This window comes from Miscanthus floridulus, chromosome 13 (genome assembly GCF_019320115.1).
Source record: "Miscanthus floridulus cultivar M001 chromosome 13, ASM1932011v1, whole genome shotgun sequence".
In the NCBI taxonomy this organism is placed as follows: Eukaryota; Viridiplantae; Streptophyta; class Magnoliopsida; order Poales; family Poaceae; genus Miscanthus; species Miscanthus floridulus.
This window is the reverse complement of record NC_089592.1, coordinates 18,582,137-18,654,225: the sequence shown is the minus strand read 5'-3', so window position 1 is coordinate 18,654,225 and position 72,089 is coordinate 18,582,137. Positions and strand designations below refer to the sequence as shown.

The window sequence follows — 72,089 nt, the reverse complement described above, 5'->3', positions numbered from 1 at the left end:
CAGCTATAGTATCCTCCATCTCTGACAGAAGAAGATCCCAAATATCAAAAACTGTCTGCTGCATCAGAGAGTTGATCAGCCACAACTATATACGTGCCAAGCCCTCTCTGTATCCTATCCTAGGAAGCAGTGTCCTCCTCATAACAGCCTCAAGTATGCGAGCAGTGGGATTTAGGTCACTGGGGTTCCTATGTGATCCCTCTCCAAAGGGCTCAGTGAAGCAGTGGCGAACCAAGTCCGTAGGGGGCACATTGCCACCATGAGGACGTCTAGGGGGTTCTGTCTAGCCATAGCACACCTCGTGAAGTCTAACTGGCTGCTCCTAAAGCCTCAGTATCTCCCTGACCCTCTGGCTCGTCAGGCGGTAGTCTCTTCCTCCGAATGCGAAGTGAATATATCTATGCTGCGGGTCAATCCAGAGGGAAGCATAGAACTGCCGAACCCAAGATGGAACATATAGTCTGGTCCATCCAATCAAACCTGATAGCCCCGACAGATATGTGAGGTACGGGAGAATATGCTCTCTAGCTGCTGCAACTATAGAGTCAATGTAGCACACCCTCTGAGATCTAAAAATTGCCCCACTGTTGAGATAGGCATGTAGAAATCCTCCTACAGTGGAGTGTAGAAGCCCTCTAAAGCTCTCTCATCCTCCTGGGTGGAAACCATACCTCAAAATCAACAAATCTCAGCTGCTGAACCTGCTTGGCCGTGGCAACCCTCAAGTCAAGATGGGGTCACTAGAGGCGGACCCTGTGGTCTTGGCGGTGGACGAGAACCCCTCCGCTGTGTGTCAGCCCTCGATGTGACTGGGGCATGGGTACGACCAGAGCGGCGAGGCTGTGGCTGAGGTGCCTGCTCTATCTCCCCGGCCTACTGGCCCTCATGAGTCTGCTCTGTCGGCTCTGCTGGTGGGGGCTGCTGATGTGGCTCCTGCTGTGACTCCCCCGGAGGCTGAGGCTCCACAATAGGAAGACGTCGTCCTTGCATCATGATAGTCCTAGGTGGACTACCATGAAGATGCTCAATATGCTCAAGTCTACCCTGCGCCTCTGGTGATAGATGATCTGCAATAACAACTCCACTACGAGCTCCTCCTCTCTCGGCACGCTCTGCGACCTCTGCAACTACGGCGGCCCTCACTGTATCTGCATCTAGATACTTGCACTTCCTGACTACTAGCTTCTTGGTCGCCTTGCCTTTAGGATCTGTAGGCTGGCGAGGCGGGGGGCCTCCGATCCTCATCACCGGGACCACCTTCGACGTTCTTCATCCGAGCCATCTGAAGATCTAAGGAAAAACTACTGCTGACAAAGAAATAACTTCCTCTGTCGAAGATCAACTACCGCTGACACTTTCAAGGATTGGCCTCGATCCTTACTCACGATCTTGGCTCCGAGTTAAACTATCAACTGCCACACGATCTCAACGACACCGACTCGTTGCATGATGGAATAGATAGGATATACAATAAATACGATATATCTAATAGATGCGAAACCCTAGGAAGCAAGCAATTTGATACAAAATTGAAATGTGGGGCATTGCTACCTGACGAATCAGTGATCCGATGAAAGATAAGCGACGCATGGGGAACCACCGAATCGGCTAGGGTTAGGGTTTGCGGTGAGCAGTGAATCGACGGCCTGGCACAGAGCGTGGGGTGAAGACACTGCAGTGGATCTTGGCGGCGTGGGAACATGGCTGGCTTAGTGGTGGGCTCTGCTGCCGGTGGAAGCCCAGCGATGTGCAGGCGCTTGCTATGGTGGCTTCGGTGGTGGGCGCAGGCAGGACACGGGTGGCGGCGCAGTAGCGGTGGTGGCGAGTGAGGCAGCTGGCGGCGGCACTGGAGCAGGGGCAGTGGCAGCGCGGTGGGCAAGCGGCGCTAGGAGCGGCGGTGCACAGGCTTGCGGCGCGCGGCGCGTGGGCGGGGCAACGGATCCGGCGACTTGCGGTGACGCGCGGGCAAGCGGCGGTGCGGCGGCTCTGCTGGCGATGTGGGCACAGGAGGCGACGATGGTGGATTAGGTTAAAACCGTGATGGAGATTAGCTTATAAGGTGGCCCCCCATGAGATAAAGAAGGAAACCAAAAAAGAGTTCGTATGCCGCACGTTTTCTACTGACCGGACGCTCTGGTGGTAGCGACCGGACGCTATCACCCAGCGTCCGGTCGATTCTAGAGAGGTCCAAATCCTCTGGAATCACGACTGGACGCGTTCGGTGGACACCGACCGAATGCAGCCAGAGTCTGGTCACCTAGCCTTGACGTCTTCATCATCGACCGGACGCTGAAGCACCTTCTGACCGAACGTTGGAAAAACACTGTTTCAGTGTCTGGTCACTCCTTCGACAGTAGGTTCACCTCCTGTGAACTGACCGGACGCTGGACACCAGAGTCCGGTGCAGCGTCCAGTCACTCCTTCAGCAAATCTTTAAAGTCCTTCGCGCTGCCTATTCCCAATCAAGTCCTAACTCCAATAAGATCCAAATAAACACCAATTGGGACTGATGTGAGTGACCTCTCTCAAACCCTCAAGTTTTTCAAAATATTTTGCCTTAGGCTATAATTCTTTTTAAGAAAATAGGCAATAAGATGGCGATTTGAAGACAAACGACAAACAACATTCATGCATATGCAATGCAATACTCGAAAGTAAATCTAGTTGCTTGTCAAGTTTGATCCAAGGTTAAGCTTCTTCACACGCTTTTCGGCGGTTATCTTAACCATGTTAGACAAGCCCTACATGCATTATAAAGCATTAAACATGTTGTATATTACAATACAATGCAAGGGACAACACAAGCTCAATTTTTAGTGAAGTTGCTAAAATCAAGCACATTGAGTTCATTCCGCAATCTACAAAAAGTTGCCTCATCTAGTGGTTTAGTAAAGATATCTGCCAATTGATCCTCGGTCCTTACACCTTCTAGTGATATATCATTTTTAGCAACATGATCTCTAAGAAAGTGATGACGGATATCTATGTGCTTGGTCCAAGAGTGTTGAACCGGATGATTTGCAAGTTTTATCGCACTTTCATTGTGGCACAAAAGAGGTACTTTATCTAGAACTACACCATAGTCTAGCAAAGTTTGTTTCATGTAAAGTATTTGTGCACAACAAGCACCCACGGCAATGTATTCCGTTTCGGCGGTGGACAAAGCCACACTATTTTGTTTCTTGGAGGACCAAGACACAAGTGATCTACTAAGCAAATGGCACCCTCCGGATGTGCTTTTTCTATCAACTTTGCATCCGGCATAATCCAAATCGGAATAGCCAATTAATTCAAAACTAGCTCCTTTGGGATATCAAATGCCAATGCTTGGTGTGTGCTTAAGATACCTAAGGATTCTTTTTACGGCAATTAAATAAGTTTCCTTAGGATTAGCTTGAAACCTAGCACACATACACACACTAAACATGATGTCGGGCCTAGATGCGGTCAAATACAACAAGCTACCAATCATAGAGCGGTAGAGAGTTTGATCAACCGGGTTACCACTCTCATCTAGGTCGAGATATCCATTGGTTGGCATTGGAGTCTTGATTGGCTTACATTCATCCATCTTGAATCTCTTGAGAAGATCATTAGTATATTTCTCTTGAGAGATGAAAATTTCTTCTATCATTTGCTTGACTTGAAAATCAAGAAAGAATGTAAGCTCTCCAATCATTGACATCTCGAACTCCTTCGATATCAATTCACCAAATTCTTTGTATGAATCTTGATTTGATGATCCAAAGATAATATCATCAACATACACTTGACAAATGAAGATATGCCCATCAAGCTTCTTGGTGAATAGTGTGGTGTTGACCTTTCCAATGATGAAGCCCTTCTTAATGAGGAAGTCTCGAAGGCGCTCATACTAAGCTCTTGGGGCTTGCTTAAGCCCATATAGTGCCTTGGACAACCTATAAACATGATTAGGATATCTAGGGTCTTCAAACTCAGGAGGTTGATCAACATAGACTAGTTCATTAATAAAGTCATTTAAAAATGCACTTTTCACATCCATTTGATAAAGTTTTATTTCATGATGTGATGCATATGCAAGGAGGATATGGATGGCTTCTAATCTTGCAACCGGGGCAAAGATCTCTCCAAAATCCAAACCTTCAACTTGAGAGAACCCCTTTGCAACTAGTCTGACCTTGTTCCTCACAACAACACCTTGATCATCTTGCTTGTTTCGGAACACCCACTTTGTTCCAATAACTCTTGCACATTTTGGCCGCTCTTCAAGAGTCCAAACTTCATTGCGGGTGAAGTTGTTCAACTCTTCATGCATGGCATTTATCCAATCCGGATATTGAAGAGCTTCTTCTACCTTAGTAGGCTCAAAGCAAGAGACAAAAGAGTGATGAGCAATAAATAAAACAAGTTTTTGAGATCAAGTCATTACACCCTTTGAAGGACTCCCTATGATGAGATCTTGTGGATGATCTTAAAGTAGGGGTGTATTTCTTCTATTGACCACTTGAGGGGGAGGTTGTGGAGCATCAACATCTTGTGCTTGTACCACCATTTGTTCATGGGAGACATAAGTATCTTCATTTTCTACTCTCCCATCTTTTTCATCATTTTGTGGCACACTTGATGAAGAGGGTGGATCAATCACTTGTACATTATCTTCATCATCTTTAGGCTTGATGTCTCCAACCGAAATGTTCTTCATAGCCTCTCTCAATGGTTCATCACCTACATCATCAAGATTCTCATGTGCTCCTTGGAAGCCGTTAGATTTATCAAATTCCACATCATATATTTCTTCAACCAAGCCGGTGGCATGATTAAATACTCTATATGCTTTGGACTTTGATGAGTAACCAACAAGAAAACCAATATCATAACATCTTTAAAACTTCTCTAGGTGTTGCCGCTTCTTGTAGATGTAGCATTTGCAACCAAACACCCTAAAGAAGGAGACGTCCGGCTTCTTCTCATTGAGCAACTCAAAAGGTGTCTTGCCAAGGAACTTTTGAAGGAATAGGCGGTTTGATGCATAGCATGCGGTGTTGATTGCTTCCGCCCATAGAGCTTCGGGGGTGTTGTACTCATCAAGCATTGTTCTTGCAAGAGTGATCAATGTCCAGTTCTTCCTCTCAACTACACCATTTTGTTGAGGAGTATATGTTGCGGAGACTTCATGTTTGATTCCAACTTCATCACAATAAGCTTCTATGTTTGTGTTGTCAAACTCTTTCTCATTGTCGCTTCTTATCTTCTTGAGCTTCACTTCAAATTCATTTTGTGCTCTCTTGGCAAACTTCTTGAAGCAAGATGCAACTTCAGATTTGTCATGAAGGAAGAATACCCATGTATACCTTGAATAATCATCAACAATCACAAGACAATAAAGATTTCCTCCCAAACTCTTGTATGTTGTTGGTCCAAATAAATCTATGTGAAGGAGTTCTAGCACTCTTGCGGTTGACATGAAAGCTTTTGTTGGATGGGTATTTACAACTTGCTTGCCGGCTTGACATGCACTACAAAGCTTATCCTTCTCAAACTTCACATCCTTCAACCCTCTCACCAAGTCATTCTTCATAAGCTTCTTGAGTGAGCTCATCCCAACATGAGCAAGTCTTCTATGCCATAGCCACTCAAGTGTTGTTTTGGTGAATAGGCATGTCTTCAAGTTTACATCTTCGAAGGTGAAGTCCACTAGATATAGGTTATTGTATCTAAATCCTTTGAATATCACATGATCATCATCCTTCTTGGATACAACAACCTTCTTCTCAGTAAACAAGCATTGGAAGCCAAGATCACATAATTGTCCAACGGATAGCAAGTTGAAACTCAATAAAGCAACATATAGCACATGTGAGATGGAATGATCATTTGATATTGCCACTTTGCCTAATCCTTTGACCTTGCCCTTTGAGTTATCTCCAAATGTGATTATTTCTTGTCCATCTACTTCTTCATCTAGTGAGGTGAACATATGAGGATCACCGGTCATATGTTGTGTGCAACTACTATCAATAACCCAATGACTTCCATCGGTCTTGTAGTTCACCTACACACAAGAGATCAAGCTTTAGGAACCCAAACTTGTTGAGGGCCCTTCACCTTCTCAATAAGTGACTTAGCAACCCAAATTTTCTTAGGCCTATTCTTGTTTGGAGGACCTAAGAACATCACTTTCATTTTTCCACTAGAATCCTTTCTAAGCATGTAGTGAGCATTGAAGGCAAATGGTCTAGCATGCTTGGGCAAGGGTTGTGGTGGTGGAGTTTGGCACTCATGAGCAAAGTGGCCTTCTTGTCCACACTCAAAGCATCTCTTTGGCTTTGGCTTTGGCTTTGATTGTTGTTGTTGTACTTGAGCCTTCTTCTCTTTATTTGCCATGTACCCAATGCCACTTCTATCCATCTTCATGACGGTATTCATTAAAAGCTCACTTTGAAGATACTTGCCTCTAGTGAACTTGCTCAATCCAATCTTAAGATATTCTTTCTCCAACTTGAGCTTCTTGTTTTCTTCCTTGAGAGCATCATTGTTATTTTCTTCCTTGAGCTTCTTGTTCTCATCTTTGAGCTTCTCATTCTCAAGGATCAAACCATCATCATGAACAATAGTTTCTAGCACAATAGGCTTGGTGGTTTTGAGTTCTTCAAGATCTTTCTTGAGCTTTGCATTATCATTCTTGAGCTTGACAAACTCATCATAGTCATCGGCTTCAACCACTTGCTTGTCCTTGCTACTAGAACTTTGCTCAATGCTCTCATCAATAAGATCATCACATGATGTAGCTATATCAATCTTAACAACATCATTAGTGGCATCATGTGGCTCATTGGGTAAAAATTCTTGAGCAATAACAAGGGTATCATGATTAATCTTAAGAGTAGTGTATTCATCTTTTAGCTTGTTATGGCTAGTGATGAGCTCTTTGTGCACCCACTCAAGTTTATCATGTTTATCTTTGAGCTCTTTCTTAGAAGATTTGAGCTCCTTGAGTTTGGATGACATAGCATCGTTTGCTTCTCTAAGCTCAACACTAGCTTTTTCGGCTATCTCACATTTAGCTAAAAGAGAATCATTATTAATTTCAAGCTTTTCATTTTTAGCTCTAGTCTTTATGATGATCTTAGTGTATTTCTTTAGTAGTTTAGCAAGATCATCATAAGTAGGTGACTCATATTCATCATCGCTATCACTATCACTATCATCATTATGAGCATGATCATCACCACTACTATCATCATCATGTGATACCTTTCGTTCACCTTTGGCCATAAGGCATAGGTGTGTAGAGGATGATGGCGGTGGTGGTGGTGAAGATGATGAGTCAATAGCAATGGCGGCCACCTTCTCGTTGTCACTTTCATCATCGGATGATCCACTAGATGAATCAATGTCCGTGAGCCAATCACCGACGATGTAAGCCTTTCCACTCTTCTTCTTCTTGTGGAAGTCATTCTTCTTGCCATCTCTCTTCTTGTATGGCTTGTTCTTTTTCTTCTCATCTTCATCTTCATTGCTTGAGTCATCTTTCTTGCCCTTGTTCTTGTTCTTGAACTTGTCTTTCTTGGGCTTTGTGCATTGGTGAGCTAGATGACCAAGTTCTCCACAATTGTAGCAATCCATCTTGGAGATTGGCTTCCTTCTAGAGCTTGTGAAGAACTTCTTCTTCTTGCCATCAAACTTGATGCCACTCTTGTTGAGCTTCTTTAGCATCTTGGTGGTCTTCTTCACCATGAGAGCAAGGCTTTCATCATCAACTTCATCTTCACTTGAGCTCTCATACTCAAGTCTTGCCTTGCCCTTCTCTTGGCTAGCTTTGAATGCCAAGTCTTTATCTTTCTTCTTGGTAGAGGATGAGCCATCTTGTGGCGTGATGTGCATGTACATTTCATGAGCATTGATCTTCCCCAAGATTTGTGTCGGTGTAGCGGCGGAAAGATCACCTTGATGTAGCACGGTCACAATATGCCCATATTTGTCAATGGAGAGGACACTCAAGATCTTTCTTACAACATTGGATGGTTGCATTTGAGTGAGTCCAAGCCCATTGACTTCCTCTACAAGAACATTCAAACGTGAATACATTTCATTAGCACTTTCCTTAGGAAGCATTTCAAACGAGTTGAGCTTTTTCATGACAAGATGATAGCGTTCCTCACGCTCACTCTTGGTTCCCTCATGGAGCGCACAAACGTCCGACCATAGTGCATGTGCGTCTTTGTGGTTCCTCACCCGATTAAACACATCTTTGCAAAGGCCTCTAAAGATGATGTTTCGAGCCTTTGCATTCCACTTCTCGTAATTAACATCATCGCCTTGTAGGTTAGTAGCATCCTGAGGTTTTGGGAAGCCTTGTGAGGTGGCTCTAAGTATACCAACATCTAGAGCCTCTAGATACGCCTCCATGCGAATTTTCCAATACGGAAAGTCATCTCCCTCAAAGATAGGAGGAGGTCCATCCTCGTGAGACATCTTGCTCTAAGCGGTTAAGCCTAAATACGTGAGCATGAGGCTCTGATACCAATTGAAAGGATCAAGATGCCCAAGAGGGGGGGTGAATTGGGCTAATTCTAAATTTCTTTGCAATAATTAAATCCTAAAGTTAGCCCAATTAACCCCTTGTGCCTAGAAAGTGTTTCTAATTGTTCTACCGCACAAAAGACTTGCAACCTAAATTTCAATCCTACTCTAGCATGACAATTCTAAGAATGTAAAGACATGAATTGAACTACACAAAGTAAATAGAGAGGAAGGAACACGACGATGTTTTGCCGAGGTATCGGAGAGTCGTCACTCCCCACTAGTCCTCGTTGGAGCACCCGCGCAAGGATGTAGCTCCCCCTTGATCCGCGCAAGGATCAAGTGCTCTCTACGGGTTGATTCTTCGACACTCCGTCGTGGTGAATCACCCACAATCGCTCACAACTTGAGTTGAGTCACCCACAAGCTCTGTCGGGTGATCACCGAACTCCCAATCACCACCAAGCCGTCTAGGTGATGGCGATCACCAAGAGTAACAAGCACGAACTCTCACTTGACCACGACAAGCCTAATGAGAAGGTGGATGCACACTTTGCTACTCTTGATCTTCACTAATGAGGGCTCTCTTTTGGATTCTCAAATCTCAATCACCTCACTAGGACCTTGCTCTTCTTGGCACTTTCTAAGGTGTTTTTCAGCTGTTGGAATGAGCAAAAGTCCCCCACACACGAGCGGAGGTGGTATTTATAACATGGACTGAAAAACGAACTGTTATGTGCCTCTACGGGGTGATCGGACGCTCTGGTCATGTTGACCGGACGCTCCGGTCAGTATACCCCGAACTCCAGAGTTTATAGTGTGACCGGACGCGTCCGGTCACGATTTACCCTCTCTGGAACCTTACTAGAAATGATCGGACGCTGGCTCTCAGCGTCCGGTCACTTGACCTTCCAGCGTCCGGTCACACCGAACGATTTCACCTCAGTCAAATGGACTGACCGGACTCTGCGCCAGCGTCCGATCACACCGAAGCCAGCATCCGGTCAGTATTTGACCCTCCATTCACTTCCAACTTTTGATCATACATGAATGAAGATTGCTCCATTGGATCTTAGGCATATGTAGGAGCTACCTAGCGCTAGTTTTAACAAGTGTGCACCATACCTAACTCACTAGACTAACCTAGGTCAAGCTACCCGTCCATACCCCCCTTAATAGTACGGCCAAAGGAAAAACAAAGTCCTAAACTACTCTAAGTGTCTCTCCAACTCCAATCGACACTTAGAACTAGTCCATCCTTAACCTTGTCGTCCATCCTTTGAAACCGAAACGATTTCCATCGTAGGGGCATGACCACCTTGATTGCCCAATCGATCTCCATTACCATGACCTAACTTAATTGCCTCTGCAAAACACACGTTAGTCATAGTAATCTTGTATTGTCATTAATCACCGAAACCCAACTAGGGGCCTAGATGCTTTCAAAACACTTGAAACATAAGTATGAAAACACTTGAAACACAGCATCGCTGACGGCCACAACCTACCTAGTGATGAACTCCGGTAGTCAACAAGCTCGGATACGGGGGACGTCGAGAGCAACGGTCCAGCGTACACCCTAGGCGCAGCGCGAAGGCCTCCCCTTCCTACCGACAGGTGCACTTGGACGGGGGCGTAGGCGCATGCCTCCCTTGTCTCTCCTACGACTGGCGAAGTGGATGGGGGCATTGCGCGGCGGAGCAGCGTGGGATGTGACCGGGCACGGTGACAGAGAGGAAGGAGGGCAGGAGGCGCAGCGGAGCGCGGTCGTGGAGTAGTCACGGCGCTACGGCGATTTTTTTTAAAAAAAATTACGGTACCTGAATGGGAGCAGATAAGAGAGCCTTGTGGACGTCGCGACCAGATCTTTTTTTCCCAAACCCACACAGACGCTGAGCCTAAACTCACCCATATAGACACGGTACACACGTCCTACCTTTATAAGTATTTTTAAATCACAGAACTGGACTAACAAATCTCTTGATACTAAATATTTATTTGGTATCCACTCAGTCATTGCATGTCTCTTTTTCATATGCTTACCCACCACTCACCAGTTTTCCAACCTTGGAAATAATAACTGCACGCGATATAAACCACAAAATATCCTAAACCTTTTTAAATATTAGAAAGGCACACCAAATGTTTTCCGATCAATGTTTCTCTATGAACACTACTGGGCTATTCTTTTTTCTATGTACGTGACAGTGGACTCCGTTTTAGAGGGTTTTTTTATCACACGATTTTATTTTCACCAAAGACAGACGGGATACAAACTACTTGGCTGATCTTTTTTCTTTCCAACCTCAAGTTCCTTATAATGAATTACCTATCAACTATAAGAGCATCTTCAAGAGTTTTCAAAACCCTCTCAATTTTGATTTTTTGGGGTAAGACCAAAAATAAATCGCTCTCCAATAACGACCTATCTCAACTCCCCATCTTTCTACACTTGAAAAAAACGATCCAATCCTGAGAAAATATACAACCGATCTGGAGGTGGCCAATCGAGAGGTGAAAGGACGTGAGGAAGAATATGAGTAAGAATAGGGTTCTCAATATAAATTTACAAGAAAGAAAAAAGTATAAAAGTGGTGGGGTGATTTAAAAAATAGTTCAGAATTCCTGATGTAAAATTGTTTTCTATTTTTAGAGCAAGATTTTAAAACGGTTGGATGAACCAAACAAATGCTCTTCTAACTTTTTTAACCACTTAAAAACTTCTAATAACTCATTATTCAAACCACAAATACTATTTTAATTGGATCCTAAAAATATTGTATCGCCGATCCTTAGACCGTTGTTGTATTTTGTATTGCAAAATTTCACACCAAATCCTCCGATATTTACACTCACAAACTTAATATATAATCAGCATTGAAGGGAATAGTTGGAGCCTCAATCACATGTGCAAATCATTATAACATCTAAAATTAGATAGTAATACAATAGAATAATTGGGAGGACTACAATTTTCAAAATACAAAAATATACACAACTTCATCAATCTTTAATCTTGTTCTAATATTGTCTGTCAACAAACAAATACATAATTACAAGATAGTTCTATCCTTCATTGAATGGATCACTTTCACGTTCAATCAAGTGAACAAATATAATTGGAAGAGTAAAGTCCACTGGTGGTCCGCGAACTTGTTCGGCTGTGTCATCCCGGTCCCTAACTCACAAATCGACTGTTTAGGTCCTCAAACTTGTTTATTTATGTCATTCTGGTCCTTAAACTCCTAAATCACTCGTTTAGGTCATCAAACTTGTTCGGTTATAACATCTAGGTCCCTAAACTTGCAAATCATCAGTTTAGGTCCTCAAACTTGTTTAATTATGTCATCTCGGTCCCTAAATGCTGTAAATACTTTAAACTTGTAAATTTAATATATATTTATAGAACTGTCCAAAAATTGTAAATCTCATTTTGTTATACTCCTGGCAACATGTACTTTAAATTAGAATAAAAGAAATCATCATGTATTCTCTATTTTTAACTATGTAGTTAAATGACTAAATAGGCATGTATATTTTTATAAATCCTAAAAATATACGTGCCTATTTAGCTATTGAACTATAGAGTTAAAAATAAAAAGTACATGGTGATTTCTTCTATTATAATTTAAAGTACATGTTACCATGAGTCAATCAAAACTAGATTTATATTTTTTGGACAGTTCCATAAATCTATATTGAATTTATAACTTTACAGTATTTAGGGAACGAGATGATATAACTGAACAAGTTTGAGGACCTTACAAGTTTAGGGACCTAGATGATACAGACGAACAAGTTTGAAGACCTAAACGAGCGATTTGAGAGTTTAGGGATCTGGATGACACAAATAAACAAGTTTGAGGATTTGAGCTGTCGATTTGCAAGTCTAAGAACTGGGATGACACAACCAAATAAGTTCGAGGATCGCCAATGCACTTTACTCTAATTGGAATGATCCGGCATTACGTCATGTGCAATACGGCATTCGATGTTCTAGGATCAACAGAGGAATTTTGTGGAGGAAACAAGTATTTATGAACACTAATAGTGAAGCGGGCTAGATATAAAAGATTGCACATCATCTGCAAAAATCATTTGAATATGCTATTGTCAATTTGATAGACTGCTGGACGATTTATTAATTAACAAGCATAAATCACATCCTTAAGCTAAAAGGGTCGCTAATCTGCACACACCAAGGTACATCATCAAACCACATACTTTGTTTTATTTTGACCATAAAAAACGTTTGTTCATCACAAATTCATTGTTGTGGCCAAATGTTTTTTAACCATAAAGTTGTTCACTTGAACTTATCAGTCTGGCTTATCAACCATGGTACATTGTTTTTTCTCACAACAAATCGTGTGAACAGTCCTTTTCAGCCTGACTTTTCAGCGAAGCGAACAGGACCAAACAATAAATGTTGTGTCCAGTGTTAGGTGCACAACATTATTGTTGACTTAGAAGTTAGAACAGATCGAGTAAAAAACGAAAAGAGAAATACTGCATATGGACTGAAGGATATGGGCCAGTATCTGGAGTTCCATCAGAAGGAATAAAGTAGGCCTATATCTGTAGTTGCAACAGAGCATATATGGGTTAGTATCCGGACACCAGGCATCAAATTTACTCAAAATGAATACGTCCAAACAGCGCCGGTCCTATGATTTTGAGGGCCCTCACGCGAACTCGTCGCAACGGCCCCTCTAGACCATAAAATTTTAGAATATATAGGCTAATTTTACTTGTATAGGGAAAGCAAATCCAATAATATATTTTTAATTTAATATGTCTGATAATTATCGAGAACGAGAAACAACGTAGACTAAAAGAGCAATATATTTGCATTTCTAGAACTAATACAATTACCTTAAAGAAGAATAGAACTCCATCATATCCACTGCTTCTTATAAAAAGATACTTCTTCGGGCATTTCTTGATGCAAAATCATCAAGAACGGTATCGAGATCAATAGTTTCTAAGATATCCTTCTCAATGGTGCACATAGCCAAGCCATTTAACCTTTCTTGTGACATAGTTGATCTCAAATAATTCTTCAACAACTTCAATTTTGAGAAACTTCTTTCGGCCGAAGCTACGGTCACAGGTACAATTAAAAGAATTCGATAGGCAACTGAAATATTTGGATAGCAATCTGCATCCATGACAAACTTCAGAATCTCTGGCGCCGACATCAAAGAATCTGGCAAAGTCACTTGCAACACCTTTAATTCTGAAAAAAAAATCATTGATCTCAACATCGGATGAGTTATCATGAGAATTTTTTTTCACAAAAATCTTGCAGCGCAACCAAAGATCAGCTTCATCCAAGGATTTTAAATTTTCTGAGTTGAACAAGAACCCAAAAACATTATCAAATGCTGTCATATGCTCAAATCTACTAGTCAATGAAGCAATTGCAGAATCAATCATAACTAGGAAGTACTCTCTTCTAAAGGAGTCCACATCAGACTGTTGTATTTCCTCGTCATGGTCATTTTGTTCATCAAAATATTTCTTTCTCTTTCGTTGACGTTTTGTAGGAAATATTGGCTCTATATCCAATTCAGCTGCAATGCTTTTTTTGCTGTATTCATACTAGAAGTGAAACATTTATCTCTATACTTCTTAAAATATTATATGACACCTTCAATGTGTTTGAGAGTAGCATCTATACTCACAATTTTAGATTGCAACTTCTTGCTAACCTTATTTATAGAGAATAAAATATCATGCCAGATAACCAAACCAACTATAAATTCAAAATTCTCAAATGCACTTACCAAAAATTAACATTCACTAACTACCATTGGGTCATCAGTTGAAGCCTTCTCTAGCGCTATTAAAGCTGATCTTATTTGAGGAGTTTGGAATCTGCTAGCTTGAACACTTTTTATTCGGCTTTCCCAGCGAGTATTAGACCATGACTTAACTGTCAATCCTGGGACATTGTCAACCAAAATCTTCCACCTTTTGGTAGATTTTGCAAACATGGTGTATATACGTTGGATAATGCCAAAAAAAGAAATAGCGTGCCTGCAAGATTTTAAATATCACAAATAGTAAGATCCCAAATAATGGCATATTATATGAAAACAATGTATAACATATAAAAGAAATAATAGTTTACCTGCAAGATTTTCCCATATCACAAAGAGTAAGATTCAGACTATGACATGCACACGACATATATAGTGCTCTTGGATTAATTTCAAGCAAGCGCGTCTGAACACCTTGGTGTTTCCCCTTCATATTTGAACCATTATCATACCCTTGACCCCTCACATCATCAATATTCAAACTAAGAGAGTCCAATGCACTCTTTAATTCATTAAAAAGACCCAATCATGATGTGTCATCAATCTTCAAAAACTCTAGGAAGAACTCCTCTACCCTTGGAACATTCCCCGATATATTCACACACCTAATAATTAGAGTCATTTGTTCTTCATGGTTCACATCTGGAGTACAATCTAAAATTACAGAAAAATACTTGGAATCCTTAATGATCTTTAATATAGTTTGTTTTACACAATCTGTAAGAAGAGAAATCATCTCATTCTGAATTTTATGCCCAAGGTAATGATGATGAATCTCACTATTTTGAATCCACCTAATATGGTCTTGCATCACAGGATCAAATTCACCCATCATTTCAATTGTGCCCAGAAAGTTACCATTGTTAGCTTGATATAGTTTCTCATTTTGCCATCGGAAAGCCAAATTATGTTTAGCAAGAAACTTGACAGCAGAAATGATTCTTACTAAAACTTGTCTCCAACGCTCTCTCTCCTTTGCAATTTCTCGTTGCAAATCATCATCAATTGTTTTATTTTTGCTCAACCTCAGCCTAAGTTCATTCCAAGTATTCATGTTTTTATATGCTCAACACTATTCTCATGTTCCTTGAGTCTTAAACTAAGATGTTTCCAGTCCCTCAATCCATCGTGTGCTACCAAACTTTTGTTCTGATCTGATTTGAATAATTTGCAACAAAAACAAAAAACTTTGTCCACATATTTAGAGTAAACCAACCATTTTCTATCAACCACCTTACTATTGCTTAACTTTCTGGAGTAGTAAGCATATGAAAAATGTCTATTGTGAGCATCTATAGGGAACTTAAGATTCAATTCTCTTACTGGTCCTTTTTCAATCAAAATATCTCTACCCTTATTATCAAGATTCTCCCAAGTTCTGGGATCAAAGACATCATGAATAGAAGGTTGCACATCATCAATTGAATTTTCAGGTTGAGAGAAAGGCTGTAAATTTTCATTATCTATAGCATCAACTTGTTCACTTAAATTATCATTAACTTGTTGCTCTTCTTCTTGATTATCAGGTGCATCTATAGGGTCGTCATCACGCACAACACTACTTGAAGCTGAAAAAAACTTATCTAAAGCACATTGTTGTGACTGAACAAACTGTTCTTCTTGTCTTTTCCGTTTTCTTTTCGCAGCCCCTGATAAATGTTTCTTAGGTAACATTCTAAGATTCTTACACCTGACCTAAATTATAAGAAAAACATGACTATATGAGTACAAAATACTAGACAAAATTTGAACAAGGAAAAAAAACCCTAGGGCCTAGACAATTTAGACATGAACTGATTCAGAACCTAGATTCACAAATTACAAAAAGGGTAGAAGGCAATAACCAAGATAAATCTTCAGATGTCGTCGACTCGTCGTCCTCGTCGAGCCCTGCCTTGGACCCTCGGCTGCCTTGTCACGTGGTGATCGGCTGATCGCTCGATCGGCCGTCGACGCTGCGTCTCACCGAGTCGCCGTTCGCGGAAGTCTGTGCGGGGCTGCGGAAGTACGAAGCAGCGATGCTGATTCCGTGATTTGCTGTCACGCTGTGCCGGGGCTGCAGCGTTCGGGCGTTGGCGCAGTGCGCTGCGTTGGCGGCGGCTTGGCTCCTGAGACAAAAGGCCGACGGCGACGGGCTCTGAAAAGAAGCACCAGCGGACAGCGGTCCAGCGCACTGAGAGGCCGACGGGCCAGCGCATTGCGACGGGCGACAGGCTGTGCGGCGCTGAATCCGCTGATGGGCTGTGCTGAATCCGTTGATGGGCTGTGCGGCGCTGAATCCGCTGATGGGCTGTGCTGGCTGCCAGGCTGCTGCATTAATCCCGCCTGGGCCCCCATCCCGTCTGGGCCCCCGGCCATCGCACCTCCTGCCCCCCTTAGGGCCGGCAGTGCGTTGAAAACAGAATGCTTGGATTGGAAACTTGGAATGCCAACAATTAGCAGTAGACTGATTCTAAAAGTATGAAGGATAAAACATGAAGGCATTTCAACAAACAGTGGAAGGGCTTGAAATATGATTATGAAGAAGGGCAACATAACTAACATATGTGGCAGATGCCTCTTAGTTTAGGCCGTCCGATTTCGTTTTCTGTCGTTGATTTGTTACCGCGTGTCCACTAATCTTTTACCGTGTCTCTGGTTCCCGTACTGTAGCGTCGTTCGCGCGTGGTTCCCTCCCATTGGGCTGAGTCGCTGAGACGACCTTCCTGGTCTCTGTTTCCTTTTATGGCCCTGTTCGACTTACCCTATATTCGGCTTGTTCGGCTTCTTTTTTCAGCTAGAACAGTATTTTTCTCTCACAACAATTCAGCCAGAACAGTGTTTTCAGCTAAGTTTTAGACCAGCGAACGGGGCCTATATCCGATTGGGCCTCCAGGTTGCAGCCTACCCATTCTCCGCATCGCTTTTCTTCCTCGTGCGCTCCATCCAGCCACAGCTATGGTTACTTCCTCATGCGCTTCCTTCTGTCATAGTAAGTTAACGAAAATGAAATGGTCATGATGATGATATAATAAATGACTATGGTTACTAATGTAATGCTATATAATTATATATAACATGTTTGGTACAGGTTAGTTGCTAATCTAGAGTTAAATAGCTATAATTAACTTAATGTTCGAATTATAAAATGTGTAGCTCAACTAGTGACTTTTTATGCAAAATGAGGTCAAGCTAAACCCACTTATAAAGCCTTGTATACTCCTTGGTGTTACTTTATTTTTTGTTTTTGACATATAAGTCTAGTTGAGTACAATTCCAGTACTCAGGGTTTATTCCCACCTGTTTTGCAGATGGCGTGGTATATCATGACTACTGTTAGAGCTCTTTCTCTCCCGCCGTGGACGAGGAATGAGGCCGACGGGCAAGGCCTTTTCTAGTAGCTTCTCTATGTGCTTTTGTTGGAAACGATAATGAAACTGGCATGTATCTGAACCGTGTGTGTGAAGGTTTCAAAACTATGTTGCTTCCGTTACTAAATTTGAACTTGGTGTTGTAATAACTATATTTGCACTCCGATGTATGTTGAATTACTTGTGAACTTTATGTAACATATGATATATGGATGTTGAATCATGTACGATCTTGGTTTCTATGTGGCTAAAATTTAAGATCTTTCGTGATACTCGACGGACTACTAGGTTTATACGAGCTAAGTAAGAAAGTGCGACTGTCTCAGTATTTGCTATTGTACTTATGCTCTTATAAATTGGACAGTTCTGTTACGAAAACTTGCATATACTACTCGCTTAGGTTGCCGGAAGCGTTATCAGGTTTGCAGCTAGAGGAGGCCCATGTATGCATATACAAAGTTGACAATACTGCTGCCAACACGGTTCCTTAAACAAAGGAGGTGTCTGAACTGAAAACAAGTTTATGAAGATATCCGTCCTAATAAGTAATAACGCCTGCCTGTACAGAGTAAACACTGTATATGCAATTATTTGTTCGCTGCGTGCTCAATAACCATCTCGAAAAAACCAAGGAACCGAGGATGTATGGATGATCAGCATCTACTGCCACTTATTTGAATCCAATTTGCGTCTAAAAAACTTTGAACCAAATTGTATTCCTTAGATACTAGGGAAGGTCAGCTAGGGTAGCAATCTATCTTTTCTTTCCAATTAGTTCACTGGATCTTGCTCATTCACAAGGGTAATTGCACGAGTCTGAGTCCAGCAGTTATCAATCGCGCAAAACACAAGGAGAGATGGGGGATATCAAGAGACAAGGTACATGAAAAACGAGGGACCGATGTACTTGCAGTGGATCTGTTCACCATCGCCACGGATCAGCTCTCGCCGTGGATCCGCGTTGATGTGGCCGCGCGTGTCGTCGGTGCTGCTGTTCGTAGCCGCTGTTGATGCGCCCGCCCCTCCGAGGAATCGGCGTTGGATTATCTTAGTTATAGATTTTATTTAGGTTTATGCTTATTAAATACAAATAAATTTATAACTAAACAATACATGATCCAATGTATATGAATTTTTTACTACAGTTCAATCATAATAATTAGCTCATCATAAACATTTCATCAAAATTGGACCATAGAAACTACAGCTATGAATTATTCTAATTAATTATAGAAAACATAGATCTAAAGCCACAGCAAAAATTTTGTACTAAAGCATACCATATTATATGTTCACTATGTAGATCTACTCATGTGGAGTCCAAAAAATAGATTTTCTATTTTATGATTTTTCTATGATTTAATATGATTTTTTAAAAATTTAGCCGAAATAAATAAAAAAGAAAAAAAAAGATAAAATCATCTTGAAAACTGCTTATAACAGGGCTAGGGAGGTAAGATGAACGGTTTTAAAAGTTGAGGGAGGTGCTTTGCCCGATTTTGGAGTTCAGGGAGAAATAACGGATTTTCGCGAAAGTTGAGTAAGGTAATGTGAACTTTTTTGTTTTGACCTAAAAGCGATAATTCCAAACACGGCCTAAATACATTATTTTATGAATATATTGTAGCTCTTCAGCTACAAACTATAAATCGAACAATACCTATATACGGAACTGTGATCGTGGGCACCATGGCTTGTGCCATTCATAATTTTGGTTGCACGTTCTGAATTCAGTTCCACATTACCTCGTACTAAAATATATTACGTTGTTCGCTTCGCTGAAAAGCCAGGTTAAAAAATACTGTTCGTTGATTTGTTGTGAGAGAAAAATACTATAACACGGCTGATAAGTTTAAGCGAACAGGTGACATGATCCAATCACACTGTCAACCGATCGCTTGAGCTTATTCGCCCTGTTCGCTTGAGCTTATTCATAACTACTTTTTAGTTATGGATTAATATTTTTCTTTCACGATATAACAACATAAGTATTAGCATAAGCTAAATTTTAGAATCAGCGCGCATGATAAAATCGGAAGGCACGGAAACAGGTATAGGCGTTCAGTGTGCCGATTACGTCTCGCGCTCGTGTCCTCTAAATACACAATGTGAAGACAACCAGCCTTCCGATTACCAAACCTAGACCAAACAAAATAAGTAATCAATGTTTCCGTGGCTACCTTAGAACCATTTACTTGGCGTTTACGTTGCCTTTGTTGAACCAAATAACATCTTAGTTTTTTTTAAGGGGAAAACAACATCTTAATTCAGAGGTGGGTCTGCGATCCAGGCCCTAGTTATTGGGCCACTAACACTCTATAGCCCATATAGTTTTTATAGACCAATAAGGCCACAAATGAAGCCCATTCCTCTAACTCGTGAGCGACCGAGACCGAGCAGGGGCAGGGGCTCCGCGCGGTTCGTCGCCCACTCGCCCAGGCGGCTAGCCAGCCAGGCCACACCGCCACCGCCGAGGCCTCAGGCCGTCAGGCGGCCACCGCCCACCGCCGTCGCGGACGCCGAGCGGCCTGCGCCGGCCGTCACTGCTCACTGCCGAGTCCCCAAGCGGCCAGCCGCCAGCGCCCAGCGGCCAGGGCCCATGTCCGCCCTTGCCCCCTGCTGCGGACGGAGAAGGCCACGCGGCCAGGGGCAGCCGGCGCCCGGCGGCCGACAGCGCCCGCCCGGTCGCCCCTCTTTGGTGCTCGCCCGGCCTGCTACTCTGCTCCCTCCCTCCGGCCCCTCTTCAGTTTTGAGCTGGTATGTATGCGTTCAGATTTCATTTTTCTTGTTCTAATTAATTTCTATTCAATTGGATGATGGATTCATGGATGCACTCATCTACAGGTTCTTCACAATGAAGAGGACCAAGACTTTGCAATTATATTTCATCTTCACATCCAGAGCTTGATGAGGACATGGAAGATGCGAACGGACCACCTCACTAGACACTAGGTATGTATTTTCATCTTATCATGTCTATAGAACAACATTTTTAGTTTCTTAGAGACCCTAGTCTGGAGTAAAATCTGGATCTGCCACTGTCTTAGTTATAAAAAAAAACATCTTAGTTGTATTCGAGACCCAATTTATGTGGTCAAGTCGCACCATGGCCTGTGGCATTCAGAATGTGGAACTCAATTGATCGACACAGATGCTACGAGCTCAGATGGGCTACCTGTCCGGGTCACCGTCAAGGTCAAGGTCGCCCACTCGTTCCGTCGTGGCAAAATATAGGCACGTTAGTTAGCCTAACCCACTTCCAAGTGTAGACCAATATATATGGGAGGCAACAGAGATCAAAAGAACACCGCTGGTCCATGTATTATATTATATACTGTCATTTACCAAGAAAAACTGGACAGGTTACCAATCATCAGCAACGGGGCTGTAAGACCACGAAACACTCAAAGCAGTAGTCGAGGCACAGTACCGCTCCAAAAACAATGTCATCTACGGAGAAAGTAGAGCAAGACGAGAATCACATATTCCTGGTCTCCACTGTTAATAAGCTAGCTATAAACCACCAACAAACGACTGCCCTCAGCGATCACCCACTACACACTCACTAAAGCACACTAAAATGGCAATGTACATGTGTTCCCGGAGTTGGCTGCTGCTGATGTTGGTGGTGGTAACCTTCTTCGTGTCACTGTCACCTGAGTTTCCCTTGCAGGCCGGCGGTGCTGCAGCAGGAGCGCCCGACGACGACAAGGCCGCACTTCTGGCCTTCAAGGCTGCGGCAATCAGCGGAGGCTACTGTTACGAACGACGTATAGGAATATGAAGTAAAGAATCAAGCCACAGAGGAGACACACGATTTAACGTGGAAAACCCCTCCGATGTGAAGGGGAAAAACCACGGGCACCAGCCAGCAACAATCTCACTATCTCAAGAGTTTTGGGTTACACGCCTATGGCGGCTTACAAGAGAATTAAGTCTCCACGAAACCCTAGCAAGGGTGTATATACCGTACCGTACCACGGGGGGCTCCGCCCCCCGCACCCCCCGAGCACAGGGGCGAGACCTGATGGGTCGGCTTCAGACTCCGCTACGCTCCGGCCCAAGCCTCCGGCGACGGGCCTCCGCTTCGCTCCGTCAGAAGCCCGGCCTATATTCTGGAGTGAATTTGGAACAACTCCAACAAACTCCACCTTGAGACAAATTCATCTTGTATCATAAATCAACCCTTCATCCTGAACATAACAAAGATAGAAAACCACTGGTGCCAACAATAGTCTCTTGGACTATCCAATTAAACCAACTAAGCTTGAGCATAGCTCAAACTTAGCAACAGGAACAGGCTTTGTCATCATATCAGCAGGATTATCATGAGTACTAATCTTGCATACCTTCAGCTTACCTTCTTCAATCACATCACGCACAAAATGATACTTGATATCTATGTGCTTAGTTCTCTCATGGAACATCTGATCTTTAGTGAGGTAAATTGCACTTTGACTGTCACAGTGCAAACTTATGCAAGATTCAACTCCACAAAGCTCAGCGTACAAACCTTTCAGCCAAATTAATTCTTTGCACGCTTCACAAATAGCCATATATTCTGCTTCAGTAGTAGACAAAGCAACAACTGACTGTAAAGTAGCCCTCCAACTCACAGCACAACTGCCAACAGTAAACACATAACCTGTAAGTGATCTTCGCCTGTCCAGATCAGCAGCATAATCAGAATCCACATAGCCAATAAGACCCTTATCAGTTCTTCCAAACTTTAAACAGGAATCTGCTGTGCCTCTGAGGTACCTGAAAATCCACTGAACTGCCCTCCAATGTTCTTTGCCAGGATTAGACATATATCTACTAACAAGACTCATAGCATATGACAAATCTGAACGAGAGCAAACCATGGCATACATCAAAGACCCCACAGCACTAGAATAAGGAACCCTTGACATGTATTCAATCTCTGCATCTGTACTAGGACACTGAGCAGCTGACAACTTAAAGTGAGGTGCAATAGGGGTACTAACAACCTTAGCATTTTGCATGTTGAAACGCTGAAGAACTTTCTTGATATAATTTTGTTGACTAAGAAATAGCAAACCAGATTTTCTGTCTCTACTAATTTCCATACCAAGAATTTTCTTAGCACTACCAAGATCTTTCATATCAAAACCACTACTCAATAGCTTCTTTAACTTAGTGATTTCAATCTTACTCTTGGCAGCAATCAGCATATCATCAACATATAACAGCAAATATATAGGTGATCCATTAACATGCTTGATGTAAACACAGCTATCATACTTAGATCTTTTAAAACTGTGTGCTAACATAAATGAATCAAACCTCTTGTTCCACTGACGAGGGGACTGTTTTAAACCATACAATGATCTCTTCAACTTGCACACATATTTTTCCTTGCCAGGCACTATGAACCCTTCTGGTTGGTCCATGTATATGTCCTCCTCAAGCTCTCCATGCAAAAACGCAGTCTTCACATCTAACTGCTCAAGCTCAAGATCATGTGAAGCAACAATACTAAGGAAAGTACGAATTGAACTATGTTTTACCACTGGAGAGAACACATCATTGTAGTCAACACCCGGAATTTGACTGTAGCCTTTAGCAACTAATCTTGCCTTATACTTTGGAGGCTCGCTTGGAGATAAACCCTCCTTTCTCTTGAAGATCCATTTGCAGCTGATGGTCTTCTTATTCTTAGGCAAAGGTACAATCTCCCATGTACTGTTCTTCTCAAGAGACTGCATCTCCTCATGCATAGCAGAAATCCAATTCTCAGTATCACCACAACGAATAGCTTCTTTATAGGTTGCTGGCTCATGAACATTCTCCACCTGTTCAGCACAACTCAAAGCATAGTAAGACAAATTACACTCTTCAATAAGACGCTTAGGAGGTGCAATTGTTCTTTTTGACTTGCGTTGAGCAATAGGTAAATCCTCCTCTAACTGCAAAATAGGAGGAGTTTGCTGAACATCATCATGAGCATCATCCTCAGCAACATCATTATCATGGTCACCATGCTCATCAACAGGCTCCACCTGCACACCTGTATCATCATCAACATGCTCCACCTGCATGCGCATACGCTGCAGCTCTTTTTCTGGAACATGATCTGAGGGCAAACTGTCAGTAAACATCACAGATTCATTGAAAACAACACTCCTGCTCATAAAAGTCTTTCCTGTTTCAGGATTCCATAATTTATAGCCTTTGACTCCCGAACTATAACCAAGGAAAAGACACTTAACAGCTCTAGGCTCTAATTTTCCATTATCAACATGAGCATAAGCAGTGCATCCAAAAACTTTCAACTGTGAATAATCAGCAGGCGTACCAGACCATACCTCAATGGGAGTTCTTTTATTTAGTGAAATAGAAGGCGACCTGTTTATCAAGTAACAGGCAGTATTAGCAGCTTCAGCCCAAAAATACTTGCTCATCCTGGCATTAGACAGCATGCAACGGGCCTTGGACATGATGGTTCTGTTCATGCGTTCGGCCACACCATTCTGTTGTGGAGTATGGGGTATGGTGTGATGCCTAACAATGCCTTCTGATCTGCAATAATCATTAAATTCACGCGAACAAAATTCTCCACCATTATCAGTACGAAGCAATTTTACCTTCCTTTCAGTTTGCCTCTCTATCATTACTTTTCAGTCCTTAAAAGCAGCAAAAGTATCATCTTTCTGTTTCAGAAAATAAGGCCAAATCCTTCTAGAGTAATCATCAATAATTGTAAGCATGTAACGAGCACCACCAAGTGAGGACTTACGGGAAGGACCCCATAAATCAGCATGAACATAATCAAGAGTACCTTTAGTGGTGTGAACAGAAGTGTTGAAATGTACCCTTTTATGCTTCCCGAAAATACAATGCTCACAAAACTTTATTTTACTCGAAGTGCAGCCATCCAGCAGGTTTCTCTTCATCAATTCTGCCATACCATGGTGACTCATATGTCCCAAACGCATATGCCAAAGGTTAGTTTTACTAGGTTCATCATTAGTAACAGCAGCAACAGCGGAATCAGAACCAGGTAAATTACACCCTCTAAGGACATATAACTTTGCAGAATTAAGATCACCTTTCAAGCAAACAAGAGAACCTTTTGATACCTTCAGAACGCCATCTGAACCGGAATATTTGTAACCTTCTGCATCAAGCGTGCTCAATGAGATAAGATTTCTGGACATCCCTGGTATATACCTGACGTTTTTCAGCGTGCGTGTCATGCCATCATCAGTCTTGATCTGAACTGATCCAATCCCCACAATGTCACACGGGTTATCATCTCCCATCCGCACAACATCCCCTTTCTGCACAGGCTTATACGAGCTAAACCAATTTCTGTTAGTGCAAATATGAAATGAACATGCGGAATCGAGAATCCATTCATCATGACCAGCAACACAACCAGCAAATACTACCAGACAATCTCCAGAATCATCATCAGACGCAGCAGCAGCAACAGAGACCTTACCAGCCGACTTTTGTTTCCTCTTCTCCTTATTCTGTACTTTTCTGCAATCCTCAACATTATGATTTGTCAGCTTGCAATAAACACAGAACTTTTTATTACCATGCGGCTTGGACTTTGAACGGCCTCTCCTTTCGTAGTTCTTTCTACCATCATTGCCATCATTGGAGGATCTGTTTTCAGTTCTGCCTCTCACATGCAAAGCATCGCCCTTGGAGGACGACGTCCCGTCATTCTGCACCATGCCTCTCATCTTCTCCCTAGACTGGAGAGCCTCATAAACTTCCTTTAGGGTTAATTCATCACGGCTCAAAAGTATGGTGTCACGAAAATTTGCATACAAATTTGGCAAAGAACATAACAGTAAAAGACCTAAGTCCTCATCATCATACTTCACCTCCATTGACACTAGGTCGGCGACGATCTTCTTGAATTCAGCGATGTGGCTCATCACTGAATCCTCCTCCTTCATCTTCAGGGTGAACAGCTTCATCTTCATCTGCATCTTACTGGTTAGATCCTTGGACATACAGATCGATTCCAGTTTCAGCCATAGTTCTGCAGCAGTTTTCTCTTTCAGACACTCCTGCAAAATATCATTATGAAGATGCAACTGAATTAGGGCGAGCGCCTTCTGATCCTTGCGGATCTCTTCTGGAGTCCACTCGGCCTTCCTCTTTCCGAAACTATCCAGCGCCTCATCATAGTCATGAGTCTGCGCCAGAATCCCCCGCATCTTGACTTGCCATAGCGAGAACCGCGTGTCGTAGTTCAGCAGCGGAAGATCGAACTTCATCGACGTCGTCATGAACCCTAACAGCAACCAAAGCTCTGGTACCACTTGTTACGAACGACGTATAGGAATATGAAGTAAAGAATCAAGCCACAGAGGAGACACACGATTTAACGTGAAAAACCCCTCCGATGTGAAGGGGAAAAACCATGGGCACCAGCCAGCAACAATCTCACTATCTCAAGAGTTTTGGGTTACACGCCTATGGCGGCTTACAAGAGAATCAAGTCTCCACGAAACCCTAGTAAGGGTGTATATACCGTACCGTACCGCGGGGGGCTCCGCCCCCTACACCCCCCGAGCACAGGGGCGAGACCTGATGGGTCAGCTTCAGACTCCGCTACGCTCCGGCCCAAGCCTCCGGCGACGGGCCTCCGCTTCTCTTCGTCAGAAGCCCGGCCTATATCCTGGAGTGAATTTGGAACAACTCCAACAGCTACGACGACCCGCTTGCTTCGTGGAACAACAGCGGCGGCAACGCCGCCGGTGGGTTCTGCAGCTGGGAGGGGGTGACATGCCGACGAGACAACAAGCACCAGCGACAGCGAGTCGTGGAGCTGAGCCTGCACTCCCGCGGGCTTGTCGGCTACCTCTCACCGGCGATCGGCAACCTGTCATCCCTCAGGGTCCTGATCCTGAGCTCCAACACATTCAGCGGGGCCATCCCGGTGAGTATCGGCTGCCTGCACCACCTCCGGGCCCTCATCGTGTGGAATAACACCCTCACCGGCGACCTCCCTACAAACTTGACATCCTGCACCAGACTCACGATCATTGACCTCAGTTTCAACCAGCTCCAGGGTCGCGTGCCCCACGATCTCGGTTCCAAGCTCATGCTCTCGCAGATGCTCCACCTGCAGGACAACAACCTCACAGGGGCCATCCCTGGACTATAATAGTCTAAGTGGATATGTGCCTCGCACTTTGGGGCAGTTGGGAGCTCTGCAGATCCTATACTTGTACAGTAACATGCTTCAAGCGAATGACAGAGAGGGGTGGGAATTCATCACTTGTCAAACTGCAGCCAACTCCAAGAACTACATATTGGCAACAATGTCGCTTTCACGGGTCAGCTGCCAACTTCAATAGCGAATCTCTCAACAACACTAAAATTCTTTTTGTTGAGAAACACTAAGGTATCAGGGAGCATCCCATCTGACATTGGAAATCTTGTAAACCTCGAATTACTCAGCGTGGCGAATACATGCATATCTGGAGTAGTTCCAGAAAGCATTGGCAAGCTAGGGAACTTGGTTTTGCTAGAGATGCGTGATACTCAATTGTCAGGCCTCATACCATCGTCTTTGGGAAATATCTCACACTTGTCCAAATTATATGCATACAATGGCAAAATGGAGGGTTCAATTCCAGCAAGCTTAGGGAAGCTGAGGAATTTGGTAATCCTTGATCTGTCAATGAACCGCCTAAACGGTTCAATTCCCAAAGATATTTTCAGACTACCAGCACTTCTTACTTGCAACTTATCATATAATTTACTATCAGGATCCCTTCCTTCTGAAGTTGGTAGCTTGGAGAACCTGAATGGCCTCTATCTGTCTGGAAACCAATTATCTGGTGAGATACCAGATAGTATTGGGAGCTGCACGGTGTTGGAATGGCTAATGTTGGACAACAACTCATTTCAGGGAACTATCCCTCAATCTATATGCAATATAAAGGGTCTAAGTACACTTTATTTGTCGATGAATAAGTTGTCTGGTACTATCCCTAATGGAATTGGTAGTATCCGCAGTTTGCAATATTTGTATATGGCACACAACAACTTGTCCGGAACCATTCCTACAACCCTTCAGAACCTGACTTCACTGTACGAACTAGATCTATCTTTCAACAATCTGCAAGGGGAAGTACCAAGAGAGGGCATTTTCAGAAACTTGACCGGATTTTCAATCACCTGAAATAATGAGCTCTGTGGCGGAATACCCCAGCTTCATTTAGCTCCATGCCACAATAATTCTGTGAAACAGAGCAGAAAAATACAGCTGAGGTATATTTCAATAGTCCTGGGAACAGCAAGTGCTCTCTTCTTCTTAGGTTTAGCCATTACACTTATTCTGTTTGCACGAAAGCATAAGAGCTGCATCGGACCGACATTAGCTGAGGAACAGTATGGAAGAGTTTCTTATCATGCATTATCGAATGGGACCAATGGGTTTTTTGAAGCCAATTTGCTTGGTAAAGGAAGCTTCGGGGCAGTCTATAAATGCACTTTTGAAGATGAAGGAACTATTGCAGCTGTGAAGGTTTTTAACCCCGAACAACATGGATCAACTAGAAGTTTTACGGTTGAATGTGAGGCATTGAGAAGGGTATGCCACCGATGTCTCATAAAGATCATCACATGTTGCTCAAGCATCAATCACCGAGGTCAAGAGTTCAAGGCATTGGTTTTTGAGTTCATGCCCAATGGTAGCTTAAATGATTGGCTTCATCCAAAGTTTGGCATGCGCACTCCAAGCAATACTCTCAACCTAGCACAACGGCTAGATATTGCTGTCGATGTTATGGATGCTTTGGATTATCTTCATAATCACTGTCATCCACCAATCATTCACTGTGATATTAAGCCAAGCAACATCCTTCTTGCAGAAGACATGAGTGCTCAAGTTGGAGACTTTGGCCTGTCAAGAATCCTCGCAGAATGTGCAAGTCAAACCATACAAAATTCCAACAGCATGTTGAGAATAAGAGGTTCTGTTGGTTATGTTGCCCCAGGTAATTCAAATTACTTTATTTTGGATTTTATTATATTCATAGCTCTCATCTTAATATCACGTTCTGATGAATAACTTATTGCACAATCAGAGTATGGTGAAGGTTATTCTGTTTCTACTCTTGGTGATGTTTATAGTCTCAGCATTTTGTTGCTGGAGTTGTTTACTGAAAGAGCCCAATTGATGATATGTTCAGAGGTTCACTAGATCTGCACAAGTTTTGCAAAGATGCTCTTCCAAACAGAATCTGGGAGGTAGCCGACACAGCAATGTGGCTGCACACATCCACTCATGATAGCACTACAAGAACTCGAATTGAAAGTTGTTTGATTTCTGCCATTGGTCTTGGGATATCCTGCTCAGAGAAGCAACCCAGAGAGCGAATACTACATGATGCAACAATTGAGATGCATGCTATCCGAGATTCATACCTCATATTTGCCAGACCTCTTGAGGCGTAGCAACAACTTTGCAGTGATTTGTATTATCAGTTAATAACCTATGATGCCTGTAAATCATCTCTACTTCCTTTTGAAATACAAAACGTATATGTGACGCTTTAGCTTTATTATTTTTTCTTTTTTCATAAATATGTATGTATTATTTGATTGTGTTGACTGTCAAATCTTTCACTATGATTTGGATACCAACATGTGTTTAACCCTTGCTGACCGGAAGAACACCACCAATCAACACAATCAATCTATCACGGCTAACGCACCATTGCTCATGCATTTATCTGTCGGCACGCACGCGCGCACACAAACTACATACTGTATGCATTTTCCATTCTATCCACTACAACAACTGTTTCCCGCAAGATGCAGCTCTACTTTGCTTTTCCTTACATTTTTTTCACGAAAGTACGTATCATTATATTAAGAGGAGAAAAAGGTTTGTAACCTATTACCCATACACCAAATAACTGAGACACACAAAAAAAAAACTACATGCTCGCCTACAGATTTCCAAGAATATGCCATTTCCAAGAATAAAGTTGTTGACAAAAAAAAAAAAAGTCAGAGGAGGTTAAATTTGTTTGGGAGGTTGAGATGTAACTTCCGACACCAATCCGAAGTTCCAACCTGCGAATCGGGACTTGGGCGTCGGAATACCGATGTGGGGTCAGAAGTATCGACGTTTGGCAAAGTACCGACGTGTGTCGAAACTTCCAACGTCCTGTCTGAATCCAATTGTTCATACTGATCTGATCCAAATTTCTCCGATCTCGTAGAAACTTGAAGTAGTGAGGTTTTCCGCTGGTTTAAGACCACTCTACTCTATATATATTGGATGATCATAGCTGATTAAGGTACCATCATACACAATCGATCAAAAACCAATCTATTACCCTCTTCTCCTACATTTTACTCTTCCATCTCCATGTTGATGTTCATTGCTTGTTCCGATGACAAAAAATGGTGCCATACGCTCGCTGGCCGACGTCCTTGCCTCGATAGGGTCCCTCCTGAACTAGAGTTTCGACGACTCATTTGCTAGTTTGTCCGAAAACCAGCCGTTCTTCATTAAGTAAGCTTAATAGCTATCTTTTGATGGTTTGCTTGTAAATCTTGCTATTCTTCACTGTGAAAGTGTGTTGATTATCCGCTACGTTCTTTGGTTCGTTTGTGTCACACTGTCACGACCTCATTTCAAATTTAAATTTTACCCTCAATACTCAATATGGACCCCCTCCCCTCACGATCACCCGAAACTCCTCCAAACTGCAAAACTCGATTTAATCATGCTTCAAAGCAATATTTTTTTTTGCTCTCCTTCTGCAATGGTTACACTCGTTAACAAATACGCAAAGTTAACGACCGGTCGCGCGACACTAGGCCGCGACAGGGCGGCCCAGCAGACTGCCTCCAACATTGCGGCCTTTCCTACACCCGACGCTGCTTCTTTCGCCTGTGCAGCCGGGGGGGGGGGGGGGGGGGGGGCGGGGGGGGGGGACGAATCTGGCGTCCTTCTTCTAGCAGTTGAGGAAGGCGACGTTCTCCGGACAGCACCGGACCGCTGTGTGGTTCGACGCCGCCATCAGCACCGAAGATGTCGAGATCGGCTCTCCCGACACGTCTACGGGCGTGCTGCTTGCCGACATCGCTACGGGCGCGGTGGTTTCCCTGGGGTGAGGGGGGGGAAGCGATGGGGCTGGGTCGCATGCGGGGTTGGAGTTCGCGTGATACCGTTTTACGTGACGGGTCGTGCCATATCCACGTCCAACAAATAACGAGTATTTCACAACTCTAGTCCCGACGACAGAAATTTCCCAAACCAAGCCAGTGGATCTTACGGAAAAAATAGTTTGACTATACATCTAAATACCATACATGTTTAAGCAGTTAGATTTTTAGTTATTTTTTAAAAGCATAGTTTTTTCAATCCTATATGTGCTACTTGGATTTTTCAGGGGGTGTTGTGAAAAAGGACAATGGCTCTCTCTGCCTCATCCTTATCCTTTACCCCTGACCTCTTCTGTCCTCTCCTGCGCCGCCGCTGGCCCAGCCGCGGCCGCCGTGCTCCTCCTCCACTCGTGCTTCCCAAGCTGCTTCGCCGGAAGCAATGCGAGGGCCCTGCCCCGGTGGAGGCGCCTCGGCGTCCTTAGCCCCAAGCTTCAACGGTTTCCGAGCCATGATCTGGTATGAGCTGCTGAAATTCTCCCCCTTTTCCCCTACTCTGGTCAAAACAAACCCTTTTGAGATCTCGCAGGCCGGCAACAGTAAATTGTACGAGCCGGATCGGCATTTCCTTCATCCAAACAACCAAAACGGGGCCGTTCCGCGCAGGCGACAGGGCTACGGGAGGTGATTGGCGGCTCATGCGACATGATCCAGCTACGCAACCGTTCTCTTTGACATTAATTTCCATTCTTTTGTTTTTCAGGAATTTGCTATGCTAGCCAGGCGGTTGAATTGCTGCCCACTTTGTGCCCTGAAATCGTGGTCCGAGACGCACGGCTCGAGGACTGCTGGGAAGTGGCTGACACTCACTGCAGCTCGTTCTTTCCTGGTTACAAGTTCCCGTTGGACCTTGTTCTCCGGATTGATCGTTACATTGCTCTCCTGTCTGGATTTTCAGTTCCACCCGGGTGCATGAAGACTTGCCTTGTGGCTGTCAATTCTAATTCTGTAAATAATAGTTTCACCATCGAGTGTGGAGATGCTACAGATGCCACCTTTCAGGAATACAATCTCAGTAGAGGTTCCATAGCTGGCATTCTTACACTTGATACAGCGGCAGACTATCTTCCGAGAAGGGGACCCCTGAAGCAGAGGAGGTACATATTTAGTTACCGAAACATATAAATTGAATTTCCTCTGGTCCATCTGTTAAGACTATTAACTATGAAGGGATGCAAGCTATGAATTTTGCTGTATCATTAGTAAGCTTGTCTGTTTATCATTGCTAGTTATATGCATTTTCCTTGTTAAACTTGTTTGGCTTTTCAAATGTATACTGGCATAATTAGCAAGTAATGAAGTTTAAACATGACAGAGGACATGTGCAATGTCACAAAGCAGTCATAATACGGCAATCAGGGACAGCTTTCTTGTGGCCTAAGGTGGCCATGTCTCCGCCTGCTACTAGGATTCTCTTAAGCAAACATTATACTTCACCTCCTACATGCTAACACACACAAAAAAAAAAAAACTGAATAGAGTGACTTTTGGGCTTAGTCTCTAAACTTAGTTCTAATCTAACTATGAATGCAAACTCCATCAGTTGTAAATTCTAATTTATGTCAAATCATTAAGACATTACCTCGAAGTTTGTTGAAGACTAGTCCATGAAAAAAAAAACTAGGTTTCACACGTCAACTGCAATGGATGGGAAACACGTGGACACATTGCTAGTGCATTTTACAGCTTTTTAGATTATCACTGTAATCATATTCTGCTCTTCTGAGTCTTCTGGCAGCACATCTTTTGAGCTGCCAGAAAGACTTTCTACACATATTATGTACTAGATATTTAGGTGGACTACAAATGGTGAAGTTATGATCTTGAGCATAATTACATACAATCTGTTGTCTGATGTGTTTCTTGGTTAAACTGGTAGCTAATTAACTCAAATACTGTAAGATAGTATTTAACACTTTGATGCTCTAAAGAAAGCTGTGGCATGATTTCAGCTAACTATGCTCTGGTCATGACATTCTGACCTACCCTACCCCTTCAATGTTGGAGAAAGCATAGTTTTTCAAGCTTGTTGAGATGCTTATAAATGGCATCTTTTTAGTTATTTATTTTTCCGCAAACACGCAGGAGAGCTGCGTATCATTTCAGTAAGAAGAGAAAGGTAAAAGGGAGAGTTAGTAAACTCCCAATCCCCAGCACACCCTAGACACACACACACTACCGCCCTGTCCCTCACATCCTAAGTAGCACGGATACGGATACGCGTATCGGTATCGGAAGGATACGGATACGCGGATACGGCAATTTCTTAAACAACCCGATACATGGATACGTTTTAACTATTTTATTAATAAATAGATAACAATGCATATTAAATTGCAAAATAGATGTTCAAGTTCAACATAGAGACATTTAAGGTCTATTACACTCAGAATAACATGATAGCAGGTTCTAATTTAGGAAATTAATAAAAGGTCTATTACACTCAGAGTAGCAAACTAGCAATATAGTACTATAGTAGGATAGGATAGCATCAAGCCATCAACATCAAGCTTCTTCCTCGGTTTCCTCATTCTCCTCCACACTTTGAACCTCAAGATCACCCAATCCTCGGTTTCCAATATAGAAGCAGGTCCCCTCTTGTTCTTCTTGTTGTAATTGGCTGAAGAAGGAGCTACAGGCAAAGCAACGGTGCGTGTCTTTGCTCTTTCCACCAGCTCCTTGCACCTTTCCACTTCCCTCCTCATCTCACTCAGCATTTCATATGAAACCTTCGGACATTTGCTAATCCCCTTCCCTGATTTCTGCAGCAAATGAGCTTCAACTCTAGTGTAGCTGTTGCTTTTTTCCAATGGACAATAGTTGCATCTCCAAAAAGCATTTCCTCCACCAGCTTTAGGCCTCTCTAGAATGGTGACATGATCCCACAACGGAGCCTTGATATCAGTTGTTTCTCTGGCCCCAGAACCCACACTACCACTAGCAGTAGCACTAGCACTAGCTGCACTACTCAAATTTGGAGATGCCATACTGGACAATGAACATTGGACAAAATCAATAAGGCTCTAATCAGTAATCAGGAAGGGATAATGGCCTTTGGCCTAATGGGGCAGGGCGCACTGGCTCAGCTCTAAATTGGATTGGGGAGGGAGAGGAACTCACCTAAGCAGGGGGCACGAGGCAGGGTGCAGTCTCCGACTCGCCGTCGCAGGGGCTCGTTGGCGTTGCAGCCGGCCAGGCGCAGCTCTTCGTTGCCGTCGCAGGGGCTCGTTGCTGGAGGCGGGGTGCAGCTCTTCGTCGCCGTCGCGGGGGCTCCTTGTCGCCGGCGAGGGCGGAGGCTGGTCGCCGGCGGGCGGCGGACACGGGCGCTGCGTGGGGGAGTTGACCAGTCGGGAGGCGGAGGCGGCTGCGTGAGGCAGACTGCGTTTGGGAGGGGTCGGGAGTAGGGCAAAGGCAAAGAATGGGATGGTGGTAAGTTGGGCTGGGCCATATCGACTGGGCCGAAACGTTTCCTTTCCTTAGTTTCCAGCCCAAATAAGCAGGGATATGCGGACACACCGCGGATACGTATCCCAGGCGTATCCGTATCGGATATGTATCCGATACGGGATACGCACCTTCCCTGCCGTATCCGTGTTTCTGAGCTCACATCTATCCTAAGAAAATGACATCTTTTTATGTATAGGACAATATTGAGTTTGGGATTTTTCTTACCCTTTTATGGACCATGGTTGCTTTTCTCAGAGTAAAAAGGCAATCACAAAAGGCAATCACAGGTTAGACAAAAGCAACTCTTTCCATCATAGCTCCGAACCACACAAGATTCTAGATATAATGATGTACTGCAGATAACCTATGTTGGAAATGAATGGCATGGTTCAACTACAATGTGATTTATGGACCAATTTTAGTTTATAAAATTTGAGAAAAAACTTGACCTATCGCCAGCTTCCTAAAGAAAATGTAAGACTCCGCCAATTTAGCAGCAAATAGAATAGAACATTTCAGAGCTTCATGTCATTGCATTAAAGGAGTGACTAGGTACAATGGTGAATCAAAAACCACCAGCCATCACACACAAGTACACAAACAAATAATTGAAGCACACAAAACACCATGCGCACCACAGAAAAGGTGGCAAACTTCTATGTGAATGGTGAACTGAACTTGAATTTTCATTTGATTGTGATTAGAGGCAATACCATGTGTTTTGTCAGCCCAGGTTTTTATGAAGTAGGGGTATTAAATTAGATAAGTTACACAGAAGAAAAAGGAATGATCAATTTTGTTGATTAAATCTAACATAGTTTGAGCAAACATTTCTCAACTGAAGCAGGATACTGTGTCTTTATTCCATCTTGGAATGTATTCAAAACAATGTAAGTTTTAGTTATGCTGACAGATTGTTATTTCTGTTCAATATTACCCTAATTAAGTCACATGGCACACCCAGTGCTAAAAGCTCCCATGCATGGTGTCGTCTCAAAAAGGGAATTTCTAGGCAACCTTGCCTTGCTTATTTTGCAAGAAAGCTGGTTCAAACATTGGATCCCCAGTACATACAAAAGTGAAAGCTTTAGCACAAGCCAAGGCCCACCCTTCACCCTAATTAAATCATACTTAGACCCTCCTTCCTTCCCCTCCCTCTGCCTGCTTCGTACTATCTAGTTGAACTCTATTCAGGTTTCTTTCAGATAGCATATCAATATCCACACATTTAGTTTGTAGCTAACAGGAGGAAGTTTAACCTACTTTCCTACATTAAACTTGAGTATGAAATACTTAGTCTTTAGGGCATGTATTCTCTCCTGATACCACTAAATACAATTACTTAATCTGATTCACATTCTAAACAACCTATGGCAATTACTTTTGGCTATTGTATGTAGTGAACAAGTTGTATTTAGTTAGTTACAAATCAGTCCATGCCATTGGCTGTGCTCCCTTTAGTCTGTATGGGATATCAAATGATGTTCCAATTTGCATTTCATTCTCTTTTTTTTAAATGTGCAGGCAAAGCCCCCCCCCCCTCTCTCTCCCTCGTTACTCGCTGAATTCTCACTCTTGGAAGTAGCAGAATTCTTACTCTCATCGAGAGAGGATGACACTAGGAGTTGGGACAATTTTCTGGTTTATTTCTTAATGCCATGCCAACCCAAGGGGTTGGGGATACATATTTATAGGCTGCTAGCCAGCCAAACATATGCCAAGATGCTAGTCTAAGATGCTGTCCTAGATGCTGTCCTCTAGATGCTAGTCTAAGATGCTGTCTAAAAACACAAAGACCACAACAGCCCCACAAAGACCACAGCAGCCAGACTTATCCATCATTCTCCCCCTAAGTCTTGTGCGTCGTCTTGTGGGAAAGTTGAACCATCCTGGTCTTGGAGCAGAGCTCAAGGAACTTGATCCTCCCAAGGGGCTTAGTGAGTAGGTCCGCAAGCTGGTCCTTGGTGTTGATGTACCTCGCCTTGATGCTCCCTTCCTCAAGACAGCCTCGGATGAAGTGGTACCTCACCCGGATGTGCTTGCTGCGTTCATAGAAGACGGGGTTCTTTGCCAGGGCCAGAGCGGACTTGCTGTCCACCCTGAGCTCCACCGCTCTAGTGTCTCTGCCGAGGAGATCACCAAGCAGTCGAGCGAGCCAGAGCGCCTGAGTCGAAGCGGTGGAGGCCGCTATGTACTCGGCCTCGCAGCTGGACAGGGCCACCACCTGCTGCTTGACCGACTGCCAGCTAACGAGGCACTTGCCGAGGAAGAAGAGGATCCCGCTCGTGCTCTTGCTGGTGTCGATGTCGCCGGCGTGGTCGCTGTCGCTGTACCCGATGAAGTGTGCCGCCCCAGGGCACCTAGGGTAGTAGAGGCCGTGGTCGAGAGTCCCTGCAATGTAGCGGATGATCCTCTTCACAGCCTGCTGGTGCTCCGTTGCCGGTCGCTGCATGAACCGACTAACGTAGCCGACGGAGAATGCCAGGTCCGGCCGTGTGTGGGCGAGGTAGCGAAGGCTCCCCACAAGACGCCGGTACTGCGTAGCGTCCACCTCCTCCGTCGTGCTGTCGCGGCTCAGCTTCAACCTCTCCTCCATCGGAGTGAGAGCTGGGTTGCAGTCGGTGAGCCCAGCTAGCTCAACGACGCGCTTGGCGTAGGCGGTCCGTCGAAGTGTGATCCCGGAGTCATCGTGATGCACCTCGATTCCCAGGTAGAAGGAGAGAGGCCCTAGGTCACTTATCTGGAAGGTGGCCTTCATCTCTTCCTTGAATGTCGCCACCTCCGCATCCTTGGTGCCGGTGACCACCAAAGTCGTCGACGTAGACACCCACCAGCAAAGCATTACCTCCACTGCCCCGTCGGTAGATGGCCGCCTCGTGCGGGCTTTGCTCGAAGCCCATCCCTTTTAGCGTGGAATCCAACTTGGCATTCCACGCCCTCGGTGCCTACCGCAAGCCATAGAGGGCCTTGCGCAGGCGGAGCACCTTGTCCTCCTTGCCGGGGATCGCAAATCCCGGCGGCTGGTGCACGTAGACCTCCTCCTTCAAGTCGCCGTTAAGGAACGCCGACTTGACGTCCATGTGATGAACATGCCAGCCCACCTGGGCAGCTAGCGCAAGGAGGAGTCGCACGGACTCCATCCGTGCCACGGGAGCAAAGGCGTCGTCGAAGTCGACCCCCTCCTGCTGCACAAAACCTCGTGCCACCAAGCGAGCCTTGTGCTTGACGATGGCACCGGCTTCATCCCTCTTCAGCTTGTACACCCACTTAAGGGTGATCGCGCGGTGACCACGAGGAAGGTCAGCAAGCTCCCAGGTGCGGTTCTTCTCAACCGCATCCATCTCCAACTGCATCGCGGCGCGCCATGCCGCGTGTCTCTCGGCCTCTGCAAATGACCGAGGCTCGCCGTCGTCACACGCAAGGTGCAACTGCGCCTCCAGGTCGTGAGGCACCAGTCCCGGCACCGGCTGGTCGCCGAGAAGGTTCTCCATCGTACGGTACTGCAACGGCTCGCCGTCGTGGTACGCGTCGACGCGCTCCTCGTCGTGAGAGAGCGGAGTAGCGAGCTCAACCGGGCCGTGCTCGACACGAGCTGGTGGTGGAGTAGACGTGCCCGGAGTGGTGCCTGTCGGTGCTGGAGTGCGTGGCGTTGCCGGCTGTGGTGGAGCCGGCGAAGAACTCATCGCAGCCGAGGTCCTGGCTGGAGAGCGTGGTGCTGTCGGAGTAGCAGGCGCCGGGGTCGGTGGAGGCTCGGGGACTGGGGTAGACGCGCTCGCCGAAGAAGAGCCGCCTACTCCCCCAGCTCTCTCGAAGTGGACGTACTCGACAGTGAAGTCGTCGTACGTCGGAGCCGAGCTGTCGTCCACCGCCTTGTCCCACGCCCATCCTCGCCCTTCGTCGAACACAACGTCGCGCGCCGTGCGCACACGCTGTGTCTTCGGGTCGAGGATGCGGTAGGCCTTCGAGCCCTCCGCGTAGCCGATGAACACTCCCGGAGTGCTCCTGTCGTCGAGCTTGCTGATGTGGCCAAGCTCCTTGGCGAACGCGAGGCAGCCGAAGACCCGCAAGTGGAAGACCGCCGGCTTGCGCCCATGCCAAGCCTCGTACGGCGTCCTGCCGTCGAGCGCCTTGGTAGGCGAGCGGTTGAGGATGTAGATGGCCGTCACCACCGCCTCTCCCCAGAAGACAGCCGGCATCCCCCTCTGCTTGAGGAGGCCCGAGCCATCCCCACAACCGTCTGGTTGCGCCGCTCGACGACGCCGTTCTGCTGCGGGCTGTACGGCGCGGAGTAGTGGCGCTGAATGCCCTTGTCAGCGCAGTACGACGCGAATTCAGCCGCCGTGAATTCGCCGCTGTTGTCGGTGCGCAGCACGCGCAGCTTGCGGCCGCACTCTGCCTCCGCAGCAGCCTGCACGCGCCTGATGGCGTCCGCAGCCTCTCCCTTGCTGCCGAGGACCATCACCCACATGTAGCGGGAGAGGTCGTCGACGAGCAGCAGGAAGTAGCGTCGTCCTCCCGGTGTGGCCGGTGTCACCGGGCCACACAAGTCCCCGTGCACAAGCTCGAGCTTCTCCGGCTCGAAAGCTAGCCCGCTGTGGAAAGGGGAGTCGCCTCTGCTTCGTCAACACGCAGACATCGCAGAGCTGCTCCACATGGTCGAGGCACGGCAGGCCTCGCACCATCTCCGTGGCACTGAGCCGCTTCAGGGCCTCAAAGTGAAGGTGCCCGAAACGCTCATGCCACTGCCACGCCTCGTCATCCCGACGAGCAACGAGACAGAGGGGTTGTGCCACCTGCACGTTAAGGACGTAGAGTCGATTTGCGCTTCTGGATACCTTGGCAAGAAGGCGACGACGACGATCCCAAATCCTCATGACTCCGTCCTCAACCGCCACGCGTGAACCGTTCTCATCCGGCTGTCCCAAGCTGATGATGGAGTTCCTCAACGCGGGGATGTAGTAGACTTCGGTGAGCAGCCTGTGCTCACCAGACACGGTGGTGAAGATGACGGAGCCGACGCCCTTGATCTCCACGCCGGAGGCATCCCCAAACTTGACGGAGCCTCGGACGCTAGAGTCAAGCTCGGTTAAGAACTCCCGTCGACCGGTCATGTGATGGGTGGCGCCGGTGTTGAGGCACCACCCGTCAGTCTTGTCGTTGCCGGAGCTGTCGCCGAGGAGGGCGTGTGCTTTTGGCTCGTCGAGGTGGAGGAGAGCCGCTGCGGCCGGTGCCGCTGGAGGTAGCTCAATGCTTGCATGTGCCATGAACAGAGCTGGCTCCTCCTCCGCCTGTGCGACGTGGGCCTGGCTGCGTCGTGGCTGTCGGCAGTCCTTGGCCCAATGGCCGAGCTGGCCGCAGTTGCGGCAGGCGTCATCTCGTGCCGGCTTGTGCCTGCCGGCAGCGCCGCCCTGGGCGACTCCGCGGGCATCACCCTCGGCACGTCCTCGCGCCCCGGCCTGGGCTTCTCTGCGCGCCTTGCGTGGCTTGCCACGCTTGTGGCCGCCTGTCGCGGAAGAAGGTTCCCCCTTCTTCCGATCACCTTGGCTGGCAAGCCACTGCTCCCAAGTGAGAAGGAGCTTCCCGCCAGTGGTGATGGGCCCCGAGAGAGACTGTGGATCATCGCTGTCGACGACCTTGAGGCGACCTATCGCCTCCTCGATCGACATCGTGGAGAGATCCAGCAGGGACTCGATCGAGCGAGCCATCTGCTTGTACTTCTCGGGGACGCAGCGAAAGAGCTTTTCGACAGCTCTCTCCTCGCCGTAGGTGTCATCGCCGAACTGCACCATCTTTTGCAACAGAGTGTTGAGACGGAGAGTAAAGTCATCAACGTCCTCACCTGGCTTGAAGGCCAGGTTCTCCCACTCCTTGTGAAGTGCCTGCAGTGTGGACTTGCGGGCGCGGTCGCTGCCGATGCGTGCCGCAGCGATGGCGTCCCAAGCCTCCTTGACAGTCCGCTTGTTGGTAAGCGAGAACTGCATCTCGGGCGGGACTGCAGCGATGAGGGCATCCAGCGCCCGTCGATCTAGGTCGTAGTCGACGTCGCCGTATCGGACTGCCTCCCACATGTGCCGCACCTGGAGCTTTACCCTCATCACCGCAGCCCACTCGATGTAGTTGGTCTTGGTGAGGGTAGGCCACCCACCGCTGGGACCGACGTCCCTGACAACAGCATGGAGCCTGTGGTAACCACGGTACCGATCCGGGGAGAGAGAGCCACGCTGCCTGTGAAGGCCGCGCTCTCCATCGACCCGTCGTTACCGATCCGGGGAGAGAGCCACGCTGCCTGTGAAGGCCACGCTCTCCATCGACCCGTCCGCCACCGTTGTCGTGCGTGCCTCCTCCAGGAGCGCCACCGGCGCGTCCGCGTCTGTCTGGGCTGCCGCCGCGCTCGTGGGCGTGCGTGGCTGCCCCAGGAGCGCCACCGCCGTGTGCGCCTCCTCCAGGAGCACCGCCAGCGTGTCCGCGCCTGTCTGGGCTGCCACCACGCTCGTGGGCGTGCGCGGCTGCCCACTGCGCCGCCCGCGCTCGCGCTGCATCCCTCTCTAGCAGCTCGAGGTACGCGTCGGCGGTGTCGTCAGCGGAAATGGAGCTGCCGATGCTGCCGCGCAGAGCCTTGACCTTCGCTGCCGTCGCACGCGCTGCATTCGCCGCCGCCGCTGCTTCCGCCTCCGCTCTGGCTGCTGCCAGCCTCGACACCCTTGCCGCCGCCGCAGCGGTCTCTGCCGCCGCTCGCTCGCGTTCCTCTGCCGCGGCAAGTTCGGCCTCCTGCCGACGCCGCGTGCTCGAGGCGACCAAGCGCTGAGACGCCCCTGCGGACATGACGCGCTACCGGGGGGCTGCTGCGTGGGGAGAGGGCTGCTTCAGAGGGGGAGGAGTGAGCAGGAGCGGCCGGAGCTGCTGCTCGCAGCTGGGGCTGTTGTGTGGCTGGGAGAGGAGATGAGCAGGAGATGCTTAGGCTACAGGATAGTACGGCTCCGATACCACTTGTTACTCGCTGAATTCTCACTCTTGGAAGTAGCAGAATTCTTACTCTCATCGAGAGAGGATGACACTAGGAGTTGGGATAATTTTCTGGTTTATTTCTCAATGCCATGCCAACCCAAGGGGTTGGGGATACATATTTATAGGCTGCTAGCCAGCCAAGCATATGCTAAGATGCTAGTCTAAGATGCTGTTCTAGATGCTAAGATGCTGTTCTCTAGATGCTGTCCTCTAGTCTAAGATGCTGTCTAAAAACACAAAGACCACAACAGCTCCACAAAGACCACAGCAGCCAGACTTATCCATCAACCCCCCGCTCTCTCTCTCCCTCCCTCCCTAAAAGGTACTCGGTGTTATTTCCAATTTTTGCAGGACAGGTATTGCATACATAGCAAATGTCGCAGTGCGGAAGGAGGAACGTCGGAAAGGAATTGGTAAAATGTTAGTCCAAGAAGCAGAGGCACGGGCAAGGAGTTGGGGATGCCGGTCAATGGCATTGCATTGTGATGTAAACAACATAGCTGCCCTACGTCTGTACAAAAATCAAGGTTTCAAATGCATCCGCGTACCAGAAGGAGCTAAATGGCCTGAACCCAAGATAGCTAAAGGAGTGCAATACAACTTCATGATGAAGCTAGTGCCCAAGGCTTGACCTGTATAAGATCTGACCAGGAAAAAGAAAAGGTTTGAGTGTGTAGATTCTGCACAGATGCACAATTTGCTCCATTCATGTGTACAGCATTTGGTATATAGTTTGAGGCTACTTTGTAAATGGTATATATCAGCTACGGTATTGATCCAAAGTGGTGAGGGTGTTGGTGTTCAAACCAGCCCATACTAGTTGTTGGGGGAAAATGAACTAAAGCATGTTTCACTTTTCTTATTGTGTGTAATTCTTCAGATTCTACAGGGTGCCAGCCAGAAAGAAGGCTGCTGGGGTGAAGTACCGGTTCTAAATTTTTGTTTTTGTGCTGGAGATACAGACCAGATGGTCATTTACCCTTGTGTTTTATACCTTATACCTGTTTCCAAGCTCTGTTGCCTAAAGGGCCCCTGCTTCAGACTTATGAGGTTGTGTGTTGGAGTTTATTAGCTGTGCTACCTGCTATGCGTCATGTTTATTGGTTTGCCCTGTATTGAGATGTGTCTTGCAAATTTAGGCTCAGTTCACGAGAACTATCTATAGCTGTTTAGGCAAATAGCTAGCTGAAATCTATGGTCAAGATTTGGGATTGCACTGTGTGGATGCATGCCAGACTATCATATTGCCAACTTCACTTCAGGTGTTCTCACTCAAATCTCTGTACTATGCTTATAATGAACGAAAGCTTTTCCTTTTTTTTTAAAAAAAAGAGGCCATCACATTGGCGATTGATGGCATTGAATAAAAAATTTACAGAAATTCATGTTATATCCTGTGTCCTGGCCGGTTGGAATAATCTTATTGTACTGACTACCTGAATTCATGGCTTATTGTTGTTACAGGCTGATGCATGTTTTGAGTTGGTAAAACTTAGGCCCCATTTGGCCGGACTCTTTCGGACTCCGAGTCCTCGCTACAGTACCAAAGGAGCAGCAGCTGGAGGAGCTGCCATGGTGGCTTCTCTTGTCTCCACGTTTTTACGAATTGAGAAAAATGGCTCCTGGAACGATGCTACTACAGTTGCTTGTAGGAGCTGGAGCCACAAAAAGTCATGCCAAATAGGCCTTTAGAATGCGCTGATTTCAGCTCGTTGCCCGGTTGTTTTCAGTCGTCCTTCTCAATGAAGTCCTATTTTCAAGAGAAAAAAAAGGGTCAGTGGAGTGTGTTGCTTTTAGATGATTGAATGAACATGCTTCTAGATGGGGACGCTGGCATCTCATCTGGTCATGGTACAGATAAGTGATCTATGTTATTGACTGTTCGGCTGGTATTAAAGTCAGCTGAAGCTGTTTTATTGCGAGAGAAAAATACTGTAGATTTTAGTTGATAAGCCGGCTGATAAGTTCCAGCGAACAGGATCACGCCACAGCCTCACAGCAGAATATTTTTTCATCAACCACTTGGAAAGGTGAAACGGGCATGAGAGACCAAAATCAGCTTCTAGATTTTGAACCAGACAGGCCCTTGATAGTGAAGCATAAATCACAAGGTTATGCCCCAATTTGATTTGCCAAAATAGATTATCAAAGAAAACACTAAACTATATAAAAACCGTGTTTTTATCGCTCGGGTGATATTTCTCAGCTGCTGCAGATCACTGTAGCAATGGCGCGTGGCTGCTGCAGCCGCAGCAAGTAGTCACCAAAAGCAGCTTCTAGCTTTTGGACCCCACACGTTCTCCCTAAATCCCTCCCTCTAGCTCTTGCCTTTTGGAGGATCCGCTGCTCCATCTCCATCTTCTCCCTTCCCATCCCCAGTTCACCCTCCGTCCATCCCCAAAGGTTGATTTGCGAAATCAGCAGTCCAAGAACCGCGAGGCTCTGTCTGATCCAACCTCATCCCGCCGTGCCCGCCATGGATGAGTAAGTCTCTCTCTCGCAAGTCGCAACCTTTCCATGGATCAAGAAGTGAATATTATCTTGTTGTCTCCATCCCAGATCTGAGGAGTACAGCAACGGCAATGGCGGCGGCGGGCACCAGCACCAGCAGCCGCACCAGCACCACCACCACGGGTACGAGTGGAAGTTCCCGGCGGCGCTGAGCGCGAACACGACGAGCGTGCACGTGACGGCGCTGGACGGCGTGGTGAACGTGAACTCGCTCTTCACGGTGGCCGTGTTCGTGGGCCTGTCCCTAGCCACCCCAGGGCAGCTCCGGAGCCTCGCGAACGACCCGCGGTGCGATGCCGGCCCCGGCGTGGCGCGGTCCCTGCTGGTGCTGGAGGTGGTGGCCTTCTCGTCGTTCCTCTTCTCCAGCCTGGTGGCGCAGGGCCTGAAGCTGGCGCTCAACCTCATCAACTCCAAGGACCCGCACGACGCGCTGCGCGCACACATCGACGCCCGCGTGCTCCGCCTCGGGATGCTCGCCTCCGCCGTGGGCTCCGTCGTCGGCTGCGTGTTTCTGATGACCTCCATGGTGATGGTCGTGCAGATCCGGCTCGGCACGCTGGGGTGCCCCACTGACCGCGCTGCCGCCAAGGCCGCCGCGGGGCTCGTCGGACTCGTCACCACCGCGCTCGCCGTCTATGTCGGCACCGTCTTCTACACCTTCACCCACTGATGCCATGCGTTTTATGTGCTGCGTCCAGATCCGTCTAGCATTGCAAAGAAAAATTAGAGCTTTCTTTCGGTGCTTGTGAGAAGGGCTTGAAATCCGCGTTTTTTACTTTGATCTGATGCCTTGTTTTTATTTAGAACTGATGAGCTCTCTAGCATGTGGTGTCCATTGCTCAACTGGAGTTTAACGTGGTTGTCACCTGAAGAGCGCACGGCAGAGGCCAGAACTCAGAACGCCGGTGAAGTCCTGCTCATCCGTGAACCGATGCCATCCCTCCTGCTAGAGCAAGCGTGCCCGTGTAACGTCGCACATGGTGTGCTGCTGGAGCACGGGATCTGATTCATCCGTCTATTTGCAGACACGCCTCATCACCAAACAAGGCAATCACAATCGCAATTAGCGGTCGGCGTCGGTATCATGTGAACAGCAGGACGCGTATCATATGACCGGCGTCACAAAGATAATGGGGGAAGAAAGCAGATTGGACTCTCCTGAGATTAGCCCCAGCCGTTTGAGCTTCTGCATTCTCGCTGTCCGAATGAAATACGACCTTCTTTTTCAGTGCACGTCGGTAACACGGACGCTTATCTTCAACCTTCCTCTTCTCCCCTCCCACCCTACCCCACACCTATCTACCTCCGTCGCTCCTTCCACACCCTTCACTAATCTCAATCAGCAACCTCGTTGGTGGCTCCTCACTCCCGCCACAAGCTTTGCTCACCGCCTCTAAATTCACCACCACCGCCAGGCCAACCACCGACCCTGGCCACCCTTCTACGACCTAAAAACCTAACCCACCGACCCGGTTGTGACGACTTTGCCGTTGGCCGCTCCGCCCACCGCCCAGTCCCCTCCCTCAGTTCTGGCTATGGCGTCCTCACGCGTTGCTTCCATTAGCAACGCATGTGTGCCTGATAAAGATTTTGAATGAAATTGCCTGCGCTACTCCGTGCTAAACACTAAAACACATGATGCAGGCCTAGAGCCATCAAGAGTCAAATTCAGTGTGATATTACCATTTGGTGCGTGGTTGAGGTGTGGCTAATACTCATAGTTGAAATGGGTTTGATGTTTTACAGGTGTAAATAGTTGTCGTTTTTTATTTTCGGGCTTGCTAGCGCCAGAAGTCCAGATGAACGGGGTGTCTGGACGCCCGCGCCTGTAGCCGTTTCCCACACCGTTTCATGCGCCCACGCCGCCCCGAACATCACCAGCGAGAAAGAGGGGAGGGGGCAACGGATGCCCAGCCAGCGCCGAGAGGAGGAGACACCGAGCGAGGCAACATAAAGCGAGGGGGAGATGTAATAACCGATTTAATTTTGAAACATCCAGATGCAACACTTTAAACATATGTCCGAAGGCAAATGAAACACTTGAAACATGCATATAAAACACTTGCAAAAACACATGAAAACACTTGAAAATCATTGTAAAACATACGCAACATCCAGATAAAACACTTTCAACATATGTGTAAAACATACGCATCATCCAAATAAACATACTTGTAACATAAGTCTGGAAAAAATAGATGAAACATTAGGAACAAAAGCTTACAACATACGTGTACAACCATTGCAACATGTGCAACATCCCGATCTATTTTTGCAACATCCGCATAAAACACTTGCAACATACCTCTGAAACACTTGAAACATACGCTTGCAATATGTGCTTTCAGTGCAATGTCACCTTGCTGCTTGAACGAATGGGCGTTGTTATGGAGCTCGACGCCGGCACGGAGGTTGGCGGCGGCGCATGGAGCTCGTGGTGGCGTGGAGGCAACTCGCCGGCAGATGGAGCGTGGACGCGGCAGGAGGCGCGAGTCCAAGCAGGGGACGAGCGGCAGATCTCACGTAGCCCGTCGCGTGGAGCTCCGCCCTATCTGGATCTGCCCTGGCAGCGGCATCTCGACACTTGCTAGCGGCTCACTTTGGCGGCGATGAGACAGAACGGTGGGAAGCGAAGGGGTGGCTGCACGGCGAGCGGCGTGTGCGGGGGTGTGCGGCGCGGGCTAGGCCGTCCATCTATCCAGACGGACGTCCTATAAGAAGTATTACCGTTCTATTTTGTCAATATTCTTTATGGAATTGATAAGGTTGACGGTTTTCTGCTGAGATACATCTTTTGCATATATTGTTACTTGTTATTGATAAAGTCTAGTATGAACATGCCATTCTATTAGACATGGTGCACCGTACTTAGTGCAATGGCCGGAAAGGAATCGCATAGCCGAGTCTCCTGATCCGAGAGAAACACCAAAGTGCGCCGCATCATGCCGCTCAGCCGCTACATCTATTACGATACAGTAACAAAACAGATATCCACTGAGATAAAGTTCTGGCAGTAAGGATCTCTAATTTCCTCTATGATCATCCTTGAAGCTGCACTCATGGAGTTTCCCTTGATCGCCCTGATAAGATTTGCACAATCTGATTCAAAGGTCACTCTGCCCGTTACAAGGTGAATAGCAGCATTCGTGGTAGCAACACAAGCTTCGGTTAGTTCTGAATTTCGTTATATATTTAATTACTGTATCTAGCATGGACTCTTGGATTAATGTAGATGGTTAGATGTTCATTAAAATCAACGGTGCATATTCTTTGCTTCCTATCCGATTAATTTTATTATTTTTCTGGACCCTCTCGGCAAAAAGTGGCTTCTTTTAACACTATTGTAATAAGATAATAGATACTCACTATCCCAGCAAAATATAAGATTTTTTTAGTTTTTGACAAGTCAAACTATCTTAAGTTTGTAGAAAAAATTACAATTAATATTATGGTATGAAACGAGCACCATTAGATCCATTATTAAAAAAAATATATATTTTTCCATATTTTACTTCTTATATGTTAATACCCTTTTCTATAAACTTGGTTGAACTAAAAAGTCTCACTTAATTCTTTATATTTTTGCACTAGAGTAGAATAATTGTGCATTCAATTGATGGCAACTTATGTAACACCCCGCATTTTCACTGCCAAGGTAAAAATGCCGGTTTAAGGATTATTACCTGACAAAGCGATGCCTTCTCGAGTAATGACCCTAAAATCAAAGTGTTGCAACAAAATAATAGTTAGGACCTTACAAAATTCGTTACATTTAATGGACAAAAAATATTGAACATTACCTAATACAAAAATAATAGTGACACCATCACATTATACTCGGAATTTATTTGTATCATGTATTTCTCCTGTGACTTCCTTTAGGTTAAGTGCTTGGCCTATCTCATCACCATAGGTTATCTTTTTTCATCTGAAGGGGGAGGGTTAATAGCAAGAGTGAGTACAAAGTATTCAGCAAGCATATAATAAATCAATGAAATACAAGCCTAACCATTTGTCATATCCATTCTCATTCATAGATCATTTATTAAAAAGCTACATATTTTAGAAAATAAGTTAAGAAATATATTATCACCTGTATAGTGAGATAGAGCCTCCTTTAGGCTCTCGTAGCCTCCGTACCAAGAGACGTGACGTGAATTCATGGTTTAACCCTACGCAGGTTTGTATCACTTTACCCATGATTACCCTGACCAATTTTCTATCGCACTTCCTTTGGTGCTACTCATGGTCAAGATACCAGACTTTCCCCACTTCCGTATATTATATACATCCACATCTATCCACGTGCGCTAATATATGTGTCTAGGTGTACTTCATCACCACCTGAATGGGGATTTCATCACCCAAACCTCTCCTCACTTACCATACGGAGTATATAACAACATTCATGGGTACCAGACTCGGCCCGTCCCAAATGAGTTCACTTATCGACATGGTTTCATACGGCCCACATAATGAGTAAGAAGGGTTTTGTGGTAGAACCACCCGAAATAACACGCTTTTGGAGGCGCTTGTCTCCCACCAGACACTAAGCACCCCGAAAACAAGCCACATTGAACGGTTCTGTTGAGCACACCCCAAGGAAGAACTCGAACAATCCATGTTTTTCCTCCAGGATCCAATAATGAGAATGAGTTTACAGTACTTAGTCCATTTCATACATCAAGAGTTCTTAGAAATACATTATTACAATACTATGTTCAGAGTGCAGAATTTAAACAGTGGAATTACAATAAACATCTAACAGTAAGATACAAGGATTCATCGGTGCCCACTAGAAGAATCCTCCACACAACAGCCATTCCTCAAGCTGCACCTGCAATAGGGGCAAATAAACCCTAAGTACACAATGTACTCGTAAGACTTACCCGACTAGTGGAAATAATTTTCTGACTCCAAAGGATATGATAAGCTTTATGGTTTACTGTGTTTTCTTTTTACAAAAAGCAATACTAGTAGTGAATTCTTATATATATGTGTTTATTAGCAGTCATGATTAGTTCATTAGCTAACCATTCTATGTAAGCATATGTTCTACTTTCAAGCAAGACTTGAGCAATCAGATCTATTTCACCATCTTTCATCTTCTAATTATTACTACGGTGCTAGATCATAGACAAGTCATACCGTTTTACATGGTGATTCATGAATCAATGTAGCCCAGCTGGGTACCCCAAAACACACGCTCCGCTTATACCCCAGGCACAAGCAGGACCAACCCACCACTCTCCTGTCAAGGGGTCCAGGTCCCCGTCCAAACTTGGACTCTAAGCCCCCACACCTGAGTCCCGGACTTAGTGTGGTGCTTAGACCTCCACCATCTCCGCCTCCAATCAGTCGGTCCGGAAAGAGCCGGAACCCACGACAAGAGAGCAACGAGCCTTTCCGCTCCCATAAGCAAGTATGCGCTCAGGATAATAAGTCTATGACCTAATTAGAATCCAATGCAACGGCCGGTCCTTAACCGACACGGACAGGGAAAATAGTGTAACCAAGCTATGCCCCGTTGGCTGCGGGACGCAACCTCTTATACCCACCAATACTCATACCCTATTCCTGCCTGGTCTCTATTTTCTTTCACCATTTTATCATGAGAGTAATATTTAATAATCACCTATTGCAAGTAACGACAGGTTATTCATGCTACCGAAAAACCTAAGCATAGCAGCTACGTGGCCTAAGCTAGTAGGACTCGTAGGTAGGTATATCTATGCATGAAGTTTCCACAATAAGCCTGTAATGTAAATGCACATCACATATATATATCTAGTGATTATTCAAAATAAGGGTTATGCACCGGGGCTTACCTTGGGCAGGCGTGATGTCAGCTCAGTCAGTTAGTGGCGGCTCTAGGACCTCCTCCTGCACGAGGATCTCCTCCTCGTACTCCTCTATCACCTCCTCAAACTCATGATCTTCGATGGTCACGATCTCTGCCAACTCATTCTCTACATGCATGCGATGATGATGCAACATTTAACATTTCGGCAACAACTCTTAAAATCAAAATACACACGGTAAACTACTAAGCTAGCTCTAATGACTAAGATACTAAGCTAACTATCATCTTCATCAAGTAAAATGTTGGGTTCAACTAACAAACACCTAGCTTTACAAATGAAGGATATATCTCTATTTCTACTAATGATTTAATGTATATTTGAAACAAAGAGCATTTAACTACCCTTATGTTAAGTCTATTCTAAAGCTACAAAAATTACAGTAAGCACATAATAATACCAAAAAGCTACTATAAAATTTTCAAAGCTAAAGCTATCACTATTTTGCCACAAAAATTCCTATAATATTTAACCTAATAATATTAAGCATTGTCAAATGATTTAATAGCTCCTGATATCAATAAGTATATATATGAACTAAATACACTAATAGATAGAGCACAATTTAGGAACTTAACAAAATTTGTTTCATAATTTTTGGATGCCTACATTATTTTATATTAATTACCAAAGTTCAGCTCAGAATTAAAACAAAAAGCTATGTCTATTTTTCACGAAAAAACTAAACTGATTTCGGCCCAACGCGGCCCACGCGACGCAGCGCATGCGCATGCGGTGGCCCACATGAGGCCGGCTTATAGCACGAGGAGGCCCGCGGTGGGGGAATCCCGCGTGCACTGGCATATTAGCAAAAACGCCCCTGAACTATGAGCAAAACAACCCGCGGTCCACATTACTATTTCTATAGACAACAACTTTACAACGGAACCCTCAGATCTTTCTCCTCTTTACAATGGTAAGGCCCCCGACCTCCCCCGCGTGCTTTGGCGTGGCGAGCGGTGGCGCTGGCGCTTGCGCCAGCCACATGGGACCCACGCTAACCTATCTACAAGGCCGATGCTCACCTAGGGTTCGACGCAAAGCGATGGACGGTGGTGGCACGAATGGGGGTGAAGCAGAGCAGGCTCTCCCCGGTGGCGGACGACCTACAACAGTGGCAACCGCATTCCGGTGAGCCACAACGCTAACAGGACGAGATAGAAGATAAGCACCAGGGGCACACCGTGAACCTAGGTGAAGTGGTGGTTCGACTGGTGACTACCTGAGCAGTGCTGGCCACGTGCACGCGGCAAGCACGGTGACAAGCCACGGTGGACATGGCCGTGTCAATGGCAGTGGGGAGGCAGTAGCACTCCCACTGGCGTGCGCATGGTGGAGAGGGAGCCAAGGCGAGCTAGAGGTTAAGAGGAATTAGCACGAGGTGAAGTGGTGGAGGCTGGCCACAGCGCGAGCGGTGATGGGCCTTAACGGCACGGCGGCGGCAAAGCTCCAAAATTGGAGCCCGGCATGACGCGAGTCAAGGCGGGGTGGGTTCAGCTAGAGAAGGGGCGTGATGGTGGAGACGTGAGCACGATGAATTGATGAGAGGTGCTCGCTCTCTGGCTTCACCGTGACGCGACGCAATGGTGGTGGAAAACGAGAGAAAGAGGGAAAGAGGAAGATGGCACGGCAGGTGGGCTCGGCTTGTCCACACCTTGGCGGGACGTGGGCAGTGGGATTAGGAGACCCACGCACTAGCGCTACGGACAACACGCGCACACATCCAACCGGTGTGGCCCGTGCGCCGTTGTGCCATAAATGGCATGGTGATGACGGCTCACCCACGTGTGCGTGATAGAGGCGACGACGATGCGACAGCAGCGGCAGTGTCACGACGCGAGTAGTGTTGGTAGTGCAGACGCGACAGCAGTGCAGCGCGGCCACGGTGGCACCCAAGACGACAGTGTGAGGTAGAGCAGCATGGCGCGGGGCTAGCGGCTCGCTGTGACCGGCCTTAGCCAAGCCTAGGCGGCTTGACCAACCAAGCGCGGCAGCACGGTTGACCGCACGGGACGCGTCCATGTGCGCGCGCATGAGACAGCCACGCGGTGACCGTGCACCCAGCACCAATCAACCCGAGACAGTGGCACGCATGAATTTTAAAGCGTTCAATGCTTTAGGACCTAAACCATCTTCACCATGCTCAAGATGGCACATGAGACTACCAAATCGAGCTATAACACCACACCACTCCTTAACCCAATCTCTCACAACAAATTGCTAAACATAGCAGTGTCTAACTATTGGTAGACTTGAACATTTCTAAGTTTTTGAGTTGAATTTGATTTCCATTTGTGATTTCTAAGCTAGTGGAAATATTAGCTAGTAATATCATTTTTTGACCGCAAGTATTTCATTATCATCTACAAAGTTTATACTTCAAACTTTATTTAAGTATCACATACATGTTCTATAGCATTTTTGCTTAATAAAAATTGGTTTTAAACCCTAAGTGATATAACATGACTATCGAATCAACTTTCGTTTCGCATTTTAGTGGATAGTTTTGAGTTACAAAAATTGATCTACACACTTTATCACATGCATTAACACATAAACATGATGCTCATGATATGTTTTAGTAAATGATTTACAGTGTAACACCGAGGGTGTTATAAATCTACCCCCCTTAAACAAAATCTCGTCCCAAGATTTCATGTGCCTAGTGTGGGAAAAGAGATAAGAAATAAATTCTAATTTAAACAATTACCTCGGTGAACTAGAAAGAAGGTGGGGATAATGCTTCAAGATATAGCTTTCTTGCTCCCACATTGCTTCGTCCTCTGAGTGATTTTGCCATTAAACTTTATAAAACTTCACCACATTGTTTCTGGTCACTCTTTCTTTTTCATCTAAGATCTTGACAGGATGCTCAATATAAGATAAGTCGGGCTGGAGGGGAAGTCCTTTAATTTCCACAGCTTCCTCGAGGACCCACCAACATTTCTTTAACTGGGAAACAAGGAAGATATTATGTACTACTGACAAAATATCCAGGAGCTGGATATGGTAGGCAGCAGAACCACACCGGGCCAAAATCTTGTAAGATCCAACATAGCGAGGGGCTAGCTTCCCACGGACACCAAATCGATGTACACCTCTCATGGGAGATACCTTGAGATATACATGATCACCAACTTCAAATTGTAAGGGCCTTCTTCGCTTGTCCGCATAAGTTTTCTAACGACTTTGAACCGCCTTCAAATGGCTCTGAATAATGCTAACTTGCTCTCAAGCTTCTTTGATAAAATTAGGCCCAAAATATCCACTGAAGGGGACCATGACGCCTAAGAGGGGGGGGTGAATTAGGCAACTTAAAAATTCTAAATCTAAACTATGGCCTCTTTTTCTAACCCTAGCAAAACCTATGCAATAGATAAACTATCTAGATGTGCAACTATGGTTTTGCTAGTGTGTTGCTATCTCTACCACAAACATTGTAAAGTAATCAATGTAAATGCAGAAGCTAAAGAGCAAGGTAGAGATATGCAAACTCCCATTGATGACTCTGGTATTTTTACCGAGGTATCGAGAAGCACGCAAGCTTCCCCCTAGTCCTCGTTGGAGCCCCTCGCAAGGAATCCCTCGCAAGGGCCAAGCTCCCGGTCGGGTAACTCTGTGGATAGCCTTGGGCCTTCCCCATGCGCAAGTGGGTCTCCGACGTGCCTTCCGGCAAGCCTCTCCTGGATGCTCCCCGCCGTCTTCACTATCAAGCTTTCGGCCGAAACGTTGTGGGCCTTGTTTCCTCTGGTACACGGTGGCAGCCACACTACAAACGCGGTTGGTGTGATCTCGCAAGACTTCAAGCCCCTCCAATGTACAACAATGGTGCTCGCAAGCACCGAGTGGTAAGAGGTATGCAAACCTCACTAAACACTAGGCCTAAACCTAGAGCAAGCACATAAGCGGTGGTCTAATCAACCTAAGCACTTCGCAAAGCATCTACGCTAATCACCTGATGAATCACTAAACACTATGCAAGTGGAGATCACTAAAATGGTGTATCAACACCCTTGGTATGTTTTCTTAGCTACACCTTGCTCAAATGGCCGGTTGGGGGTTGTATTTATAAGGCCCACTGAGAAAGTAGCCGTTGGGGTCGAATTCCTGCGAAACTGCTACTGACCGGACGCTGAATCGTCCTGACCGGACGCGTTCGGTCGTCCCGACCATTGAGCCAGTAGTATACTGATCGGATGCTGGCCAGCATCCAGTTGCCTGCCACCAGATGTGTCTGGTCGCAGATTTGCCGCTCTAGAACCTTACTGTACTCGATCGGACGCTGCTTCCCTACGTCCAGTCGGTTTCGCCACCCGCGTCCGGTCGTCCCGACTATAGAGCCACCAGCGTCCGGTCCAGCGTCCGGTCGCCTCTACGAGCACATTTCTTCATGATCTTGCGTACGGCTTGGTTCCAATCTTCATGCTTGGACTTTGCTTGATCTCTTGGGTCTTCTCTTGTGCTCCTAAGGTCTTGCTTGAGGTGTTGATCATCGAATCATCATGTCGCCTTCGTCCAAGTTACATCTTGCACCCTATTGAACTACAAAACAAACACTTGCAAATTTATTAGTCCAATTTGGTTGTGTTGGTCATCAAACACCAAAATCCAAAGTAAATGGGCCAAGGGTCCATTTTCTTTACAATCTCCCCCTTTTTGGTGATTGATGCCAACACGACCAAAGCAAGCAAATAATAAGAATTTGGAAGTTAAAAACTACCTACTTGCTAGGATGCAATGCAAAGAGCAAGTTTATTTGATACTTAAAGATACCAATTGAAATCATATATGGTATTAAGGGATACCAAATGAAGTCAATTGTAAGATACCAATTAAAACTAAATGAAAGCTTATCTTGCCCTTACAAAAATCCCCATGTGGCATTATGGATTCCTACAAATTTTACCATTACTTAGACTAATCAATAATCCACTTTCCTCCCTTATCTCAGACTATTACCACTTGTAGACATCAACTTGATGCTTGCCTTTGGTCCTTCAAATTCTCCCTCTTTGGCACCAAACACCAAAAAGGAAGACATTAGTAGCATAAGGGATGGTCAAATTTCGTGATCCTTTGTGTATAGAGTGAAATGGATCACAAAATCTGACTCTCACATTAATAGACTAAGCTCCCCCTAAATATATGCATACATATGGTAGAAAGCAAAGCATATGCATAATTAGCAATTTATTGTACAAGAGAGTTTAATCTATATAATACATGGAGAAAGCATATGAAATCAACATGATGATGCCAATTGAAGAATGATGCTTAACTCCGGGGACTCCAATTTCCTTACAATGAGACTACTACACATGTGATAGGTTTGAAAAATTGATACCATTTGAAAAGTGTTAGTCTCAAAGCATCCAAGTTGTAGAATAAGCTCCCCTAAATTTGTGCATATTGATTTAAAGCATCAAAATACCACTTGAAAGATGGTATTTGGGAGAGATTATCTACAATTTGGACTTTGGCACATATTAGATAAAAAATTGTAAAACAAGCTATGTGCCGTGCTCCTAAACAATTTTAAACCATGTAGGTTTGCTCCAAGGGTTGATAAAGAAACCGAGCAAGCCTACCATATGATATACCTATTGAATGCATGACAAAAGATTTAAACATGTAAATGCAAACATAGGCATGAAAGATAACTAGATGCTTTAAGAGTATATCAATTGAAAAACAATACCAATTGAAATGAATACTAATTAAAAGTAATGACATCTAGTTACCTAATATGGGAAGGGGAATTTGGGTCCATAGTATTCACTAACTTACTTGGCAATGACTTTGTCCATCATGATGCACCCCATGAAATGCACCCATACTTTGCTAAGTCTCCAAATTCCCCAAAGTCCGATGGACTTCTCACTTCCCTTTTGGGATCCAAACCTTCTTGGTGCTCTTCATGTTTGAAATGATTTCCTTTGGCACCCAAAAGCGTTTGACCCCATTGTTGGCTTGCTTGTTCACCTTGATGGCCACCACCTTGTCATTTTTCTTTTTCTTCAAGAGATAAGGTGTGGAGGCCTTTTTGTCCACCTTGTTGGTGTAGGTGTTGGAGAGCTTGCTTGTTTCCTTTTTCTCTTTCTTCTTTGCTCCTCCCCCATTCTTCACCTTGCACTCATAGGACTTGTGACCTTCCTTATGGCACACGTAACAAACCATAGTTTGTCCTTCATCAAGCTTCTTCACTCCCTTGACGGTGTTATCTTGATAAAGTTGGGTTTGCTTCGCCTTGCCTTTCACTTGAGTCAAGTCCTTGGTGAGGCGAGCTACTTCTTGCTTGAGTTGCTCATTCTCCTTTGCAACCTCTTGTGTGCATGTATCTACAACAACTTTCTCAACACAAACTTGGTTGTACAAAGGTGAGTCTAAACATAAATCATTGCAAGAAGTAGAGGCATCCTTTTTAGACATGTTAAAGATAGAACTTTTCTTTTTTGATGCCTTGGTGGGGGTTGTGCTAACGGCTTCAAGATTAGCAACTTTATTAGTTAGCTCATCACAAAGTTTGCACATGGTTTCCATTTTAGCAAGCAAACTATTATATGCTTCTTGTGAGCTAACTAACTTTTCTTTTAATTTTTAATTTTTCTTTTCAAGTTGCTCATCATTGATTGTGCATGCATTTGTTGTTGCACTAGCCTCAAGTTTCTCAATTTTAGTAGATAGTTCAACATTGAGATTAGCAAAATTCTTATATTGTTCAAGCAAGGTTTTGTATGCTTTTTGTGAACTATCTAGCTTTTCTTTTAAGCTTTTGAGCTTCTTTTGTTAACTAGTGCAAGCTTTAGCAAATTTAAGATTTTCTTGCACAAGTTCATGATAAGAAGGCATATCCATGGTGGCTTCTCTTGTCTCCACGTTTTTACGAATTGAGAAAAATGGCTCCTGGAACGATGCTACTACAGTTGCTTGTAGGAGCTGGAGCCACAAAAAGTCATGCCAAATAGGCCTTTAGAATGCGCTGATTTCAGCTCGTTGCCCGGTTGTTTTCAGTCGTCCTTCTCAATGAAGTCCTATTTTCAAGAGAAAAAAAAGGGTCAGTGGAGTGTGTTGCTTTTAGATGATTGAATGAACATGCTTCTAGATGGGGACGCTGGCATCTCATCTGGTCATGGTACAGATAAGTGATCTATGTTATTGACTGTTCGGCTGGTATTAAAGTCAGCTGAAGCTGTTTTATTGCGAGAGAAAAATACTGTAGATTTTAGTTGATAAGCCGGCTGATAAGTTCCAGCGAACAGGATCACGCCACAGCCTCACAGCAGAATATTTTTTCATCAACCACTTGGAAAGGTGAAACGGGCATGAGAGACCAAAATCAGCTTCTAGATTTTGAACCAGACAGGCCCTTGATAGTGAAGCATAAATCACAAGGTTATGCCCCAATTTGATTTGCCAAAATAGATTATCAAAGAAAACACTAAACTATATAAAAACCGTGTTTTTATCGCTCGGGTGATATTTCTCAGCTGCTGCAGATCACTGTAGCAATGGCGCGTGGCTGCTGCAGCCGCAGCAAGTAGTCACCAAAAGCAGCTTCTAGCTTTTGGACCCCACACGTTCTCCCTAAATCCCTCCCTCTAGCTCTTGCCTTTTGGAGGATCCGCTGCTCCATCTCCATCTTCTCCCTTCCCATCCCCAGTTCACCCTCCGTCCATCCCCAAAGGTTGATTTGCGAAATCAGCAGTCCAAGAACCGCGAGGCTCTGTCTGATCCAACCTCATCCCGCCGTGCCCGCCATGGATGAGTAAGTCTCTCTCTCGCAAGTCGCAACCTTTCCATGGATCAAGAAGTGAATATTATCTTGTTGTCTCCATCCCAGATCTGAGGAGTACAGCAACGGCAATGGCGGCGGCGGGCACCAGCACCAGCAGCCGCACCAGCACCATCCACCACGGGTACGAGTGGAAGTTCCCGGCGGCGCTGAGCGCGAACACGACGAGCGTGCACGTGACGGCGCTGGACGGCGTGGTGAACGTGAACTCGCTCTTCACGGTGGCCGTGTTCGTGGGCCTGTCCCTAGCCACCCCAGGGCAGCTCCGGAGCCTCGCGAACGACCCGCGGTGCGATGCCGGCCCCGGCGTGGCGCGGTCCCTGCTGGTGCTGGAGGTGGTGGCCTTCTCGTCGTTCCTCTTCTCCAGCCTGGTGGCGCAGGGCCTGAAGCTGGCGCTCAACCTCATCAACTCCAAGGACCCGCACGACGCGCTGCGCGCACACATCGACGCCCGCGTGCTCCGCCTCGGGATGCTCGCCTCCGCCGTGGGCTCCGGTCGTCGGCTGCGTGTTTCTGATGACCTCCATGGTGATGGTCGTGCAGATCCGGCTCGGCACGCTGGGGTGCCCCACTGACCGCGCTGCCGCCAAGGCCGCCGCGGGGCTCGTCGGACTCGTCACCACCGCGCTCGCCGTCTATGTCGGCACCGTCTTCTACACCTTCACCCACTGATGCCATGCGTTTTATGTGCTGCGTCCAGATCCGTCTAGCATTGCAAAGAAAAATTAGAGCTTTCTTTCGGTGCTTGTGAGAAGGGCTTGAAATCCGCGTTTTTTACTTTGATCTGATGCCTTGTTTTTATTTAGAACTGATGAGCTCTCTAGCATGTGGTGTCCATTGCTCAACTGGAGTTTAACGTGGTTGTCACCTGAAGAGCGCACGGCAGAGGCCAGAACTCAGAACGCCGGTGAAGTCCTGCTCATCCGTGAACCGATGCCATCCCTCCTGCTAGAGCAAGCGTGCCCGTGTAACGTCGCACATGGTGTGCTGCTGGAGCACGGGATCTGATTCATCCGTCTATTTGCAGACACGCCTCATCACCAAACAAGGCAATCACAATCGCAATTAGCGGTCGGCGTCGGTATCATGTGAACAGCAGGACGCGTATCATATGACCGGCGTCACAAAGATAATGGGGGAAGAAAGCAGATTGGACTCTCCTGAGATTAGCCCCAGCCGTTTGAGCTTCTGCATTCTCGCTGTCCGAATGAAATACGACCTTCTTTTTCAGTGCACGTCGGTAACACGGACGCTTATCTTCAACCTTCCTCTTCTCCCCTCCCACCCTACCCCACACCTATCTACCTCCGTCGCTCCTTCCACACCCTTCACTAATCTCAATCAGCAACCTCGTTGGTGGCTCCTCACTCCCGCCACAAGCTTTGCTCACCGCCTCTAAATTCATCCACCACCGCCAGGCCAACCACCGACCCTGGCCACCCTTCTACGACCTAAAAACCTAACCCACCGACCCGGTTGTGACGACTTTGCCGTTGGCCGCTCCGCCCACCACCCAGTCCCCTCCCTCAGTTCTGGACTATGGCGTCCTCACGCGTTGCTTCCATTAGCAACGCATGTGTGCCTGATAAAGATTTTGAATGAAATTGCCTACGCTAGTCCGTGCTAAACACTAAAACACATGATGCAGGCCTAGAGCCATCAAGAGTCAAATTCAGTGTGATATTACCATTTGGTGCGTGGTTGAGGTGTGGCTAATACTCATAGTTGAAATGGGTTTGATGTTTTACAGGTGTAAATAGTTGTCGTTTTTTATTTTCGGGACTTGCTAGCGCCAGAAGTCCAGATGAACGGGGTGTCTGGACGCCCGCGCCTGTAGCCGTTTCCCACACCGTTTCATGCGCCCACGCCGCCCCGAACATCACCAGCGAGAAAGAGGGGAGGGGGCAACGGATGCCCAGCCAGCGCCGAGAGGAGGAGACACCGAGGCGAGGCAACATAAAGCGAGGGGGAGATGTAATAACCGATTTAATTTTGAAACATCCAGATGCAACACTTTAAACATATGTCCGAAGGCAAATGAAACACTTGAAACATGCATATGAAAACACTTGCAAAAACACATGAAAACACTTGAAAATCATTGTAAAACATACGCAACATCCAGATAAAACACTTGCAACATATGTGTAAAACATACGCATCATCCAAATAAACATACTTGTAACATAAGTCTGGAAAAAATAGATGAAACATTAGGAACAAAAGCTTACAACATACGTGTACAACCATTGCAACATGTGCAACATCCCGATCTATTTTTGCAACATCCGCATAAAACACTTGCAACATACCTCTGAAACACTTGAAACATACGCTTGCAATATGTGCTTTCAGTGCAATGTCACCTTGCTGCTTGAACGAATGGGCGTTGTTATGGAGCTCGACGCCGGCACGGAGGTTGGCGGCGGCGCATGGAGCTCGTGGTGGCGTGGAGGCAACTCGCCGGCAGATGGAGCGTGGACGCGGCAGGAGGCGCGAGTCCAAGCAGGGGACGAGCGGCAGATCTCACGTAGCCCGTCGCGTGGAGCTCCGCCCTATCTGGATCTGCCCTGGCAGCGGCATCTCGACACTTGCTAGCGGCTCACTTTGGCGGCGATGAGACAGAACGGTGGGAAGCGAAGGGGTGGCTGCACGGCGAGCGGCGTGTGCGGGGGTGTGCGGCGCGGGCTAGGCCGTCCATCTATCCAGACGGACGTCCTATAAGAAGTATTACCGTTCTATTTTGTCAATACTCTTTATGGAATTGATAAGGTTGACGGTTTTCTGCTGAGATACATCTTTTGCATATATTGTTACTTGTTATTGATAAAGTCTAGTATGAACATGCCATTCTATTAGACATGGTGCACCGTACTTAGTGCAATGGCCGGAAAGGAATCGCATAGCCGAGTCTCCTGATCCGAGAGAAACACCAAAGTGCGCCGCATCATGCCGCTCAGCCGCTACATCTATTACGATACAGTAACAAAACAGATATCCACTGAGATAAAGTTCTGGTAGTAAGGATCTCTAATTTCCTCTATGATCATCCTTGAAGCTGCACTCATGGAGTTTCCCTTGATCGCCCTGATAAGATTTGCACAATCTGATTCAAAGGTCACTCTGCCCGTTACAAGGTGAATAGCAGCATTCATGGTAGCAACACAAGCTTCGGTTAGTTCTGAATTTCGTTATATATTTAATTACTGTATCTAGCATGGACTCTTGGATTAATGTAGATGGTTAGATGTTCATTAAAATCAACGGTGCATATTCTTTGCTTCCTATCCGATTAATTTTATTATTTTTCTGGACCCTCTCGGCAAAAAGTGGCTTCTTTTAACACTATTGTAATAAGATAATAGATACTCACTATCCCAGCAAAATATAAGATTTTTTTAGTTTTTGACAAGTCAAACTATCTTAAGTTTGTAGAAAAAATTACAATTAATATTATGGTATGAAACGAGCACCATTAGATCCATTATTAAAAAAATATATATTTTTTCCATATTTTACTTCTTATATGTTAATACCCTTTTCTATAAACTTGGTTGAACTAAAAAGTCTCACTTAATTCTTTATATTTTTGCACTAGAGTAGAATAATTGTGCATTCAATTGATGGCAACTTATGTAACACCCCGCATTTTCACTGCCAAGGTAAAAATGCCGGTTTAAGGATTATTACCTGACAAAGCGATGCCTTCTCGAGTAATGACCCTAAAATCAAAGTGTTGCAACAAAATAATAGTTAGGACCTTACAAAATTCGTTACATTTAATGGACAAAAAATATTGAACATTACCTAATACAAAAATAATAGTGACACCATCACATTATACTCGGAATTTATTTGTATCATGTATTTCTCCTGTGACTTCCTTTAGGTTAAGTGCTTGGCCTATCTCATCACCATAGGTTATCTTTTTTCATCTGAAGGGGGAGGGTTAATAGCAAGAGTGAGTACAAAGTATTCAGCAAGCATATAATAAATCAATGAAATACAAGCCTAACCATTTGTCATATCCATTCTCATTCATAGATCATTTATTAAAAAGCTACATATTTTAGAAAATAAGTTAAGAAATATATTATCACCTGTATAGTGAGATAGAGCCTCCTTTAGGCTCTCGTAGCCTCCGTACCAAGAGACGTGACGTGAATTCATGGTTTAACCCTACGCAGGTTTGTATCACTTTACCCATGATTACCCTGACCAATTTTCTATCGCACTTCCTTTGGTGCGACTCATGGTCAAGATACCAGACTTTCCCCACTTCCGTATATTATATACATCCACATCTATCCACGTGCGCTAATATATGTGTCTAGGTGTACTTCATCACCACCTGAATGGGGATTTCATCACCCAAACCTCTCCTCACTTACCATAGGGAGTATATAACAACATTCATGGGTACCAGACTCGGCCCGTCTCAAATGAGTTCACTTATCGACATGGTTTCATACGGCCCACATAATGAGTAAGAAGGGTTTTGTGGTAGAACCACCCGAAATAACACGCTTTTGGAGGCGCTTGTCTCCCACCAGACACTAAGCACCCCGAAAACAAGCCACATTGAACGGTTCTGTTGAGCACACCCCAAGGAAGAACTCGAACAATCCATGTTTTTTCCTCCAGGATCCAATAATGAGAATGAGTTTACAGTACTTAGTCCATTTCATACATCAAGAGTTCTTAGAAATACATTATTACAATACTATGTTCAGAGTGCAGAATTTAAACAGTGGAATTACAATAAACATCTAACAGTAAGATACAAGGATTCATCGGTGCCCACTAGAAGAATCCTCCACACAACAGCCATTCCTCAAGCTGCACCTGCAATAGGGGCAAATAAACCCTAAGTACACAATGTACTCGTAAGACTTACCCGACTAGTGGAAATAATTTTCTGACTCCAAAGGATATGATAAGCTTTATGGTTTACTGTGTTTTCTTTTTACAAAAAGCAATACTAGTAGTGAATTCTTATATATATGTGTTTATTAGCAGTCATGATTAGTTCATTAGCTAACCATTCTATGTAAGCATATGTTCTACTTTCAAGCAAGACTTGAGCAATCAGATCTATTTCACCATCTTTCATCTTCTAATTATTACTACGGTGCTAGATCATAGACAAGTCATACCGTTTTACATGGTGATTCATGAATCAATGTAGCCCAGCTGGGTACCCCAAAACACACGCTCCGCTTATACCCCAGGCACAAGCAGGACCAACCCACCACTCTCCTGTCAAGGGGTCCAGGTCCCCGTCCAAACTTGGACTCTAAGCCCCCACACCTGAGTCCCGGACTTAGTGTGGTGCTTAGACCTCCACCATCTCCGCCTCCAATCAGTCGGTCCGGAAAGAGCCGGAACCCACGACAAGAGAGCAACGAGCCTTCCCGCTCCCATAAGCAAGTATGCGCTCAGGATAATAAGTCTATGACCTAATTAGAATCCAATGCAACGGCCGGTCCTTAACCGACACGGACAGGGAAAATAGTGTAACCAAGCTATGCCCCGTTGGCTGCGGGACGCAACCTCTTATACCCACCAATACTCATACCCTATTCCCTGCCTGGTCTCTATTTTCTTTCACCATTTTATCATGAGAGTAATATTTAATAATCACCTATTGCAAGTAACGACAGGTTATTCATGCTACCGAAAAACCTAAGCATAGCAGCTACGTGGCCTAAGCTAGTAGGACTCGTAGGTAGGTATATCTATGCATGAAGTTTCCACAATAAGCCTGTAATGTAAATGCACATCACATATATATATCTAGTGATTATTCAAAATAAGGGTTATGCACCGGGGCTTACCTTGGGCAGGCGTGATGTCAGCTCAGTCAGTTAGTGGCGGCTCTAGGACCTCCTCCTGCACGAGGATCTTCCTCCTCGTACTCCTCTATCACCTCCTCAAACTCATGATCTTCGATGGTCACGATCTCTGCCAACTCATTCTCTACATGCATGCGATGATGATGCAACATTTAACATTTCGGCAACAACTCTTAAAATCAAAATACACACGGTAAACTACTAAGCTAGCTCTAATGACTAAGATACTAAGCTAACTATCATCTTCATCAAGTAAAATGTTGGGTTCAACTAACAAACACCTAGCTTTACAAATGAAGGATATATCTCTATTTCTACTAATGATTTAATGTATATTTGAAACATAGAGCATTTAACTACCCTTATGTTAAGTCTATTCTAAAGCTACAAAAATTACAGTAAGCACATAATAATACCAAAAAGCTACTATAAAATTTTCAAAGCTAAAGCTATCACTATTTTGCCACAAAAATTCCTATAATATTTAACCTAATAATATTAAGCAATTGTCAAATGATTTAATAGCTCCTGATATCAATAAGTATATATATGAACTAAATACACTAATAGATAGAGCACAATTTAGGAACTTAACAAAATTTGTTTCATAATTTTTGGATGCCTACATTATTTTATATTAATTACCAAAGTTCAGCTCAGAATTAAAACAAAAAGCTATGTCTATTTTCACGAAAAAACTAAACTGATTTCGGCCCAACGCGGCCCACGCGACGCAGCGCATGCGCATGCGGTGGCCCACATGAGGCCGGCTTATAGCACGAGGAGGCCCGCGGTGGGGGAATCCCGCGTGCACTGGCATATTAGCAAAAACGCCCCTGAACTATGAGCAAAACAACCCGCGGTCCACATTACTATTTCTATAGACAACAACTTTACAACGGAACCCTCAGATCTTTCTCCTCTTTACAATGGTAAGGCCCCCGACCTCCCCCGCGTGCTTTGGCGTGGCGAGCGGTGGCGCTGGCGCTTGCGCCAGCCACATGGGACCCACGCTAACCTATCTACAAGGCCGATGCTCACCTAGGGTTCGACGCAAAGCGATGGACGGTGGTGGCACGAATGGGGGTGAAGCAGAGCAGGCTCTCCCCGGTGGCGGACGACCTACAACAGTGGCAACCGCATTCCGGTGAGCCACAACGCTAACAGGACGAGATAGAAGATAAGCACCAGGGGCACACCGTGAACCTAGGTGAAGTGGTGGTTCGACTGGTGACTACCTGAGCAGTGCTGGCCACGTGCACGCGGCAAGCACGGTGACAAGCCACGGTGGACATGGCCGTGTCAATGGCAGTGGGGAGGCAGTAGCACTCCCACTGGCGTGCGCATGGTGGAGAGGGAGCCAAGGCGAGCTAGAGGTTAAGAGGAATTAGCACGAGGTGAAGTGGTGGAGGCTGGCCACAGCGCGAGCGGTGATGGGCCTTAACGGCACGGCGGCGGCAAAGCTCCAAAATTGGAGCCCGGCATGACGCGAGTCAAGGCGGGGTGGGTTCAGCTAGAGAAGGGGCGTGATGGTGGAGACGTGAGCACGATGAATTGATGAGAGGTGCTCGCTCTCTGGCTTCACCGTGACGCGACGCAATGGTGGTGGAAAACGAGAGAAAGAGGGAAAGAGGAAGATGGCACGGCAGGTGGGCTCGGCTTGTCCACACCTTGGCGGGACGTGGGCAGTGGGATTAGGAGACCCACGCACTAGCGCTACGGACAACACGCGCACACATCCAACCGGTGTGGCCCGTGCGCCGTTGTGCCATAAATGGCATGGTGATGACGGCTCACCCACGTGTGCGTGATAGAGGCGACGACGATGCGACAGCAGCGGCAGTGTCACGACGCGAGTAGTGTTGGTAGTGCAGACGCGACAGCAGTGCAGCGCGGCCACGGTGGCACCCAAGACGACAGTGTGAGGTAGAGCAGCATGGCGCGGGGCTAGCGGCTCGCTGTGACCGGCCTTAGCCAAGCCTAGGCGGCTTGACCAACCAAGCGCGGCAGCACGGTTGACCGCACGGGACGCGTCCATGTGCGCGCGCATGAGACAGCCACGCGGTGACCGTGCACCCAGCACCAATCAACCCGAGACAGTGGCACGCATGAATTTTAAAGCGTTCAATGCTTTAGGACCTAAACCATCTTCACCATGCTCAAGATGGCACATGAGACTACCAAATCGAGCTATAACACCACACCACTCCTTAACCCAATCTCTCACAACAAATTGCTAAACATAGCAGTGTCTAACTATTGGTAGACTTGAACATTTCTAAGTTTTTGAGTTGAATTTGATTTCCATTTGTGATTTCTAAGCTAGTGGAAATATTAGCTAGTAATATCATTTTTTGACCGCAAGTATTTCATTATCATCTACAAAGTTTATACTTCAAACTTTATTTAAGTATCACATACATGTTCTATAGCATTTTTGCTTAATAAAAATTGGTTTTAAACCCTAAGTGATATAACATGACTATCGAATCAACTTTCGTTTCGCATTTTAGTGGATAGTTTTGAGTTACAAAAATTGATCTACACACTTTATCACATGCATTAACACATAAACATGATGCTCATGATATGTTTTAGTAAATGATTTACAGTGTAACACCGAGGGTGTTATAAATCTACCCCCCTTAAACAAAATCTCGTCCCAAGATTTCATGTGCCTAGTGTGGGAAAAGAGATAAGAAATAAATTCTAATTTAAACAATTACCTCGGTGAACTAGAAAGAAGGTGGGGATAATGCTTCAAGATATAGCTTTCTTGCTCCCACATTGCTTCGTCCTCTGAGTGATTTTGCCATTAAACTTTATAAAACTTCACCACATTGTTTCTGGTCACTCTTTCTTTTTCATCTAAGATCTTGACAGGATGCTCAATATAAGATAAGTCGGGCTGGAGGGGAAGTCCTTTAATTTCCACAGCTTCCTCGAGGACCCACCAACATTTCTTTAACTGGGAAACAAGGAAGATATTATGTACTACTGACAAAATATCCAGGAGCTGGATATGGTAGGCAGCAGAACCACACCGGGCCAAAATCTTGTAAGATCCAACATAGCGAGGGGCTAGCTTCCCACGGACACCAAATCGATGTACACCTCTCATGGGAGATACCTTGAGATATACATGATCACCAACTTCAAATTGTAAGGGCCTTCTTCGCTTGTCCGCATAAGTTTTCTAACGACTTTGAACCGCCTTCAAATGGCTCTGAATAATGCTAACTTGCTCTCAAGCTTCTTTGATAAAATTAGGCCCAAAATATCCACTGAAGGGGACCATGACGCCTAAGAGGGGGGGGGTGAATTAGGCAACTTAAAAATTCTAAATCTAAACTATGGCCTCTTTTTCTAACCCTAGCAAAACCTATGCAATAGATAAACTATCTAGATGTGCAACTATGGTTTTGCTAGTGTGTTGCTATCTCTACCACAAACATTGTAAAGTAATCAATGTAAATGCAGAAGCTAAAGAGCAAGGTAGAGATATGCAAACTCCCATTGATGACTCTGGTATTTTTACCGAGGTATCGAGAAGCACGCAAGCTTCCCCCTAGTCCTCGTTGGAGCCCCTCGCAAGGAATCCCTCGCAAGGGCCAAGCTCCCGGTCGGGTAACTCTGTGGATAGCCTTGGGCCTTCCCCATGCGCAAGTGGGTCTCCGACGTGCCTTCCGGCAAGCCTCTCCTGGATGCTCCCCGCCGTCTTCACTATCAAGCTTTCGGCCGAAACGTTGTGGGCCTTGTTTCCTCTGGTACACGGTGGCAGCCACACTACAAACGCGGTTGGTGTGATCTCGCAAGACTTCAAGCCCCTCCAATGTACAACAATGGTGCTCGCAAGCACCGAGTGGTAAGAGGTATGCAAACCTCACTAAACACTAGGCCTAAACCTAGAGCAAGCACATAAGCGGTGGTCTAATCAACCTAAGCACTTCGCAAAGCATCTACGCTAATCACCTGATGAATCACTAAACACTATGCAAGTGGAGATCACTAAAATGGTGTATCAACACCCTTGGTATGTTTTCTTAGCTACACCTTGCTCAAATGGCCGGTTGGGGGTTGTATTTATAAGGCCCACTGAGAAAGTAGCCGTTGGGGTCGAATTCCTGCGAAACTGCTACTGACCGGACGCTGAATCGTCCTGACCGGACGCGTTCGGTCGTCCCGACCATTGAGCCAGTAGTATACTGATCGGATGCTGGCCAGCATCCAGTTGCCTGCCACCAGATGTGTCTGGTCGCAGATTTGCCGCTCTAGAACCTTACTGTACTCGATCGGACGCTGCTTCCCTACGTCCAGTCGGTTTCGCCACCCGCGTCCGGTCGTCCCGACTATAGAGCCACCAGCGTCCGGTCCAGCGTCCGGTCGCCTCTACGAGCACATTTCTTCATGATCTTGCGTACGGCTTGGTTCCAATCTTCATGCTTGGACTTTGCTTGATCTCTTGGGTCTTCTCTTGTGCTCCTAAGGTCTTGCTTGAGGTGTTGATCATCGAATCATCATGTCGCCTTCGTCCAAGTTACATCTTGCACCCTATTGAACTACAAAACAAACACTTGCAAATTTATTAGTCCAATTTGGTTGTGTTGGTCATCAAACACCAAAATCCAAAGTAAATGGGCCAAGGGTCCATTTTCTTTACAATCTCCCCCTTTTTGGTGATTGATGCCAACACGACCAAAGCAAGCAAATAATAAGAATTTGGAAGTTAAAAACTACCTACTTGCTAGGATGCAATGCAAAGAGCAAGTTTATTTGATACTTAAAGATACCAATTGAAATCATATATGGTATTAAGGGATACCAAATGAAGTCAATTGTAAGATACCAATTAAAACTAAATGAAAGCTTATCTTGCCCTTACAAAAATCCCCATGTGGCATTATGGATTCCTACAAATTTTACCATTACTTAGACTAATCAATAATCCACTTTCCTCCCTTATCTCAGACTATTACCACTTGTAGACATCAACTTGATGCTTGCCTTTGGTCCTTCAAATTCTCCCTCTTTGGCACCAAACACCAAAAAGGAAGACATTAGTAGCATAAGGGATGGTCAAATTTCGTGATCCTTTGTGTATAGAGTGAAATGGATCACAAAATCTGACTCTCACATTAATAGACTAAGCTCCCCCTAAATATATGCATACATATGGTAGAAAGCAAAGCATATGCATAATTAGCAATTTATTGTACAAGAGAGTTTAATCTATATAATACATGGAGAAAGCATATGAAATCAACATGATGATGCCAATTGAAGAATGATGCTTAACTCCGGGGACTCCAATTTCCTTACAATGAGACTACTACACATGTGATAGGTTTGAAAAATTGATACCATTTGAAAAGTGTTAGTCTCAAAGCATCCAAGTTGTAGAATAAGCTCCCCTAAATTTGTGCATATTGATTTAAAGCATCAAAATACCACTTGAAAGATGGTATTTGGGAGAGATTATCTACAATTTGGACTTTGGCACATATTAGATAAAAAATTGTAAAACAAGCTATGTGCCGTGCTCCTAAACAATTTTAAACCATGTAGGTTTGCTCCAAGGGTTGATAAAGAAACCGAGCAAGCCTACCATATGATATACCTATTGAATGCATGACAAAAGATTTAAACATGTAAATGCAAACATAGGCATGAAAGATAACTAGATGCTTTAAGAGTATATCAATTGAAAAACAATACCAATTGAAATGAATACTAATTAAAAGTAATGACATCTAGTTACCTAATATGGGAAGGGGAATTTGGGTCCATAGTATTCACTAACTTACTTGGCAATGACTTTGTCCATCATGATGCACCCCATGAAATGCACCCATACTTTGCTAAGTCTCCAAATTCCCCAAAGTCCGATGGACTTCTCACTTCCCTTTTGGGATCCAAACCTTCTTGGTGCTCTTCATGTTTGAAATGATTTCCTTTGGCACCCAAAAGCGTTTGACCCCATTGTTGGCTTGCTTGTTCACCTTGATGGCCACCACCTTGTCATTTTTCTTTTTCTTCAAGAGATAAGGTGTGGAGGCCTTTTTGTCCACCTTGTTGGTGTAGGTGTTGGAGAGCTTGCTTGTTTCCTTTTTCTCTTTCTTCTTTGCTCCTCCCCCATTCTTCACCTTGCACTCATAGGACTTGTGACCTTCCTTATGGCACACGTAACAAACCATAGTTTGTCCTTCATCAAGCTTCTTCACTCCCTTGACGGTGTTATCTTGATAAAGTTGGGTTTGCTTCGCCTTGCCTTTCACTTGAGTCAAGTCCTTGGTGAGGCGAGCTACTTCTTGCTTGAGTTGCTCATTCTCCTTTGCAACCTCTTGTGTGCATGTATCTACAACAACTTTCTCAACACAAACTTGGTTGTACAAAGGTGAGTCTAAACATAAATCATTGCAAGAAGTAGAGGCATCCTTTTTAGACATGTTAAAGATAGAACTTTTCTTTTTTGATGCCTTGGTGGGGGTTGTGCTAACGGCTTCAAGATTAGCAACTTTATTAGTTAGCTCATCACAAAGTTTGCACATGGTTTCCATTTTAGCAAGCAAACTATTATATGCTTCTTGTGAGCTAACTAACTTTTCTTTTAATTTTTAATTTTTCTTTTCAAGTTGCTCATCATTGATTGTGCATGCATTTGTTGTTGCACTAGCCTCAAGTTTCTCAATTTTAGTAGATAGTTCAACATTGAGATTAGCAAAATTCTTATATTGTTCAAGCAAGGTTTTGTATGCTTTTTGTGAACTATCTAGCTTTTCTTTTAAGCTTTTGAGCTTCTTTTGTTAACTAGTGCAAGCTTTAGCAAATTTAAGATTTTCTTGCACAAGTTCATGATAAGAAGGCATATCATCATCACTATCACTCTCACTGGAGGAAGAGCTTTCGTTACCTCGTGCCATAAGGCACACACGAGAAGAGCTTGATGATGAGTGCTTGTGGCCTTGCCTCTTGTGATGAGGTTCTTCTTCACTTGAAGAATCATCCCATAATCTTATCGACGTGAGGGCTTGGTTCTTGCATGCCTTCTTCTTTGTCTTGGGTGTGGGCTTGTTTGGACAAACTTCCACAAAGTGCCCCAACTCGCCGCATTCATAGCATCCTCTCTTTCTTTGTTCATTTCTTTGATTTGAGAAAATAAAATCTTGAATTTGGATGGGCACACCCTTGACATTGAGCCTTTGGATTATCTTCTCCACCTTGTTGATCACTTTGATTGATTCTTCATCAAGATCGGAGGTGGAGGAGGAAGATTGATCATCACTTGAATCTTCATCATCATCATCATCGTCCTCATCTTCTTCTTCATCTTCACTTGAGGAACTTGAGCTTGAGCTTGTCTCAACTTGCTTGCCCTTCATCTTGTTTTTCTCGCTACAAGCGAGAGCTTTGCCTTTGCTTGATGAAGAAGCTTCTTCTTGACCCATCTTACATGACATTTCAAATGCCACTAACTTGCCAATGACTATGCCCAGGGTCATGTTGCTCAAGTCCTCCATGTTGTGAATGATGGTGATGATGCTTGCATATTTCTTTTGTGGTAGCATGGAGATGATCTTCCTCACGATGTCCGCATCATCTAGCTCTAATAATTCTATAGAATGGAGCTCATTGATAATTAGATTCAAACGAGAATACATATCACGAATAAGCTCATCATCATTCATAGTAAAGGAATCATAGTTTTGCTTTGCTAGACAATGTTTTTGCTCACGGACATTGCTTGTGCCGTCATGGAGCTCTTGGAGTTTTAACCAAATTTCATGTGCCGTATTTAAAGTGAATACTTGGTTAAAAACATCCATACTAAGTGATTCAAACAAGCAATTTTTAGCTCTAGCATTGAAGTGCATTTCTTTTTCATCACTCTTTGTGGGTTTTTCGGGATTCTTGATGGGTTTCATCCCGTCATGAGTGACTCTCCATACACCCAAATCAACCGTCTCAAGGTGACAAGCCATTCTAGCTTTATAGTATGGGAAGTTAGTGCCGTCAAAGTGCGGAGACCTAGCGGTATCCATCCCAAGCACTCTAAATAGCGTCGTCTCAACGGCGGTTAAGCCAAAGGTCCAAATTGAGCCAACCGGCTCTGATACCAATTGAAGGGGACCATGACGCCCAAGAGGGGGGTGAATTAGGCAACTTAAAAATTCTAAATCTAAACTATGGTCTCTTTTTCTAACCCTAGCAAAACATATGCAATAGATAAACTATCTAGATGTGCAACTATAGTTTTGCTAGTGTGTTGCTATCTCTACCGCAAACATAGTAAAGTAATCAATGTAAATGGGAATCTAAAGAGCAAGGTAGAGATATGCAAAATCCCATCGATGACTCTGGTATTTTTACCAAGGTATCGAGAAGCGCGCAAGCTTCCCCCTAGTCCTCGTTGGAGCCCCTCGCAAGGAATCTCTCGCAAGGGCCAAGCTCCCGGTCGGGTAACTCCATGGATAGCCTCAGGCCTTCCCCATGCACAAGTGGGTCTTTGACGTGCCTTCTGGCAAGCCTCTCCCGAATGCTCCCCGCCGTCTTCACTATCAAGCTTCCGACCGAAACACCGCGGGCCTTGTTCCTTCCGGTACACGGTGGCGGCCACACCACAAACGCGGCTGGTGTGATCTCGCAAGACTTCAAGCCCCTCCGATGTACAACAATGGTGCTCGCAAGCACCGAGTGGTAAGAGGTATGCAAACCTCACTAAACACTAGGCCTAAACCTAGAGCAAGCGCATAAGCGGTGGTCTA

At 45.4% G+C, this 72,089-nt stretch overlaps 2 protein-coding genes and 3 pseudogenes across 2 annotated transcripts; 4 read left to right on the top strand and 1 right to left on the bottom strand.

Moving 5' to 3' along the window:
- Window positions 1–14,856: 14,856 nt before the first annotated feature.
- LOC136499548 (uncharacterized) lies at window positions 14,857–16,004 on the bottom strand (annotated as a pseudogene).
- An 11,286-nt stretch (window positions 16,005–27,290) lies between these two features.
- On the top strand, window positions 27,291–29,263 carry LOC136499547 (probable LRR receptor-like serine/threonine-protein kinase At3g47570; annotated as a pseudogene).
- A 1,842-nt stretch (window positions 29,264–31,105) lies between these two features.
- On the top strand, window positions 31,106–42,166 carry LOC136500970 (GCN5-related N-acetyltransferase 4, chloroplastic-like). The gene is made up of 4 exons (XM_066496457.1): window positions 31,106–31,315; window positions 31,386–31,480; window positions 31,560–31,953; window positions 41,660–42,166. Exons 1-4 carry the CDS (start codon window positions 31,239–31,241, stop codon window positions 41,937–41,939), a joined length of 846 nt encoding a protein of 281 aa, XP_066352554.1. The 5' UTR covers window positions 31,106–31,238; the 3' UTR covers window positions 41,940–42,166.
- A 1,443-nt stretch (window positions 42,167–43,609) lies between these two features.
- LOC136501105 (uncharacterized) lies at window positions 43,610–44,765 on the top strand. Its single transcript, XM_066496601.1, has 2 exons — window positions 43,610–43,792; window positions 43,868–44,765. The coding sequence occupies exons 1-2, from the start codon at window positions 43,785–43,787 to the stop codon at window positions 44,487–44,489; spliced, it is 630 nt and encodes a 209-aa protein (XP_066352698.1). The 5' UTR covers window positions 43,610–43,784; the 3' UTR covers window positions 44,490–44,765.
- A 12,484-nt stretch (window positions 44,766–57,249) lies between these two features.
- Window positions 57,250–58,758, top strand: LOC136501445 (uncharacterized; annotated as a pseudogene).
- Window positions 58,759–72,089: the final 13,331 nt, after the last annotated feature.

Excerpts from the sequence above, each read along its gene's own strand:
- LOC136500970 (XM_066496457.1), top strand. The coding sequence starts at position 31,239 with ATGCGAGGGCCCTGCCCCGGTGGAGGCGCCTCGGCGTCCTTAGCCCCA. Across the intron at positions 31,481-31,559 it reads AGGCGACAGGGCTACGGGAG|GAATTTGCTATGCTAGCCAG; the intron begins GTGATTGGCGGC and ends TTTGTTTTTCAG. Across the intron at positions 31,954-41,659 it reads GGACCCCTGAAGCAGAGGAG|GACAGGTATTGCATACATAG; the intron begins GTACATATTTAG and ends CAATTTTTGCAG.